The sequence below is a fragment of the Phasianus colchicus genome, chromosome 2 (genome assembly GCF_987193195.1).
Source record: "Phasianus colchicus chromosome 2, bPhaCol1.hap1.1, whole genome shotgun sequence".
Classification (NCBI taxonomy): domain Eukaryota; kingdom Metazoa; phylum Chordata; class Aves; order Galliformes; family Phasianidae; genus Phasianus; species Phasianus colchicus.
This window is the reverse complement of record NC_143437.1, coordinates 96,706,687-96,778,184: the sequence shown is the minus strand read 5'-3', so window position 1 is coordinate 96,778,184 and position 71,498 is coordinate 96,706,687. Positions and strand designations below refer to the sequence as shown.

General features: G+C 42.7%; 2 protein-coding genes across 2 annotated transcripts; one reads left to right on the top strand and one right to left on the bottom strand.

Moving 5' to 3' along the window:
• Positions 1-37,802: 37,802 nt before the first annotated feature.
• Positions 37,803-50,866, top strand: PDIA6 (protein disulfide isomerase family A member 6). The gene is made up of 13 exons (XM_031610761.2): positions 37,803-37,908; positions 40,013-40,154; positions 41,288-41,345; positions 42,053-42,179; positions 42,641-42,747; positions 44,586-44,719; positions 45,128-45,242; positions 46,112-46,252; positions 47,453-47,537; positions 47,626-47,698; positions 48,490-48,648; positions 49,499-49,595; positions 50,384-50,866. The coding sequence occupies exons 1-13, from the start codon at positions 37,875-37,877 to the stop codon at positions 50,453-50,455; spliced, it is 1,344 nt and encodes a 447-aa protein (XP_031466621.1). The 5' UTR covers positions 37,803-37,874; the 3' UTR covers positions 50,456-50,866.
• Positions 50,867-51,882: 1,016 nt separating this feature from the next.
• On the bottom strand, positions 51,883-67,517 carry ATP6V1C2 (ATPase H+ transporting V1 subunit C2). Its single transcript, XM_031610762.2, has 13 exons — positions 67,188-67,517; positions 66,591-66,749; positions 65,001-65,068; positions 61,596-61,681; positions 57,912-58,006; positions 57,119-57,210; positions 56,271-56,369; positions 55,227-55,295; positions 54,227-54,319; positions 53,906-53,999; positions 53,500-53,597; positions 52,986-53,115; positions 51,883-52,298 (listed from the first exon to the last, which is right to left on the bottom strand). Exons 2-13 carry the CDS (start codon positions 66,717-66,719, stop codon positions 52,203-52,205), a joined length of 1,149 nt encoding a protein of 382 aa, XP_031466622.1. The 5' UTR covers positions 66,720-66,749; positions 67,188-67,517; the 3' UTR covers positions 51,883-52,202.
• Positions 67,518-71,498: the final 3,981 nt, after the last annotated feature.

The following is a 71,498-nucleotide window of genomic DNA, read 5'->3' as shown; positions in this document are numbered from 1 at the left end:
ATGTTGTGTTCCTCACATTACTTGCTTTCTAAAAGCTTTAGTGTAGCAATTTAGTTCAAGGGTACAATGGTAATATCAGTTAAAGGAGAAGCTTTTAAAATTGAATGAAACTGTGTCTTTGAAGTAAAGTATTTCAAACATATCTATCCAGTCAGAATTTATCCTAACAGCCATTCAGCATGTCTTAGTTTCAGCTGGGATGCAATTGTTCTCTTCAGAGTGTCTGGTCTGATGCTATGTGGTGGTTCTAGAAGATAACACACCAATGTTTATAGTTGGTGCCAAGCAGTGTTGTAAAGAGCCAAGGCCATTTGTAGTGATGGGCCCAAGGAGCTGGTAGGGAGCAGAGTTAGGACAGCTGACAAAAACTGGCAAAGGGATATTCCATACCATATGACATCATGATGAAGGAGTTTTGAAGGAGATTGGGGTTCATCTCTCTCTTCTGCTGCTTAAGGGGCTAACTGGGCTTTGATTGGGAGTTGGTGAGTGATTGCTTGTGCATCACTTGTTATATGCATTCATACACACGTAATCATAACTACTATCCTTTTCCTTTTCTCCATCTTATTAAACAGCTTTATCTCAACTCACAAGTTCCACTTTTACTTATTGATTCTCTCCCCCATCACAGTGGGAGTAGGGAAAGTGAGCAAACGACTGTGTGGGGCTGAGCCACCTACCAGGTTAAACCAACAGCACAGTGCTAGCAAAGAACTCTTCTTTCAATGTGGAAAGAACATTAGTTGGGTTGGCATAGTGGCCACAAAAGTGGCTTCTACAGATTCTTGTTGCCACACGTCATCCCTCCATTTTCAAGTGTTCAGTACAGTCTGGATTCCTTCTCAAATAGTCTACAATGCATGGATAAATCTGAATTTTTCATATTCAAAAGCCTCCCTCAACTCAGCATGCATTTTGGTGCTTAAGGAATGGAAAATGAGCAAATTTTGCACTGCCATTTACCATTTAGCCAAAATGACTGGTCCCTGTCGGAGTAGGGCTGGCTTTTAAGGACGCTCAGCACAGTATTAATGTTGTCTGTGAACCAGATCAGATTTTATGTCATTTTCTTTGACAAGAAAATGAAGATAAGAGTAGCAAGACGTCAAAATGCATGAACATTTTACAGTTTAATATTCCAGTAGAGCAATGTGAATAAAGATAAGGGAGCCTGGCTGCTAAAAATAACCCCTTGTTTTTAATGTTGATCTGCAGCTGTAATTAGTGTGTTCAGCAGTTCTCTAGTCTACCAGTTTTTAAATCTAGTAAGTTATTTCAACCTCAGATGAGAAAGACTCACTCTGACTTTTAGACAAGCTGTACTTTTTTCCTAACATAACTCTGCTTGATTTTGGAACCAAGTATATTCCCCAGACCAAAAGCAGACCAAAGGCACGCTGTCACCTTGGCATTATGCAAAGTGTGAAATCACACTGCAGTAAGGAGAGCCCCAGGGAGATAAAGCTGTGCTTAGTGTCAGGACCACTTCAAACAGTTTGGGATCATGATCTTGCTGTATTATACAAGTGGGCTTTCACAAGTAAACTCTTGCTATGATTTAATTAATATTCTAGAGCTTAATTCTGATCCATTCTCCCCGGCTTAATGAAGGATTAATTACACTGAAGCCAAAGGAATTACATTTATGTGACTGAACCCAAAATCAGGATCTGTGCACGGTTTAGGATGATTTTTAGATTTTGGGGGGTTCTTCAGAGCTAACCCTCCCAAATTCCTCTCTTCCTCCTCAGAAGTCCTGGCAACATCCGAAGGGTGCTAAAAGTGAATGTACCCATGGGCAATGGGTTTATACTCCAATACATTTATACTCCATAGGAGACAGAGGGAGCCAGTTGACCCAGGAGCTACAAACATACTGAACTCACATTTCTAAGATGGCATGGCCATTTTCTGAGTTTTCAGCACAAGCTGGTGTTGTACTCAAAAGCACTTGTCACTGATATGTAGCCTGTTTCAGAAGAGGTTTTAAAAATGAGAAAAATGATAGTCAATGAAAAGAGAAAGAATATCACTCAGAATGAAGGACAAGTGAAAGGAAGGGAATTGTTCTAGGAATATTTTGTCTGAATGACAATGAAACTTCACCACTCCCCAGAAAGATGCAAGAAATTGACTCTTGCCAGCCTCATTTATTCTTTCTGTTTGCTTGGTTGTTTTTTTTTACATCTCACCAATTTTCCAGCACCAAAGCTGCAAACAAACAAGACAAAATGGCTTTAAAGAAATTAACTTGATAGATGTAATTATATGTAATTATACATAATATTGACTAGATTTAATTTCAAAACATAACAGCCTCAGAAGAAGAAATCCTCTTGTTTCCATATGACCAGTACAAGATGAGCACAATGCGGAGACAGTCCAGATCATTCTGGAGAAGTATATATTGGCCTGTGATCAAAGGATCACTTCTGCATCCAATCAGCTTTCAGACCCACCAGGACCACAATGACAGCTCTGATAGAGATTTTTATGACTAATGAGAAATATTTCCAGGGTTAATTGGGAATGTAAAGCTCTTCAGAGGTCAAAGTGATCAACAAACACTTATAACAAAGCAAGTGAGGGAAGACTTTATCCTATATTGCGTGTCTATAGCTATATCTGTGTAAGAGTTTCAGCTGTGCTAGGGTATCTCAAATCACATAATACCCGTAATTTTGGACAAGTGAACCTGCTTTAGACCTTCCTTTACTGTAAGTGCTGTTTATGCACTTCAAACTCCTGTAAATATCTGTATGCAAACATGTAAAGATAGTTATCTCAGTCTTGATCTGAATCCTATCCCATCCCTGTTAACTCTGTACCTGGGTAACTTTCTACCACTGACTTAAAAGTGAAAACCTACAGCTGAGTGTTAAAAAAAAAATAATTAACTTAGTTACAGCTTGCTTTAACTCACTTTCAGCCAATTTACCTCAATTTATGATCAAACAAGGACCTTCAAATAGCTGAAATGTAGTGGTAATTTTTCTAGACACAAGTTTTGAGAAGAGAGCTGTAGCTTGGGCAGTTGTTAGATTAGATCATCCTCTGACATCTGTTACTAATCGCTCAGTTTGCACCTGGATGAAACCCCCATATGCTGTGCAGACCTCCCATGAATCCCATTCTAGACCCTGTTGTATTGCCTGGGCTAGGCAGTTCAATGTTGAATGCTTCTGAACCTCATTTGGGGGTATTCATCTCTACCCCTCTCAAAACCTGCTGTATTAAACTTCATTATATCACTTCATTATATCTCAGTATTGACCCTACTGTCTGCTAGATTGCAGCATAGTGTGCCACAGCTTAATGAAGTGGTGCATGGATTTCTTGACATGTCTTGAAGGTTGTGAGACCTTTACACGAGGTACTCTTCAGTCACTGAAATGGCAGTAGTTGTTGAGTTGAAATGGAGGTAAATTTGTGTGGATTTTCTGAGAAAAAGGCGTACACAGCTCTCAGCTTTCATTACAGATGGGCTAGAAAGGAGAGCCTGGCAATAATGCTTGATAGGTGGGATTTGGGAAACACAGGATTGATTCATCAAAACTTCTGCTGCCATTCAGCACACAGTGCTGGGGTCCTTGAGGGGAGGAACTGAGGCCAGCTCACCCATCCAAAACACAACACTGGCACATAAATAGCATTGGATAAGGTCTGGCATGACCCACATACTCACACCAGAAACCATCTCTTGTCTGGACGTAGATGACCTGGACTACATATGTAAGCAGTTGTCTTTAGTGTTTACTTCTTGCTACTGCCACATTTTTTATAACACTGCTTTGCTGTTCTAAGCGAGCTAAGGAGCCTGCTTAGCCCAAAGCAAACAACTGCGTATTTCCCAGATGCAGAAAAGGTAAAATTGAGTGATTTCAGATCGTCTGCAGAAGCATCAAAAAAATATGAATTTCTTGTTATTGAAATGATTGATTTTAGCTGAATGTCACTTCCCTCTATGTTAATTTTGATCCAGCTGGGAAAGCAGTTATTGAGGCTATTAAGCAAACATTCCCCAAATCAAAATAATAGGCTAATTACTTCTAGAAGCATATGGCTTTTATTATAAATGAATTAGTAACTAATTCACCCATTCTACATTTTAATATTCAGCTAGGAAGTGCAGTTTGGTTTTACAAGAATTTTATGTTTTACAAATGTGAGAACTTTGCCACTTACTGAAGGGTTCTAAGCAGTAAATAAATGTTTCATGAGACTGGAAAAAGCATCTCTTTTCAGACTTTTTTAAGAAAACAGTTTATTGAGCAGTGGAATAAAATTGAGAAATGAACCATGTTATCCTCAAACCCAAACTGGAGCCTAGGGGTAAAACAAAAAAAGGGATCTAGCTTTACTACATAGTATAATTTGTTGGTGTCAGAAGTTGAAGAGCTGCAGAGCCTCAGGGTAACTAACTCTGATTGCTTTTCCCTGCAGAGAAGGGCATGCAGTCACTGGTGACTCAGAGAGTACATGCCAAGGAAATGAGCCATGGCTGTAGCCAGGAGGAAGAGGAGGAGGAGGAAGGGGCAGGAGGTTAAGGGGAATCTGGTCTCCTTCCATCTAGGGGAAGAAACCAAAGCTATGGGGCAGTGAAATTCCAAGAGAGAAGCTGGATGTGGTGAAGCAGGGGAGGGAATGACCTGGAATGATAATCACCATTTGCTTTTACACAAAATATTGTGTTCAGTACTAGATAAGGAGCTGTAAATCTTCTTATCTGTGCCACATAAAAGTATGACAATAGTAAAGGGCAGAAGATTAGTAGGCCCTGACTTTCTGTAGGGGAATGAGTTTCCCAAAATTCCTGCTGCAGTCTTCCACTGGAAAACAGGTAATTCCAATAACAGATCAGCTGCCACAGAAAAAAATGCAGCGGATTTTTCCAAGTCTAATTTCTGCAGGTCCATTGTCCCTCCAAAGCCACTGTCATGGGGTACTGGGAAGCTGACCTGGACTTTCATTGCAAGGGAAGAAGAATGAGATTTAATGAACCAAAACACAGAATTTAGATTACAACCAGTTTACTTGAGAAACCTGGCTATGGTATTTTGTCCTTGTGATGAAGACTTGAAAATCATTAATAAAATTTAATTATTTTTAATGTTATGTTCTTTGTACCTTGTGTTCCTTACAGAGATGACTTAAATCTCAGCAGGTATATGCCTTTATTAAAGCAGTGTTGAAATCTCCTCAGTCACTTTGCAGAGGATTTGAGCTCCCTATCTTGAGTCACACAGATGTGCTTTCAGGTCAATGGGTGAAGCTCATTCAGCTGGGCTGGAAGGCACCCAGCCCTGCCCTGTTGAGGGGTGTTTAAGGACATGCATCACTTTGCATACCTGCATTGTATGCTTAGAGCTGTAGTGCTGGTAAAGAATTTGCTGTATCAGGACCTGACCCACCAAGTGTATGAGACAAGTCCTTCTGTGATAAAGTCAGTTTAGGAAAGTCTTGCCCAAACTTTAAACGTGCTGTCTTGCCTGCCCCTCCATCAGAGGTTACCCCATGGTTGCACTAACTCAACACTTTGTGACTATGTTATGACTCACTTCTATAGAACTGTCTGCTCCTTTAGGATTATTTCTGGATGACATCACCTCACAGGTGTGGGCTGTGCAAAAGATGGATATCCCTCAATACGAAAAGCCCAAAAGCCAGAAATCTCGTGTCTGCTGAGGCCTCTCTCTAGTCAGTGGAGAGAAATAACATCTCTGACAGATTCAGCCCATGCCTTGGGGTGAGTCAACCTCTAGAAGTGTCTGTATGTCTCCAAAGATATACCCAGCATGATTAGTACACCCTGATACCTGACCATGCCTGGGTGGAATAACATCCACCCAGAAGGTTTTGGAGGGGAAACAGAGGATGGATCTGGCCCTAGTGACCGACTTTGTGCCATTCATGTTGGTGTAATTTCTCCTTCAGGTTTGCCATGCGGACGAACTTGGCTGGCTTTAAGTGCACCCATGATTCTATGGTTCTGTTGGCCTTGTGTTGCACAAGAAAATTGGGTTTTACGGTGCAGGAAGGCTTGCTGTGCTCTGCAAATCACGTCGCCTACAGTCCTTCACTTTCAGATGAAGGATCCCAGAACCACAGTGCCCTACCAGCAGGGGTAACACCCACTCAGACTTCACAAATAATTCCAGATCAAAATGCGGAACATTTTTACATTTCCCAATAAAAAAATTACAAAATATTGTATTTGGGATCATTGGAAAAATATTCTAAATATATCTCTTCAAGATTTATACTGTGGATAAAAGCTACATACTTAATTGGAAATATATGTATGCTATTAAAATATTTTAATCTAATAGCCTGGATTGCGGCCTGGAAGCTAAGTGTATTAGTGAAGTTAGAATGAAGTGCTTTGGCTTCTCATTGGAAATACTAGAGAAACAAGTTGGTCCCCATAGACTACTTTTTGCAATTAAGCTGCATTTTTTCATTGTGAACCGATTTTTCAAGTATCTCAGGCACTTTGATCTATAACAAAAGGAATATATGGATCAGAGATGCTGCTGATGGTCTGAATTTCTCTCCTATATAAACACATTCCATGTACCAGATTGCATTTGAAGAGAAACCTTCATTTCACAATATAAAACAATGGAGAAAAACTTCAGATTAAGAGAGATTATTTTAATGCAAGCACTGTTAGAAGATAGATTGACGTGCTGTCAGAGTGAAAAAGAGTCCCAGAGAGTGAAAGCTAGGGCTGAAAATGTCAGGCTTAAAATAAATCTAGCCAGGCAAGTTGAATTTCAAATTGTTCCATAATGCTACAATGACATTCTGAGCAATAATTAAGTTCTCTATTGTTTGCATTCAGAGAAGAATCTTTTAATATCCTGCAATTTATCATTCTAAAACTGAATTGCAACATATTTCTCTCCATTTTAAATAGAGCTGTAATTGTTAAAGAAATGATAAAATGCATTAGTAATTCACTCCAAACTGCCAGCATCATTATTCTTGGGACAGGGTTTGGTGATTTGTTGATGGGATTATGAGATTACCACATTAGGAGGCAAAAACTGAAGGGCTGTAAAACAAACTCTTCCTCATGAGCAGAGCAGAGACTCTCAAGACTCTCGATGAGCAGGTTTGGGATGCAGGAATGGAACAGAGCCTGCAGATCTTTAAGCACATCTTTATGAAATCACAGGATCTTTCCATTCCCCAGCACAAGAAATCAAAAAGAGCAGGCAGGAAACCAGCGCGGCAGGGCCTATGCAAGGCCTTTGACATTGTGCCACACCACATTTTTATCTCTAAACAAGAGAAATGTGGATTTGAAGGCTGGACTATTTGGTGGATAAGGAATTGGTTGCATCCAGAGCAATGCTGTTGATGGCTCTGTGTCCAGGTGAAGGCGAGTCACAAGTGGTGCTCCTCAAGGCTCAGTCTTAGGAGCAGTGCTCTTGAACATCTTTATCAGTGACATAGACAGAGTGATCTAACTTCAGCAAGTTTGCTGATGACACCAAGCTGAATAATGAAGTTGATATGAAAGAAAGAAGGGATGCAAATCAGAGGGAACCAAACAGGCTTGAAAAGATCCTTGAAAACTGAATGAGGTTCAACAGGGCCAAGAGCAAGGTGCTGCACTTGGATCAGGGCAATCCCAGGTGTGTGTACAGACTGGAAGAAGAACTCCTTGAGAGCAGCCCTGCCAAGAAGGATCGAGTTGATGGGTGCAGACGCTTTTTGGTGGCATACAGCAACAGAACGAGGGGCAACAAGCAGAAACTGGAACACAGGAAGTTCCACACTAACACAAGGAAGAACTTCTTTACTGTGAGAGCGACAGAGCACTGGATCAGGGTGCCCAGGAGGTGGTGGAGTCTCCTTCACTGGACATATTCAAGACCCACCTGGAGGCGTGCCTGTGTAACCTGCTGTAGGGAAATCACACAGTGCTCTCTTGAGCGTGAAACAGGCTGTGAACAAACTTCCAGTGTGTATCTTGACAGACACAGCCTCCAGAAAGATCCTGTGGGTGGAGAGGTGGTGGAAGAGAGGAACCATGGAGCAGTGCACGGCAAAAAAACAAATCAGGCTGCTGTCTACTGAGATACACAAATACATGGACTATGAAGAAATGGTTAAGACCAACCATAATTTTCAGCACAGAGCTCAGTGAGCTGGAGACAAGAACCTCTGGTTTCCTCAAGCAGGAAGAGGAGCATAAAAGAACTGGACTTCTAACAGTAAAGCAACAAGGAATTATTTTGCCTTACTGCTCTGTCACCCTTCTCTTTTCCTCAGCCCTTACAGATCATCACTCATCCCAGTTCCAGTGTCACAGATCTGCTATGGAAATCACATTCTGCTGCTGGGACAAGTACAGGGTGATGGTCCTCAATGGACTTAGCAGAAATTCTAATTTATGATACCAGATACCAGAGACTGATCATTATTACTATTCTTTCCCATTATTGTGTCTTAAAATTTGAAATACATTCCTATTTTTTATAAACCTGGTTAACCACTGCTGCTCCTGGTTAACCGCACAGTTTAAGGATGCAAGCAGTATAGATGGATGAGGAAGCACTTCCCCCCTACAGGTTTCTGCATCCCACATCCGAGTGCTATCAGAAACATGGCTTCAAAAGCTGATTTACAACTTGCTGAGAAAGGAAAGTAGCCTCGTTAAAAATGCAGAGTAATTTTTTGCTCTTACAATCCATCAACCACAGCAGCACTGGCTGTTATATTGACAGGATAGTAACACAAGACTGCCACCCTTCCAGACCCAGGGCTGCTTGCTGCAATCCCATCAGCTGGGATACAAGCAGGAACATTGCCAGCTGACATCTCCATGTTGCTCCCAAGGAGCAAAGAGTACCTTTAACTCAAGAGGCAAACAAAGAAGTATTCAAAGCTATCTTAGAATCATCATAGAATCATAGAATGGCCTGGGTTGAAAAGGACTAGTTCTCTCAACCTTTCTTCATAGGAGAGGTGCTCCAGCCCTCTGGTCGATTTAGTGGCCATGGCTAAGAAGTGATGGTGAGAAGGGAACTGCCTTTAGAGGGATTAAAGGAAAGAATTTTTTTTTAATGAGTGACCTACAGAAATCCCAGGGGAAACTGTCTTTTCTAATGTTCCTCCATTCCAAGGGGACATCTGAAATAGATGCTATCATCACCTTTGTCATCATTTCTGCACACTAAGAAACTAAGTTGTGTTACCATGGACTATTATTTGGTATCTAACATAGATTGCAAGTGTGGTTATCCTTGTGGTAAGCTAAGTGAGACGTCCTTGGATGATTGGCTCAAACCACAAATATATTTTTTACCAGGACACTTTCTACCAGCTGACATATAATACTCAGCACTGTTTCCTGGTCTTTCCTCTTAATCTTCACTCCCAAGAGAGGTCTTGTAAGGATCCTTGCAAAATGGGATCTGATTTCTTAGACTTCATCTATATTCTTCATATATATATGATGAACTAAGCAATTCTAGAGCCATTACCTACCCTGCGGTCAACAGGGGTAACCACAGCTGGTTGGCATCCATACTGTTAAAAAAACACACTGCAACAATGGAAGAAGTCCCTGGTCCACTGTACCTTTCAGACCACACTTAGAAATCCTTTAGGAGAATTCTAGCTGGCCTGGAATTAATCACACCACATTTTTATTATTTTGTAACAAATTTAACAATCTGGAAGTAGACTCCTGTAGTTGACACAGACCATACTTACTGTGCACCTCCCAGCTCGTACTCACTGGGAGCTTTGGGACAGCAGTACTAAGAACCACTCTGGTAAGGGATTATTTAGTATTTCAGAATGCTTCAAACAATTTCAAATATGGATTATGAAACTTCTCGTGCTTCATGTTTTCAGCGTGAGTCTCATCAAATCTGTAGCAGTTCTCCTATCCCTCATTCTTAAATGAGGTTAGTGTGAAATAATGGTACTGGAGTCATCCTTCTGTGTGATGGGAAGCAGTTGAACACAGGGGTCACTTCTTTTCACAAAAGCAGGTAATCAGGTGACTCTGCAGAATGGGTGCAATAGTCTCAGATGGCAGCGTGGCTTCTCTTTCTCTCACTTTTGGATTTTACTATTAAATATTATCACGAATTCTCAAGGTTGTTTTCTGTAGTTGTTTTCAATGGAAAAATCAAGGGAGATATCCTGTAGATTTTTCTTAGTTTCTTGCTGGATTTGTGATATCTATTGGTTAATGCATTAAGAATAATGCATTCTCTGAATAGGTACAAAGGCACTACGGTGACTGCTTTGACATGGGATCCTAGATAAGGAAAATGAATTTGAGGCTATGACAGATTGAAAGCTCTGTTCATCTACAGGAAGATGATATCCTTGCAAAAATATTGTAAGTACAACACCCTTGCTGCAAGGATAACATCATCCATATGTAATTCTGTTGGATAGTTAAAAACCTTCAGAGCAAACATCCTTCTCAGTTCAGCTTTTAGACTTTATGCGTATAATAATGCAATAGTAACAAGTGAATTCTTATTCTAATACCTTGGTATTATCTCAGAACAATCTCCCCAGAAGCAGACATCCTCACTTACACATATAGAAGACCCTTCTCTGAGCTGCAGCAGTTTGCATCATCTCATTCATCTCTGTATTTCTGATGAATTAAGTCTAGACTATCATTCAGGGGATGAAGAGGATCTTCCTCAAGCAATTAATGGTATTTAAAATGTGATTGTAGACATTGGGACTAAATGGCAGGAAAAGGCTCTTACTCAGTCTGTGCAATAAAAAGCAATCACATTTCTGGAACATTTGAGTTTCTTGTCTCCGACTTCACAAATCAGCTTTTCATTGCTATTACCAGGCAGACCAATGGAAAGTTGCTATTTTGAGTACTTCACTTTTACACTTGGTGCTAAATTAGACCCCCACAGACAATGTTTGTGATTTGATTAGATGCTAGATGAGATTCCAGCTTTTGCCCACACAAATGGCATGAGAGCCAGCTGATTTTAACCACAGTAAAAAAGAGGCTCTCTTTTAGCTCTGTCACATCAGTACCAGCTAGCAGTGGATGTGGTTTTGCTTGGAGCATCATTTCCACATGATCTTTGCTTCAGATATAGATGGGCTCATTTTACAGGTTCTGTTTGTCCATATGAGGCCACTGAAGTGCTATGCTGCAAAGGTTGGATGCTGCTCTCAGCCTTATTTCAGAGCATTAAAGTGCTAAGACTTCCATGGCTCATGTCTTGATTTCTGTGGTGATCTTCCCAACTTTATGCAGCAGCCCCAGTCCCTTAATAGACTTAATAGGAATGTTTCCACTAACGTTAATGGAGCCATTATAGAGAGCAATGTAATAAGCAGAAGTGAGACTTCAAAGTCTGTATATAATTTAGTGTCTTAATAACTTTGCTTTGCTGTGGAAACCAAAGACAAAGATTCTAATCTATTACATGAAATCTTTCCTTAGCACTTCTATGCTAAATCAAAATCAATCAGGCCTAGACCTTAGTGCTAGAAGTTTTCTACTGCAAAAACACAATCTAACTTCCACATAATCAATCAAGAAGCCTGGTGTTAGTTCCTGGAACATTACAAGAGCTCACTGCATGTTGGCTTAAATAAAGGATCTGAAATAAAACATAGTAGACTGGTGCCTGGTGTCACCAAAACCAAAACATGTAGTCTTACAAGATGGGAAAGTCATTTTTTGTCTTCCTTGGGATGGAGTTATTTGATTCAAGTGACCAGAGGGACGTGTTCTGAATCACTTGGGACACAGTTAATTTGGGACACTATGACACGCATTTTGGAAACACTCCATTCATGAAACAGTGAGATAAAACTCAGCAATATGCTGTAAAACCTTTTGCAGAAATTTTCACCCAAGCTCACAGTTCTCAAAGGAGCATTTGACTTCAGCCCTGCCCCAGTTTTCTTGCTCCAGCAAACAGCTGGGTGTGATTGTAAGGGCAGCCACGAGGAGACCTTGCAACCATGGGTACTGCCATAGGGATTACACTCAGCTCTCACACTAAGATGGAGGAGAAGCATTTCCATTTCTCTGCTTTGCACAGCTGTTCAGGGATTTGCACATTTGGCCTCACATCTTGGAGCCCTTGTATCTGCATGGAAACCTTTGGCTCAAATCATAGGATCACAGGATGGTTGCTTTGGAAGGGACCTCACAGCCCACCCACCCAACCCCTGCCATGGGCTGGCTGCCCCCCACCAGCTCAGGCTGCCCAGGGCCCACCCAACCTGGCCTTGAGTGCCTGCAGGGATGGAGCACCCACAGCTGTCTGGGCAGCTGTGGCAGGGCCTCACCGCCATCTGTGAGATATGGCAAAACACACATACCATATAGTTTACCCATTTCATATGTTTTTCTACCACGTGATTGGCTCAAAGTCTTGATAGGAAATAGAGGCAGAAAAAACACAGGTACGAGACAAATCTAAGTAAGTCGTGGTGAGGCAGAGAACAGCAACTAGATCATTGGCTAGAGAGAGACTATCTTCAGCTGCCAGCTATAATTAAACAACTCACTTTCCTAAGGCAGAACATCCTCTACTGTGAAAGGTTTTTGTTTTTAATTAAGTTGCCAAGGAACTGCTCTCACAGACGAGTCTGAGAGATCTTCAGCTCGTGGGATTGGTGTGAGGCAGTTAAATACATCCATGTTTTGTGAGAAAAGCTATGAACTTTTATTCTATAAAGAATTTAATGGGAAGCCTTCCAGACATTTCATAGGGTCAAAGCATCTCTGAGGTGGGCAGGTATCTGTGGATCCATCCATCCCAAACCCTGCTCCAGCAGAGCAAGGTGTTACAGTGCTGTCATACCTTACACAAGGAACAGGAGTGGCTGGACACCCCTGGACAATGCATACCATAAAGCACGGCCAGTCATGGTCTCTGATAGTGACAGGACGAGGGGGAATGGCTTTAAAGTAAAAGAGCAAGATTTAGGTTAGACATTAGGAGGAAATTCTGTGCTCAGAGGGTAGTGAGGCCCTAGCACACCCAGAGAGCTGTGGGTGCCCCATCCCTGGAGGTGCTCAAGGCTGGGTTGGATGGACTCTAGGCAGCCTGAGCTGCTGGCAGCAACCAGCCCATGGCAGGGGTTGGGTTGGTGGGCTGTGAGGTCCCTTCCAACCCAACTATTCTGTGATTCTGTTCATTTATTCTATAAGCCCACAGTGTTGTATTTGAACATGGTATTAGATGTAAACAGGGGGCAAGAAGGAAGATGCAGAGACAAATATGGCTACACAAATCCATTGTCATGGGTGGCTGCCAGTGTAATGTTATTTTCCCTCCCTCTCCCCACTCCCACCCGTCATTATTTACTCTGATTATATTGTTTAGATCTCTAATTGCACTGTTCTCCAAAGCATTTGTCTAATAGTCATTAAGCCAAATAAAGCGGCGTTATCGCACTGTAGCACCGTTGCCTTGAGCAGAGCTCTGCAGCAACTTTGGAGAAGATGGGTTCTTGTATGCCCCAGCAATTCTTCCTTATCCAGTAATGTTTAAAGTATATAATTATGTGCCAGATAACGAGTTACCTCAGCTGACATTTGAGAAATGCCAGTGTTGTGCTCCTTTGTGCACTCCAAGTCAGGCAACGTTTCTGGAACAGAAATAGGCTGAGGAGAGCTCAGTGCTGGGTGCTGTGGGTGTCTTTGGGGGCTGTTCTGGGCCCTCTCACACTGTGGGCATGAGGGGAGCTGGAAATGTGATGTAGAATTGTGTGTGGGATTTGGTAGAAGAGGGACAGATGGAGAGATATGCTGAGAGGAAAGGTGAGCATGAAGGGTATAGAGAACATACCTCAATGAAACCAGGGCATTTCTATTGGGAATTATCAACATTTCTTCTTTCTTTTTTGTTTTCCCCTAAGGACAGACAACAAAGTGCTGTTCCTGCAAGGACAGAAACACTTCCCCAACGTACTTCTAAGAACTCCATTGTTTTTTCAAGGAAGCATACAACGTTCCCTAAAAATATGCTGTCCTGTAAATCCCAAATAAGCCATTACCTTTCACCTTAATTCCACTGGTCCTTCTGCTTCACTTTTCCCTCTCAACTCTTTCCATGTCCCTTCCATTTTCCACCATTTTATAGCTTTTTTTTTTTTTCCCCCCGACAGCAGTGCAATTGAAGTTGCCAAATTGATGGCAGCAGTCACTGCAACCCTTAATCATAGAATTATAGAATCACGGAATCACAGGCATTGGGAGGGACCTCCAGAGATGACTGAGTCCAACCCTCTGCTAAAGCAGGTTCCTTACAATAGATGCCAGAGGTGGCACAGATCCAGGCAGCTCTTGAATATAACCTAAGAAGGAGTCTCCACCACCTCTCTGGAAGCCTGTTCCAGTGCTCCATCATCCTTACAGTAAAGAAGATCTTTCACATATCCTGTGTTCCAGTTTGTGTTGCTGCTCCTTATTCTGTCACTGCACACCATGGAAAAAAGCCTGGCCTCATTCATTTCACTGCCTGTAGATATTTATAAGCATTTACAAGATCCCAACCCAATCTCCTCTTCTTCAGGCTGAACAGCTCCATTTCTCTCTGCCTTTCCTCATCCTGGAGGTGCTCCTGGCCATCATCTTTGTGTCCCTCTGTTGGGCTCTCTCTAGAAGTTCTCTGTCCAGAACTGGACATGGCATTCCAGATGTGACCTCATCAGGGCAGAGGATGGGGGGGGATCACCTCTCTCGACTGCCAGCCACACTCTTTTTAATGTGCCTCGAGATACCATTGGAAAGGGGAAAGAAGTGGGACAGTTGGAGTTATCTCACTGCCTGTGTGTTCCTTTCTGCTTGTGCATTTCTAATACTTTCTATCTCTAAATAAAACTCCAAAGAAGCAAAGGGCGTAGTGTGCATCCAGTCACCATCTGATGTTTAGTGCTCTATTTCTGCAGACTCTTCTGTGATTTTTAAACACACATTGCTATTGAGTGTCTGGAAAAAAAAAAAAAAAAAAACCAGCTTCAGGCCTACTGACTATAAAAAGTCAGAGAATTCTGAGACATTCTTTGGCCTAGAGAGAGAAAACCAACCACTTTTAAATCCTTAAAATTAGAAGTGGAGCTCTCCTTCATGAACCTGCATCACCTTCTAGAGCCCACCTGTTGCTGCTGCCACAACATCCCACAGCAAGGAGCTCCACAGCTGTGTTGCAGGGAGGGATGTCTGTCTATGCTGCCTGAAGGGATGTCCTGCCAAGGGATTGCTGCAGCAGTTCTGAGAGCTGAGTGCAGCTCTGTGCCTTCCAGGGAGTGAAGAAGACAGAGAGGCAGCTGCAGTAGGATGAATAACAGCCAGGTGAATTCTGGCCTGCACGTAACTTAAATTACTTAAAAAAATAAAATGGCACTGGGAGATATAATGCAATACGTAGCAGAACAAGCAGGAGGAAAGAAAAAACATTTCTGTCAGTGGTATAAATTCTCAGAACCGTGGTGCTGGCAGCTGTAATGGCACTGAATTTTTCAGATGGCTTCAGGAGGTCGATTCTCTACGTGTGAAAGAAGGATTCTATTTAATTATTAAGTTCTCCATGGAATAATGAGAAAATGGAGAGATCAATGAGATATTTAACTGTGCATAGGCACTGGGACATAAAATACTTCCAGTAAAAGAAATGTAACTCTCTGTGTGTGCATATACACTTGCATGCATGCTCACATGCATTAGGAGAGCCTACAAGCAGTGTGCGCTCATATTCTTTAAACAAAGCATTTCACTTAGCAGCTTACGCTGGCAATGTGCTTTCCTTCTGTTATTGCTCAGCTCCGAGGCCCTGCTGGGCAAGGAATTAATGGTGGAACAGACAGCAGACTGTGCCTGGGCAGATGCCTCAGTAAACTTTGTACCCTTCTTATGTAAGGAAGCACGTATTCAGATGAGAAACCAGAACTGACGTTGATGACCACAAGTAAATATTAATATTGTTTATATGTGTATTGCGTAAAAATATGAGGAATATTAATTCTGAATAATGTTTGGTAATTGAGGATAGAATCATAGAACCATAGAATCATTCAGGTTGGAAAGACTGATTCAATCATCTAATCCAACCATCAACCCCTGCCTGTGGCCACTTGAGACCGTGGCACTCAGTACCACATCTACCCTTCTCTTGAACACCTCCAGGGATGGTAAGTCCACCATTTTGATCTATGTTACACTCCAAATCTGGTCTATGTTACAGCTTCAGAAGGCAGTTATGCGAATGTAGGTGAGTATAAAAAGACTAATGCCATAATTTACTTAATATATAGGGCTCCATTTACAAAAGCATTTGTGCTATAGAGTTTGTGTTTTAGTTCCGAGGTTGACACTGAGGCAGTACGTTTCAATTTGTTTGGAAGTAAAATGCTGTAGTGCACTTCTTTATCTTTTTCACAGTACTGCTCTATTCCATGAAGGTAAGTGCTCTAACATTTTAATCTAATTATAACTGATCGTATTATTGAGATTCTCCACTAAGTGCTTCACTAGACATATATGCTTTAGGTGCAATTTGAATGCCCAAATTATACAGCACACTCAAAGTCCACGTTAACCAATAGTTCCAGTCTTAATGACTGGAAAGTAATTGGGCAGTAGTCATTCCAGATGTACAGAAAAGCCTCAGAACATTCTGATAAATAATATTCACCAGTATTTCCTCTCATTCATACCCAGAACTTGTTGCATAAGCTCACTGGCAGCAAACCCTTGCTAATTACTTTTGTCTTCTCCTTGCTGTTATGCAAAAGGATCACTGTGGTCTCTGAATTAATGGGTTTCAGCCATACCTTAGTATGGTGTGGGATTTAAACCCAGAATATGATTTAATTTTCCCATAGTATGAGAGTCAATTTTCATATTTTAAGAGTATGAGCTGTGTCTATCCAAAGGTATTTAGATGTTAATGAGGATTTTCAAAAGCATCTCAGTGTTTGAAACTGTCAGGAGTTCATTCTTAGTGCACAATGGCTCCTACACAACCTTCAGAGCGCCATCTGCCTTGTTAGGCACTTACCCGTTAAAATCAGGCTGTAAAATTTTGCTAAAGACAAATTTGGCCCAGAACTTTTTCAGTCATCCAGTTCCATATTATTTGTGTTGAGCTGACCATAAAGCTTCTAACTACTACTGAAACAGACCCTTCCCCTTCGAGTGCACGGGGACAGTTTGGGTCAGCAGTCAGGATGGGCAAACCAGGAGTCTGTGACTCAGACCTGCAGGTGGATGTAGCAGGATAGCTGAAAAGTCACTGTTCTGCTGGTGATGGACATGGTGGTTATGGGTTGATAGTTGGACTAGATGATCTTAATGGTCTTTTTCCAATCTTAATGATTCTGTTATTCTGTGACAGATGACTGTGTTGCAGCACTTGGACCGACCCATGCTACGGCTCTTGTTTGTTATTTTTTTGTTTTTTTGTTTTTTATCTAATTCTACAGTTATTCCTGAAGGGGAGCTTGTTCACAGGACAGCTGAGCTTTAGAATCAATTTTGCTCTTTGTATGGAAACAGCCTCCACTGTTTTCAGTAGTCATGCCTCCCTGGATTTCCATGGAGTCATGCATAAATTTAAACACTAGATGCTTAGTTGGCATCCTGACCTTGACTGCTGGGGGAATGAATGAATGAATGAATGAATGAATGAATGAATGAATAAATAAATAAATAAATAAATAAATAAATAAATAAATAAATAAATAAATAACATCATAAATAAAAATAAAAATAAGAAAAATAAAAACTTCACGCATCAGATCCTGTCGTTACCATGCTAATCAAAGCCAGCACTGTCACAGGATCTGCTGGAAGAAGACCTACGCATACATCAGGCTTGCACCAATTAAAAAATTGCTCATTGCCTAGTTCATCAAACAGTGGGAAGTAGAAATGAAGCTTTAAATTTAGCAGAGATATTACTGCTAATTATTAACCACAGTCTCTCATTAAGCAGTTGTCTGTCATTCTGATGAACGGTACGAACAAAGAGGATGAAACATAATCTACTAATCAAATTGTAATGTAACCACATCCAATCAAACAAACGTGTGGTCATTTTCTCAGAAGATCAACTGGTGGCTTTATCTCACAACTGCTAATTAAGTGGGGATTTATTGCTCAAAAATAACACAAATTATTTCTGTATCACATTCCTTACTGTCACAAATAAGGAAAGAAGACTGTGCAGCACTTGAACAAAAAGCACAGCAGTGGGATGTAGATCAGTTTCCTACCTTTGTGCTCCTTTCTACGATAAAGGACCTTTATCTTCAGAACAGCCAGGGTTGGAAGGGACCTCAAGGATCATGAATCTCCAACCCCCCTGCCACATGCAGGGCCACCAACCTCCTCATATAATGCTAGACCAGGCTGCCCAGGGCCCCATCCAATCTGGCCTTGAACACCTCCAGGGACGGGGCATCCACAACCTCTCTGGGCAGCCTGTTCCAGCACCTCACCACTCTCTCTGTAAAGAATTTCCCCCTGACGTCCAACCTAAATCTCCCCTCCCTCAACTTAAAACCATTTCCCCTTGTCCTGCTGTTATCTACCCTTTCAAAGAGTTGATTCCCCTCCTTTCTGTAGGTTCCCTTGGCCCTTGCTGACTCTGGGAGTGACTTTGTGTAGATTTTAGGCAATCCACTGCTCCATGTGCTGGCTTCAAGAGCAAATTGGAACCACTTTATCTACCATACTCATCAAATATAAGAGCAGATCAATACCCAATTGCCTGTAGGCAGCTAGCGAGTTGTTTCAAATCACCTATCATGCTTACACTGAAATCTGTGCTCTCTGTGAACGATGAAATTGTAGAGGCAAGTGCTGCCCTTGTGAACTTCAGGACAGTAACTGAAAGGAAAGCCTGCAGCTGTCATCAAAACAAACTTTTGTCCAAGAAAATTGTATATTATAATGACTTCTTTTTTTTTCTCTAGGACTTGAATCAAATTGGATTCAATGGATCAGTCCTCTCTGTGGCTATTTCAAATTTTTTACTTGGCTTTGCAAATTCTGACTGAGTACTGGGGAAAAGTTGCAGTTTTGAACTTTGGAATTCTGCCTTGGCTCAGCTAAGCTCAAGGGATTCCTAAAAGAGGATATTTAAGTTTTGACTTCTATCTGAAAATTTGTTGATGAATGCTACCTTCCTCTCAAATCCATTACCATTTTGGAAATGAAATACAGAGAGTCCCAGTGTGACAAAGCATGCAAAAGGAAAATTGTAAGATATACCTGTAGGTGTTGGAGCAAAAGGTGCCTATGCATGAACTGCTCATCCACACTCACATCACAGTGAGAGAGGCAATTGCAGAGAGCAATTCATGGGACTCATGTATGCAGATATTCTTCACTGAAAGATCTTGCCTTCTAGAAAAGCCTGTTTGTGTCCACTGACTGTGAACAGGGTCCCAGTTAATTAGTTTTCACTTGGGTAGCCATCTTTCAGACAGGTAAGTAAGCAAAGATTAATGCTGACCTGCTTCTATTATTCATGGCAGAAATAAATTCTCATCTATTTATATAATCTACAGGACATAAGAAATCACAGGTCTGGGTTTCAAGTCTGCAGGATTATTTTCCAGGCTTTCTCTGATCAGGATCTCAGCACTCTACGGGAATGGGCTTCACTCAACTGTCTGTTGTACTGCAGTACCAGAGGGATGTAGCAGCACTGGAATGTGGGTTTCACAATATTATGGGACTAATAATATTAACAGACTGTTCAAAAAGAAAAGGAAAAAAAAACAACCACAAAACCTATCACACGCTGCTTTATTTTGCAGTTCTGAGCATGTTACAGCCCAACATTTCCTGAAATTAATTAGAGGTTATCCTTTTTCTTTGCTCCAGAGGTTTTAAGACAGATTAAAAAAAAAAAAAAAATTAAAAAAAATTTTAAAAAGGCTAAAATAGCAACAAAGGTGCTTTTTTTTCTAAGCAGAATGTTAATTAACCTTCACTTTTTCTATACTGCACTGTCTTTATGCTAATTATACATTTATTAACCTGACACTTAGGTCTGTGCCTTCAGCCAAACCTTCACCTTCCCTTGGCCTCCAGATCAGTCAAAGTCCTTTACCCCTCTATCCTCCTCCTAGACCTGGCTGCAAGGAGGAGCCTGAACGTTTCCAGGAGCTGTCAGCATTTTTCCTTGTTACTGCTCTTCTCCTTTATTATCGATGAACTTCAAAGGTTTCTTGTTAGTGCGTCACCTTAATTTGTATTAGATTTTGTGACTGTCTAATTGCCATAACAACTTAGTACAAAGCTACCCAAAAGGTATTCACCTTGTCAGAAAAGTATCATTCAGCTAAAGGACTTAAAATGAATGGATTTTTCTTCAATTACCTGTTACAGAAAGATTAATCGTGGCTGTTGAATTCCCAAATTAAGATATTCCTGCTCTAAGTAGTTAGGAATATGAAAGGCCTTCTGGTCTGTTTCAATAAAAAGGGAAAATCAATTGTAGAAGACAAATAAATGTGATTCTATAAATCTCAAAGGGTGCACTCAAACTCCAGTTTCTTGGAGCACATTTCAAACAGCAAAGCACAGTACCCAGCACCTACCAGAGCCTTTCTGCAAAGGTAACCCTCCATGTCCCTCTGTCAAGCACTCACAGTTGATCCCTTTGCTGCATGCTGTCTCCATCTGACGTGGCTGAGTCACATCTCCAAACCGTCTGTTTCTCACCACAGAGATGAGAGAGGCAATGATTTAAATGTATATTGTAGGCATCTACACTTGGCCAAATGAATGCCTTGTAAAGTAACATCTACACTAATGACATAAGAAGCAGCAGGGCCCCTTTATCAGGTCTGCAGCTGACTGGCAGGAGTGGACCAAATAAATGCTTTCATAGCCTCCAGGAAGAGCTGGTGATATGCAAACTGCTTAGAGGAAAAAGCCCCCGGCTTGGGATGAGTGGTTTCAGGGATTGCTAGCTAGATGTGACCAAAATCCTGTTAGGGATATGCATGATGGTTGCACTTTACTTACATGAGATGTTGGTCTGAAGTTCCTCAGGCAAAGCAGATCACAGAATCATAGACTCATAGAATCATTTGTGTGGGAAGGAACCCCTACAGACCATCTAGTCCAACTCCCCTGCAATGAACAGGGACAACCACAGCTTCATCAGATGCTTACAGCCCTGTCCAGCCTGACCTTAAGTATCTCCAGGAATTGGACATCCACCATCCTGCTGGGCAAACTGTACCAGTGCTTCACTGTCCTTATTGTAAAAAACTTTTTCTTTATATCAGAGACAACAGTATAAATAAATTTCCCACTTCCTATTTTGTTGCAGCTTGTGACCTACCCTGCTGGCTGGACTGAACTCTGTAGGGCATCTGTTAAATCTACTGAACTACTGGATCTTGACAGGCCATGAGTATGAGATAAACACTGCACTGCTCCATAAAATGAAGGTTATTCCATAGGGCACAGAAGGAGGAGGACTCCAGGCAGTTGGTTGCACCTCTTAGACAGCTGAGCTACATGTGGAGCTCAAGCACCAGCATCTCTGGTAGCAACTGCATGGGAGTTTGGAGGATTTAGGTTGTTGATTCTGATCCACTGTTTTTGTACAGAAGGGTCTGAGTCATTTGCCCACTACAGAAAGTTTGATATAGCTATGAAATGAACATTTTTTCACTTAATTTTTTGAAGGAAACTGAGGCAGCCTAGAAGCACGAGGAAGAAATGGGAAAACAACACAGCCTACTGGATATGCTGGATATGGGTGTTTTTTTTTTTTTAATATATGACTTTTACTTTGATTGTCAGTAACTGAAAGTAGCATGCTATATGCTTATTGATTAGACAAAAAGGCTGCATTTTAACAAAGAAATTTTTACCTATCATATATGTGTGCCATGTGCAGACTTACCATCCCCTCACACAATGGCAAGTGCTGAGCTCAGAGATAGGCAGTCACATTCATTCCCTTTCTACATCCTGAACTCCTCTATTACCAGGAAAATTCACTCTTACACATGTGCTCCAGAGTGACACTGATGCAATCAAAACATTCACTACAACCAATGATGTAACCATGTACTAACTGGTGCTGCAGTTGAAAAAACTAAGAGCCATCTCTCATGCTTTAAAAAAAAAATAGGTTCTTTTGACATGAAGCCAGCTGTACTCTTATCTTAATGGGGATGCTCTGACCATGCAGTGAAATGTGGGAATGAAGCCAGGGACAGGACTCTGCATCCAATCCATTGCTGTATTTGCACACAGTTTTTACAGCTTTGCTCTGAGTTTAAGAGCAGAACCAATTGACCCAAAAGGCTTATCCTGCAGAACGGTTAGGATGTGAAGTAGGGCTGGAAAAAGCTGTACTTCTGTTTGGCTTTACTGTCTTTCTTTGTCTGCAAATGAAGAACTTGCATTAAATATTTTAAAAGACATTTATTTCCTACCTGGAGTGGGTAAATCCTACTTCTGCTAGAGAGTTGAGTTACTCAGCTTTTGTTCTGGTACAGTTGGGCTGTATGATAGCTGTTCCATCTTCCAGATAAAGTAGATAGAGCGTTATGAAGCTGTGGCTTCAAAATAGTAAATGTCAAAGCCTATCAACAACCTTGTCAACCCTGCAAGAGGCACTGACACTGATAGCAGGATGCTCAGTTCATCCATCCACACATCTGATCACTGGCCAGTGGAGCATCTCTCCCCTCTCCCACCTTGGTTACCCTGCTCACAGAGGTGGGACATGGCCAGAAAATGGTGTATGACCCTGCACCTGAAGCAGTGATCAAGTACTGGGCTGCCCAAAAAGCACCACCAGACAGCTCAACTCACAAGATCTGTGTACCTTGTCATTCCTTTTCCTATATGTTAGCACACCTTTCTACCATCCTTGTACCTCACTCTCTCTACCCCAATTTTCTCCCAATAAACCCATCCCTAAATATTTTTTTTTCTCACTGTCTGTCCTGCTGTACCTAAATTTGATATTTTGATGCCATTATCTAGGTTACTTTGGACTTCCATAGTGCTACTGATGTGCTTTCCTTGGCACTGCTATTTTGTTCTCCACAGGGTCCCCAGTATTCCCCAATACATCCATCCAACCATCTGTGAGATTGGGCTATTTCTTGCCCAATCACCTGTGAAATCCAGCTCTCCTCACAATGCAATCCATAATTTCTGACAGCTCTCACACTGCTGACTGTGTTATCACACTGTGTCTTGCTCAGGGAGCCTCAGCTCTGGCCCCATCTGGTCTTAGCAGAGTGCATTGCTCACAGAAAGGTGAGTTCCTCCTGGGACAGAAGCAACAGATAGTTATGTCTTGTGTTATTTGTTATTCATTGATGCTACTGTGAAATATCAAGACTATCTCTTCTAGGAAATAGTGATACCTTCAAACCATGTGAAGGCCTTTGCTAATCCATAGGTGTCCTTCATCCCTGGAAGGACGAGCGGTGTAATGGCCAAGGATGAAGGAGCTGGTAGCAATGTTATAAAAGATGCTCCATTTAAATTTGTACTTACAGCAAAATTAAAATCCCTTCAGTTCACACTTCTAAGATTACATTTTCTCTCCATATCTCTGACAGTAACTCTTCAGGGGACTATTAAATTGTCTGTATCATATTTTTAGAAAAATATTCCCCCGTTTATTGCTAGAGAACAATTAATTTTTCCAGCCTGGATTTTAGTCCCAGCTATAAGAATTCCATCTAATCACCTGCAGCCCAGCCTCCATGTGTCCTTAGGCCACTTCTTCAAACAGAGATTTGCTTAAAACTCACACACGGGAGTGGGGCTTCCTTAGAATGTAAGTCCTAAACAATTTTTTTCTCAGGAAAAGTTTGAATGGGAAAAGTTCAGATCTGGGAATCGTCTCTTTCTGGCAGAACAGAGCAGCAGGTTCACAACCTCTCTTTGAAACATCTCCTTTTGCAGCAAGTTCTCCTGTGCTGCCTCCTGCCTGGCATCAAGGGTGTAAGGAGGGGATAGATGGGATTCGTCCAGTGCCTCACTAGATACAAGTCATTTGCCCAGTTCTGTGGGTTACTGCAGGTGCAGCCCAACACTTGCATTTAGCAGGCATGAATAAGGAAAGGAAAATAGGGCAGAGGCAGGGGGATGGAGGCAATGGCTGCAGCCATGCTGCTGCTCCCAGGCTTATCTGTCCCCCTGCATAGCTCTTCCCATCTCCTCACAGCATGAACAGGATGAAGCGGGACTGAGGGATGGCTCTTTATTTTCTCATATTTAGAGTATGCATTAATGAGATACGCAAAGTAAAGTTAATTATTATTTGACATCAACCGTGGGAGATGAATCACTGATGATTAAAGTAAGTTTAAAGTCTCTCTTTGCAAGGCCAAAGGGGAAAGTAGCAGTCCCACAGCTCTGGTGCCTGTGACACCTCTGGGGAAGCAGAGGGAGAAGTTTCCATCAACAGGAAGCCAAGCTCAAGCTTCATCTATAGGAAGGCTAGATATTGCATTCATCCAGGTTTTGGTGTGGTCAGTGACAGAAATATGCACCTCATCTGACCTATCCGGATTCTGTTTTGACATGAAAGCAGTCATTTTCTCTCTTTCTTAGTGTCTTACGGTGACCAGAAGTCTGGACTTAACAGTCAGTGAAGCCAAGCAGCTAGGGAAAACAGCAATGACAAATTGGAAAAGGGACACAGCCCTTCACTCTATGGCAGCGACTTTTGTCAGCTGTAAGGGAGAGATATCCCTTCAAGGAAGATCTGGAATTCCGATTTCTGCAACAAGTCCTTCAATTGCTCCAATCCCTGCTACAGGTCCTGTGGCTTCTCCAAGTATTGCAACAAGAAGAAAAATATTCCTCTCAGGGCAGGTGCCCAGAGGTACAGCCCTGTAATTGCTCCTGCAATCAGCCCTGTAGCTGCTCCAACTCCTGTGACAGGTCCTGTTGTTACTCCAGCTCCTGTGATGAGCCCTGAGGTTGCTCCTGCTCCTCCAGCAACCAAAGCTTAGCTGTAAAGGCAGCCTGCATCACGTGTGTAACTTGGTTGCGGAAGGCAGGCAGATGACTCCCATACTAAATGTTTATTTTTCTGCATTTGTCCCACGATTTTTTCTAATCAGAATGAAACGCAGATAAATGGCTTAGAAAACAAACAAAACAAAATAAAACTGGATTTAGATGGCTTCTGGTAAATAAAGTTACAGGGTTTTGTGGAAGAGAAAGTGTAACATGAAAATCTTGCTTCACATCTCATCTTCTGGCTCTCAAAGTTGTGTAAGAACTGTACCTACAGGGAGAACACAAGCTATGTTATGCTGTCGGACTGTGTTTACTTTAACAAGTTAGACTAGGGGAACTGATTTTCTACGTTATTAGAAGAATCCATGATACAAATTTCTCTCAGGTCAAGTAGCAGTTTCCTAGACAATCCCTGGGTATGCTTTTGGAGTAAATGCAAGCCAGGCTTCAATCCACATGCAAACAACATTTTTCAGAATCTAAAGGGCTCTATAGTGTAATAATGGCCAGAGCAGGCCAACTGGCCTGAAGGCCAAAAGTAGATCTAGATTCTGCTCAATCAGCAGAAGTATAACAGCAGCACATCAGCAGCACATCAGCAGCCCAATGCCAAGAATTGTATTCTTCCCTCAGCAGTTCTGCCATAGTTACATTGAATTCAATCAGTTTGGTGGTGAAAAGAGGAAACATTGCCTTACATGTTTAAGAATAAAAATATAATATGAAATTGACTGTAAATTATTCCCTTCTTTTTCTGCCTTGTGAAATCTAATTTTCACATGCAGCAGTGTAAGGAAAACAACCTGATTTCTTTCTGAGAGTCAAATGACTGTAGTACCTCAGTTAGTTTTACTGAGAGAGCAGAGCCAGGTGGTAACCCCAGAGCTTCCCAAGGGTTTATGTATGGGCTTTAGCAATAGTGATACTTGTACAAGTTACACACTGCCTCTTAATCATGAATACTGGTATGTAGACCTTTTATCAATCTCACTGACAGTGAGTTCACAAGGCTCTTTAAACGAAGGGGCTGCTGAGCTGTAATTAGTCAGGTTTTCTTCTCTGCTCTCTTGAAGGTCAATGTAGTGGTGGCTGCTGACCTAAGAACTAGCTGTGAAGCTCTGCCAACTCCAAAGAAAACACAGGCCAATAAACACAAAATAATTTATTTTTATCAGTTGTGGCACTCAGGTCCCAAGCAGTGAGATGTTCTGCAAGTTTCTTTCAAGTCTGTGCTTCCATCAATATCAGGAATCATCAACTACACAAATATTCTCTCCACATCTCACTCAAGAAGCTCACATACACAATGAAGAGTACTGTGTTTCAAAAAACTTCACATTTCACAATAGGAATACATATCAGTTCTAGTAATTACGTGTCCATGAACCTTCCTACATGGGTAGTATTTCCTCTGAATAATGCAGAGATGTTCTGAAGCAGTAGCTGACAATTACGCCCGATTTCATGAGCCTTCTTTCCAAATCTCTCAGCACATATACAGGGCCCTGCTCATAAAACAAATGTTCTTCCATATTCAAGAAACCACTTGTTACCAGTTTTAGCAGTGTTGCAAGGACGTGTTCTAACATTCATTTTCATTATCACATTGTCAACCTCTTAAATTAACACTCAAGATTTTACTTCTTTTTCCTAAGAGGAGCTGAGGGAACTTGTGGCTTTAAACTTGAAATATTACCCTTAACTCTGTAATTAAGTTAATTTCTCTAAGGCAGGTGAAAAGGAATATGTCAGCATTCACTCTTACTCTGCTACCTCCATTTCCCTTACACCTGGTGATACAACGCTAACATTCGCCTGTTAGTCAAGAGTGTGTGTACTGCTGACTGTGTGTGACACTGATGACGTTAAGACTTATAACAGAAATGTTAGGATGGGTCCCAGTGGACAAAAAAAAAGGAAATGTCTGGATACAGATGCACCAGAACACATGGAAGAAGTGGGACGGCATGTGTCGATGTCACCTCAATTAGAACATCATCACAGTCATAGCATATCTACCAACAGATGTCTTCTACATACTTCACAGACAGACCGAGGAAGGGAAAAAGGAGATTCTAAAACAAATTACAGCCTACTTCAAGACTAAAACAAGGACTCGAGCAATTAAAAGACAATAGTGAGAAGCTGAGGAATAGGAGATTTCATTTAAACATAAGAAGGTTTTTCACTGAAACGTCAGTCAAAGACAGTGGTTGTGGAGTCTCCACTCAAAACCCAACTAGATAAGGTTTCAAGCAATATGTTTTGATTAACTTCACTTTGGGCAGGGGTAAGGGACTGGACTGACTCCAGATTTCCTTTTGAACCCCAAGCATGCTGCGATTCTAATGGGATTGGATTCTTAACATCCCCCCACAGGAAGACAAAGGATTGTAAGTAAATTCTGATCACTAAAATGCAGCACAAAGGTGTGGCAAAAATCAAAATCACTGTCAGATCCACTGTGTGCAGAAAAGCTTATCCAAAGTCATCAAATGCTTATCAGCCTAAGGAGAACTCTACATTTTTCCACAACAAGGAATCTTGTCCACCTGATGCATGAGATGTCCTTCCAGAGACATGAATGCTGGACGGGTTGCTTGGACACCTGTGTCCTGATACTTCAGACCACACAGGTGTGATGATCATAGAATCACAGAATCACAGAATGACCTGGGTTGAAAATGACCACAATGATCATCTAGTTTCAACCTCCCTGCTATGTGCAGGGTTGCCAACCACCAGACCAGGCTGCCCAGAGTCACATCCAACCTGGCCTTGAATGTCTCCAGGGATGGGGCATCCACATCTTCCTTGGGCAACCTGTTCCAGTGTGTCACCACCTTCTGTGTGAAAAAATCCTCTTAATAACTAATCTGAACTTCCCCTGTTTCAGTTTAAAACTATTCCCCCTTGTCCTATCACTACCCATCCTCATAAACTGCCGTTCCCCTTCCTGTTTATATGCTCCCTTCAAGTACTAGATGGCCACAATGAGGTCTCCCCAGAGCCTTCTCTTCTCCAAGCTAAACAATCCCAGTTCCCTCAACCTTTCCTCATAGGAGAGGTGCTCCAGCCCTCTGATCATCTCAGTGACCCTCCTCTGGATCCACTCCAAGATTTCCACGTCCTTCCTGTACTGGAGGCCCAGGTCTGGACGCAGTGCTGCAGATGAGGCCTCACAAGAGCCAAGTAGAGGGAGACAATCACCTCCCTCTCCCTGCTGGCCACCCCTTTTTTAACACAGCCCAGAACACAGTTGGCCTTCCGGGTTGCAAGCACACACTGCTGGCTTATGATGGCAAACACCATTTTATTTTGTAAAAGAATCCATATAACATCTGGCCTTGAGCTTTATCATAATGTTTTTACAGTGCTGCAGGATTGTTTCCTATGTGATGCAGTATGAGAAATTGTGATCTTTTTGTTCTACCAGAGCAATGCAAAATTCAGCACACAAATCATAAGGTGCCGCTTGCTCAGCTATGATAAATTAAAACTCTTCTAATATTTGGCCTTTATTCATTTTTAAATGGTGTTTGTCAGCTGGTCCAGTAGATATAGACTAGTACTGAAAGGAACCAATAAGAATTCCTCGGTTTTAACCTAAGTCAATCTGGACCAACAGAATGAACCCTTCTTGTCCTAAAGTTGGTGTCTACATCTACTTATGACTACCCAGTGAAAATAAAGCTTACAAGGTTTAATCTTGCATAATATGGCTTTCCAGTTTAACACTAGCAAACACTATAACCTGTTACATTAGCACAATAGTTCAACTATTCTTGCTTTTGTTTTCTGTAATCAAGACACTAAGGACTGTGAGGTTCATTCCTTTCTATTTTTCCCCATCTCCTTTCCCAGCATTATCTACCCTGCATGAACAAACAAGCCCAGCTTTGCAAACCCCGCCGTCCCATGACAAGATGTGCTGCAGTGCAAAGGCAGACAGTACCATTGCACAGGCAGCCAGCACCACCTCATGCTGCTCTGCGGCACTGCAAGGAGCTGCGATCCTGCGACAGCAGTAGGTGAGAAATGGTCATTCTCCCGAACACTCCTCACTTCCCTATAATATCCTGTATTAAATATACCTGCTTTTCTACCATTGAATCATTTTGTGATTCAAAGCAATCAAGAAGTTTTGGATGAGATGCACCAAACTACAATATATTTTTCAGATTGTTTTCATTTGTTGCAACAAAAAAGCATCCTAAATCATATACTAGTTTAATGTAAAGACTTCTGGGGAAATTTTCACAGATCCAAGACAGATTTCTGGTAAGAGACTCAGCCCCCACTTAACCTCAGGCATTCATAGATAATTCATATTCTGCTATCCCAAAATACCAGTGCATCTTCTCATAGTGTGTAAGCAGGTTGGTTAGGAGAACAGACACCCCAGGACTCCGCTGGACTATGTGGTTATGTTTCTAAAGGAGAAAAAAGGACAGCTCTCCAGACTTCTGCCAAAGAATATACACATGCTATAGCTCTGATCTGCTAGTAGTAACCTTCCGTCAGCCTGCTCCCCTGTACAGTCAGAATAATTAGATTTCTCATGGATGACATGTTTTAATTAGTGACAGTGGCTGGACAAGCCAGAGGAAAAGATCAGTTAGTTTGCAGCCTTGTAAACTCGGGTACAGAAATCATGTGGTGGAGCAAGTGCCAGACTCCAGCAGGACCAAAACTGCAACACAAAGAAAACACATTCCTTATAAAGATGCTTAATATGGATTTCACATACTTCTTCTCCATAACCTTAATGCCATCAGTTAAGTCCAGACAGAACAGCAGCTGGTGTTGGGAGATAAGGCTTTTTGGTTTCTCACATGCCATTCGTTTGTCACTCAAATGAGAAACTGCAGAATCTAAAACACAACTAAATAAATAGCTGAAAAATAAAGGGCGTTGCTCCAGCAAAAGCATGGATACTACCCGTTGAACCAGCAGATAGAGGCAGAGGAGCAAGGACCCTAGGGCTCCTAGTCATGTAAGATGTATTAATGAATATGGAATAAAACAGTAGCAAAAGATGCCTACAGACATTAGGGATAGTTAGCTGCTGGCTCATCAGACCCACAGCCTGGCCAGCTGCAAGGCCAAAGGAACTGCTGCATTCAGAAGGGCTCTGCATTCTCTGCTCCTCCTCAGTCATCCCTCAAATGGCTCTTTTTGTATTGTAGGAGTTCAAGTGAAACTGGTTGCCTTTTCATTTTAGCATCTTTCCTGCAAAATTCTGTATCTGTATGCCTAGTCCTTGCTGCAGAGTAAAACACAAGGTTGTTTTGCACCGTATTGCACTGATTTCTTTGTACTACTACATTCACCTTATCAAGGATCTGCATTTATGTTTCCTTTTATTGTCATGACTGGTGTAATAAAGACAGATTGCAGAATGTGAGTTTTTCATCAAGTAAAATAGAGTCCCTGTGCTTGAAATGCTATTGCTTTATCTATTTTGAGGCCCAAGGAAATTGCCATTGCTACATGCTGATCAGCATAGTTATTTATTGCCTGATTCTTGGACAGATTTCTGACTCTGTTCCATATGCAGACTGGCTGCTGGTGAGATACTGAAAAGATGTTTGATAGCACGCAGCCAACCAATGCAATGGAAGCTAAATGCAACTTGCTTTTAAAAGCCTCCTGCTTAATAATGGCCCAAGCAGCCTGTCACTGTCAGTGCACGTCACTGCTGCTGGATTGTTATTCAGAGCAGCTGAATACTGAGCAAAGATACCTGACTTGCAATAATTATAGCAAATTGACACTGGCAGTACAAACCAAGCCAGCCTTACAGTGACCATGTCATGCCAACCTGAGAGGCGGATGTAGTTCAGAAAGAGCAACTGGGAAGAAGTGCTCTTTTTGGAGTATCCTGCTGCTGACCTGATCTGTACAAGTAAGGACTGGAAGGGCCCTGGCCCCTTCTGAGGGGTGAAAACATCCGCTTTTTGGTGTCTCCTGAAACAGAGGAATATTTTTTTGTGTCACGGGAAGGTAACAGTGCACTAAAACTCACTAAAATGTTTATCACTGACTAAATAATAACTAAAGATGCTTGCATACAGCAGCACAGGTAATGTCACAAGGTGGTAATGTCACCACACAGCCAATGTCAAAGCTGGAATGTTATTGGCATTTTTTAGCAGAGTAATTTCAACTTTTTTGTCATAGTACAAATAGTTGTGGGTTTATATATTGTTCAGCTAGCAAAGTGGGGGTTTGCCCATTAGAACCTCAAGCCAAGACATTCCAAAAACATGATGTTAAATGCTGTACACAAGTTTTGCCACCTCCTCCCTAAAATAATCAAGTTCTTCATGAAAGATGGCTGAGCATTCAAGGACACGAATACAGAAACAGATACAGAAAGATACAGAACCAAAAAAAAGAGGCATTTTTTCCAGTGTGGCCTCATCGTCCTTATGATGGGCTTGAGGCTTCCCAAATAGCCTCCATAGCTAACTGAGATGGATTTTTGTTTCCATCACTTAGTCCAGTCACTTTTTTGATCCACTAAGGCTTTTACCATTCAATATTTTCCCAACCTCGAATCAGAACTTCCCTCGCTGCAACTTCCATCGACTGGAACATTTCCCCTGGTGCTTTCTCAGAGCAGAGCAGGAATTCTAGCTGCAGGGCTGAGCTTACCTTCAGCAAGAGGAGCATGCTGTGCTCAAATTCAGCAAGGCATTTGATACTGTCTCTCACAACATCCTTATAACAAAGCTGAGGAAGTGTGGGATAGGTGAGTGGACAGTGAGGTAGGTTTAGAACTGGCTGACTGGCGGAGCGCAGAGGGTCGTTGTTGGCGGTGCAGAGTCTGGTTGGAGGCCTGAAACCAGCCGTGTTCCCCAGGGGTCGGTGCTGGGTCCGGTCTTGTTCAACATCTTCATCAATGACCTTGATGAGGGGATAGTGGCCACCCTCAGCAAGTTTGCTGATGATACGAAGTTGGGAGGATTGGCTGACATGCCTGAAGGCTGTGCTGCCATTCAGCGAGAGCTGGGCAGAAAGAAACCGGATGAGGTTTAACAAAGGCAAGTGTAGAGTCTTGCATCTGGGGAGGAATAATTGCATGCACCGATACAGGTTGGGGGATGACCTGCTGGACAGGAGCTCTGTGGAGAGGGACCTGGGTGTCCTGGTGGACGACAGGTTGGCCATGAGCCAGCAGTGTGCCCTTGTGGCCAAGAGGGCCAACGGCATTCTGGGGTGCATTAAAAAGAGCGTGGCCAGCAGGTCAAGGAAGGTGATCCTCCCCCTCTACTGTGCCCTGGTAAGGCCTCATCTGGAGTACTGTGTCCAGTTCTGGGCTCCTCAGTACAAAAAAGACAGGGGTCTCTTGGAAAGAGTCCAGCGGAGAGCCACAAAGATGGTGAAGGGCCTGGAGCGTCTCTCCTATGAGGAAAGGCTGAGTGAGCTGGGTCTGTTTAGCCTTGAGAAGAGAAGGCTGAGAGGAGACCTGATCCAGGTCTATAAATATCTAAGGTGTGGGAGGCAGAGTGGCGAGGCCAGACTGTTTTCAGTGGTGTGTGGAGACAGGACAAGGGGAAACGGCCGAAAACTGGAGCATAGGAAGTTCCGCACCAATGTGCGCAAGAACTAATTTTCGGTGAGGTGACGGAGCACTGGAACAGGCTGCCCAGGGAGGTTGTGGAGTCTCCTTCTCTGGAGATATTCAAGACCTACCTGGACGCCTACTTGTGTGATCTGGTGTAGGGATCCTGCTTTGGCAGGGGGGTTGGACTCGATGATCTCTGGAGGTCCCTTCCAACCCCTACAATTCTGTGATTCTGTGAAGTAAGTTACAGTCTGCTCCAAGGCCCTTCAGTACAACAGCTCAGTTTACATGGGATGTGATCAAATCAAACTTCTTTTTTTTTTCTAAAAAAAAGGCAGCTATGCTTGGTTTAAAACAGATCTTTTTCCATGCCATAATGGTCAGACAAAACAACCCAGCCATTAAACTGAAAATGACAAGAAACGTATGAGCTTTCAGAACATTACATCCCTATTACGCTTGTGTTTCTTGACAATCCCAAGGTGGCTTGCAAAGCCACCCAGTCCCACCTCTGACACAACCATGTATGTTTCAGGCAGCCCTGAGCTACATGAAGAGATTAAAACTGCCTGCTTGGAACAAGGACCACCTGCAGCAATGCCAATAACCTGGAAGTACTCCTAAAGAATCCTATGGCCTGGGACATGGTCCTCTCCTCAGCATGTTGCTTTCTGAAAAACGTACTGATCTGCTTGAATTGTTTCCCTGTGACTTTTCTTTTTGTTAATCCTTAATTTTCTGGTATATCCACCAGGAGTATACTAAGTATCTTCCCATGATTGCTGAAAGTGCCACTTCTAGCTTCAAGCTAGAAAGCTTGAGACTTTCTAAGAAGCTTTGTTTTCGTGGAGCCTTCTGGATAAATTTTGGAAAGTCTCTTATGTATTAGCTAACTGGATTTGAAAAGCTTTCATGTTTCTAATCCAAACTGGATGCTCATCTTCTATATCCTCTGGTCTGAGAGGTTTCTGCATCATCTGCTTCCCTGCTTCTCTTGAGCTTCCAGTGAGCACAGAGGCATTGTCAAGGATCTGAACCGTTAATACCATTTTACTTTTCCTTTTGCTTCTGAAACCTGAAGGTTCATTCTATGGCAGTTTAAGTCAGTAGAACCCAGGACAGTTGGGGCCTTGCCTGACTCTACCTCTGAGCTTGCACAGTCCCTTGCACACTGACCCAGGGATCTAAGATCAATGAAAATGAACACTGCCAAAAACAAAGTCTCTAGCTTTCAGCTGGGTGTCCCCACATGCTGCTGGCACTGCTTCCAGAGGAAACAGAAGGAAGCAGGACCAGACAAGTAACTCTGCTTCTAGCAGCACTGGTAAGAAAGTAAATACCTTGTGCTGAAAAATATTATCCCTTCTGCTGTTATGCATAAAGAATAAGCCTCATGTTTGTGCACCACGTGAGATGGGGACAGGAAGCACAAGAAGGGCAGGCCAGGTGCATTAAAACTACTAGGTTTTACAATGTCATTTTCAGAGTCCAGAAGTGGTTATAAAATGGCTGTGTAACAGGCTAATCCCAAATACATTACAATATAGAGAAAGGGATGATGGGTGCTGTTTGGGGAATATGGCTAAAATAATATTTATTTTGGGATAATGTTGAAACCTGGTAACTAAACTCAGGAAAATACCTGTGACATGCTGGCCCAACCCATACAGGTCACAGCTCTGTTGTTGATGCGAACTCAGTGAAACTAGCCAAAGTTTGAGTTAGGAGTGAGGCCTCAGAGTGGGTTGTGTGGGGTCATTGCCTCCTTCAGGGTTCTCAGGTCAAAAGCATGGGCAGGTGGGAGAGCTGGGAGCAGTAGGATGTTCATGTTAAGCTTTTATTACCACACTTGTAAGGTTTGGAGCTTGTTCCAAAATTGGAAAGGGGACAGGATGCCAGCAGTTATGCTGGCTTCATCTTGCTCCTGGGAGAGGAGAACAGGCCTGCACTGGGCCAGCTTGCAGAGTGAGCTGAGTGTCCTAAAGATCTAATCCCTGGAACTGAGAAAAAAAGACTGGGGATGAATCGCCTATGTAGTATTTTTCATGACATGATAGTAGAGTTTCAGTGAGTAGAGAAACATATTCTTAGATGTTAATTATGTTAGCTGACAGTAATGGCAGTTAGTAAAGGTACTGAATGTATCATTTTTGGCCTGTGGCACCTCTGAACAGCAGACACTTATGCCTGCAAGATTTGCAGGGCTATACTTGCCAGTTAGGGAAGGCCTCACAGCATGTTTCCTGCCTACATGCCTTCCTCTCCTGTTAATATAGTTAGTTCTGGTCACGTATATCAAATTAGACAGCAAAAAGGTTTCTTTAAGCTTACAAACCTTCATCTCAGATTCATCCTAAACAGGAAATAAACCTCAATAAGTAGACAGCAGCTTGTTTCAATCTCCATCCGCTGTTCCAGCTGAGGGCAAGTGGCACCTGTCCCACCTCAGCTGCAAGCAAAGCCAGTTGTTCCAGGGAGCAATCCTTACCCTTTTCCTTTTAATCTCTCTTTTCTGGCTTTAAGGTTTCCTTTAGATTAGAAGTTCTTAGATTTGAAGTTAGGAGGCAATCAAAATTTGTAAAGCTCCCCTCCTCTTGTGTATTTGTCAGTGTAGGAACCTGGCAAGATTCGTGAAATACAAGAATATTCCTCATATTCTTATAATTATTCCTCTTGCTCTCTGGTCTGTACGAATGTTATGGGGACACTTCAAGGAGGAGAAACAAAACATGCACACATGTAACTAGGGGTAGCTTGTAAAGTTCTGTGAAAAGGATCTACACTAAACAATCTGTGTGGTATTGGCTTGGCTACAACAGGGCTAGGCAAAACAGGGAAATGACAAATTAATGGAATTCATGGATGCATAGCAGCCAGGCTTGTATGATGCAGGCTCTTGCTCTAATGATCTCCAGATGGAATTGTGCATAAGTCAAAGCAAGATAGAAAGGCAGAACTGCAAATAAAACCTGCCTTTCCATGGCAGCAATGTTCAGGTTCTCTCCTATAACCAAGAGTGGTCAGACTGCAGCACAATAACACTAGTGAAGACATTAGATTGGAAAAATGTCATGGTTCTACACACAGACCTATAAAAGTTATTCACGGCTCAAAATCACAGGGCTTTTAATTTCATCCAACTTCTAGCATACTAACACCTGGGAGAGACTGAAATCATTTTAGAATCATAGAGACTGGAAGAGACCTCCAGAAATTGAGTTCAAAACCCTGCTAAAACAGGCTCCACAGGAAAATGAACAGGTGAATCTTGAACATCCCCAGAGAAGGCAACTTGTGGGAATAGAAGAAAGACTATTCAGAGCAGAAGATGTGGAGCAAGATAAACGGTATGAGAATGCAAGGCGAACCAAGTTCACCTCCAGAAGAAGAGAAAAACAAAGTCAAGTAAACTGCATGATGGCCTTCTTCATGATGACCCTGACTGGAGGAGGAGTGGATGGGTAGGAAAAACTCACGACTCTGATTGAATAAGCACCTGCATGCACAGTTAAGGAGCGTTTGTGGAATGTTTTGTTGACATGTAAAGGCAGGTGGGAAAGTTAAAAGAGAAAACTTGTGAATGTATATATGGGATGTTAGAACCTGTAATAAACGATTTGGATTGTTCACATCTGAGTCCGTGCCTCAGAGATACTGCAGCAACTCCACCAGTTCTCTGGGCAGCCTGCCCCAGTGCTCTGTCACTCTCACAGTAAAGTTCTTCCTCATGTTTGTGTGGAAATTCCTGTGTTCCAGTTTGTAACCATTGCTCATTGTTCTGTTGCTGCACACCACTGAAAAGAGCCTGACATCATCCACTGATGGGTGAGGAACCGTTCAGGTATTTGTAAATACTGATAAGATCCCCCCTGAGCCTTCCCCAGGCTGAACACCCCCAGATCTCTCAGCCTTTCCTCATCCGGGAAACACTGCAGGCTCTCACCATTTTTGTGTCTCTCTGCCGGGCTCTCTCCAGCAGTTCCCTGTCTGCCCAGAACAGGACTCAGTATTCCAGATGTGGCCTCATCAGGGCAGAGGAGAGGAGGAGGATAACCTCCGTTGACCTTCATCTATTTTTAAACACAGGCCCCATAGCTTGTCTCATGAACTTCTGCATACAAAGTACCTTTCCATTGTTTCCCTTTTCATGCACCCACCAATCACATGAGCATTCTTGCCAGTGGTATCACAGCAGATGGTCATGCTGCAATAGGGAGGAAACAGTTCCAAAATCTCTTACAGAGACTTCCTTCAGGGGCTGGCTGAAGTATTCTGTCTTCACCCATCCTCATGCAAACTCATCAAAATCCTTAACGCATTGCATCTGCAGGCAGCTCATTCACAAATAGCCTGCATCCTTGTAGTGTTTTCATTGTTATCTACAAAACTAGAACACTTTATTGTTCTAGTGGCTGGCAACCCTGCCCACAACAAGGGGGTTGAAAAGAGATGATCTTTGAGGTCCTTTTCAAGCCAGGCCATTCTGTGATTCTGTGATTTATCACTCTACTATTTGTATTAATGTAGGCCCTTTCAGTGCTATCTGATGTGCAATTCCAGATAAAAACACTTTATCACCAGGTGTAGAAATGTTTTCCATAGAAACTCACCAGGAATTAACCAAATACATAAAGGCATTACAAGTTTCTTATTTTGCAATGAGTAGATCAAGATATTCTCCTTAATGCTATGGAAATGTTTGTCATTTGACTGACTGCTGAGAGCACCGAGCACCGCCATCCAAATTACTGCTGCAAAACAGATGGAAAACAAAGTGTACCACCTCTATGCAGTTCCTTTCATAAGCCAGATCAAAACGAATCAGTAATTTTCTCTGGCAATAATTAGGTGCTGTAAAGCCTATCACTGAATAATTTCTCACTGTGAGGATTTTGCCTCACTGCTCAGTAGGGTCCCAGTGTCACACATAGGGACAAGATAAGTGGGCGTGGTAGTGATGGGTTGAGGGTTGGACTGGATAACCTTGGTAGCTTTTTTCAACATTCACGATTCTGTGACCCCGGTTTTATATCCACTTTTCCAAACCAAGTGGTGGAACGCAACAGACCGCGCGGAACAACGCCCCCCCCACCCCTTCCCGCCCACCGCCCTCCGCCCCACAGCGCCTCTCCCCTCCGCCCAGCGACCCTCACGCGGCCGCTTCCCATTGGTCCATTCCAATGCGCCTGCGCCTCATCCACCAATGGGCCGCGGCCACGGCGGGGAACGCGGGGGCGGGGTCGGGCGGGCAGTGAGGAGCAGCGGCGACGGCGGCGACGGAGGGCGGCTGTGGCTATGGGGGTGCGCGGAGCGGGCGGCGTGTGGTGGGGTAAGGGCGGCGCTGAGGGCGTCTGAGGGGGTGGTCGGGCTGGGGTGCGAGCCGCGGTGCGGTAGCTGGGAAGGGAGGGGCTCCGTGGGGGGCTCAGAGCGTGAGGGGGCGGCAGGCCGCGCCTGGAGCCGAGCTGTGGCCGCCGTGCTGGCGGAGGAAGCGCGAAGGGCCCGGCGGGGAGAAGGAGGAGGAGGGGTGAATTAACGGCAGACCAAGGGCTGGGAGCGGGGCTGCTCCGGTACGGAGGGGCACGAAGTGATGTCCCACGGCAGTAGCTTTCTTTGCCGGCCCTTCGGGCGTAACGCGGCTCTTTGGAGGCTGGGCTGGTGGCACTGCTGGCTGCCTGCTTTGGTTACGTGAGAAATCTGCTTTGGGTAGCCGCTGATCTGGCTGCTTCTACCTGCTGTGGATTTCAAGCAGTCGCAGGCGTGTGTTTTTTCAGGCTTAAATGCTTGTAGGAAAACGATCTTGTTATTTGCTGTGGATGGATTAAGCCTTGCATGTTTCGTGTGTGAGAGTTAGAATAAAATCCCAAGCACACCAGTGCTGGCCTTGGTGAACTTCATCATATGCTTTCTTCTCTGGGTGCTCTTCGGTAGATCTTCAGGAGCTATAGAGCTTTTCTAATTGAAGTGACTGAAATAGTTGAGTGAGCTCTGTTCAGTTGCTGAATGTGTTAGCCGCAGATCTATTGAGTGATTATAAATGATGTTGGTTTCAATTCAGTCATCTCATTCCATCTTGGGAAGGGTTCTCAGTTGAGATTGAGCCCTGAAAGTGCGCTGGTCTGCCCTGAGGAGGTACTGAAGGAACAGGCTCCACCTAACATGGAAGTCTGCTGGTGGAAACCAGTGAGGATCACCCTGAGAGAAGGGGCTGGGAGATGCTGGTAAGGGCATTATGCAGTGGATGAGGTATTGGTTTGCAGTGCTGTAGTTCAGCCCTGACTTTTGAGCACCCAAAATATGTTACTTTTTGTTTCCCTCACCTGCAGAACATGTATAACGAAACTTGACTTGCTGAGCAGGGCTGCTTATGAGTAGGTGATACTGCACAGTCTGTGTACCACATGCTGTAGAATTTTTGCATCTCTGAGCTGTATCTTTCTCTCATTCTGTCTTGAAGGAAGTGAATATGCAGCTTGTTATGCAAATTATTGTCACTTGAAGAAAAGCCAACTATTTCTGCCTAGTTCTGACTTCAGTGTCTGAGCTTTTACTCCCCTGAGCCTTCAGTGATTAAAAAAAAGTCTTCTGTTGTATGAATTGTGTTACAAAGATGCTTGTTGTTATCATCATGTCATCTCTTAATTCTGACAAGGAAGAATAAAGTGCTGTGAGTTTGTACATGGAAAGTCTCAAATAGTAATAAGATCTAGAAGTGACAAGAAATATGAAAGCCATTTTAACAGATAGCTGCATCCTTGTGTCTTTTCAGTGGGGATTTCTGTAGTTACAGCTCTAATGGTGCTTGAGTTGCTAACTAGAGAGATTTAGCTGTTCTCAAGTCTGTTGCTAGACGGACAGATCAATGCTGGATTAGCATCCTCAGAAAGAATTAAGGTAGTTATGCTACTAATGCATCAGGTGTTGGTCCTAAAATTAGTATAGTTGTGCTAACACTGCTTGGGATGGTTCTGCATTATGTGATGCTATGGAAAGTGTGTGTGCTAGTGCAGTCAACTGAGAGTATGTTGTGCTGGAGAGATGGATGGATGGTTTTGGAGGTTTCACAAGAGTGAACTGAAGAAGAAAAACTGTAGCTGATCTTGGGGATCCACATGGAAGTCTGTGTGGTGCCAGCTGTAGTTAGAGTTGCAGCTTTGACAGAATGTTCTCTGAGATCCTCAGCTTAGCAGAGGTCCAGCTAGCTGTAGGCACAGGGAATATGATATATGATTCAATGAGATTATGGTGTAAGTGGTGAGTAGCACACATGTTGTCTTCTGTTTTACAAGCTGGAATCCTTCTCCTTTTTTTTTTTTTTTCCTGCTGATGTAAAGACTTGCTAGAGGAGGGGAGATGATTTCACCATGTGAACAGAAAAGCTGAAAATGGTTTCCGGGAATGCTGATTGTTTTGATTTTTTTTTTTTTTTCTTCTAGGCACAGTGAGCTGCACGTTGTTCCTGGCAGTGAATGGTTTATATTCGGCCAGTGATGATGTGATAGAACTGACACCAACCAACTTCAACAAGGAGGTCATTCAGAGTGAGAGCCTGTGGCTCGTAGAGTTCTACGCCCCATGGTGAGCATTACAACTGTGTATTTGGTGCTTCTGCAAGAGCAAACATAAGAATCTGTTGCTGATAAGTCCAGGGTTCACTGATGGTACACATGTGAGCTTGGTGGTGTCACAACTAAAGAACAGTTGTAGTTGAGATTCCTTTTTCAAATATCTTCATTGGAGGAAGGAGGGAAAAATGGGCGAATGCTGTAACAACAAAGCCTTATATGCCAATTTACTGCTTCAGTTTTTTAACTGAAATGAAAATTGAAAATGACTTATTAAGTGCAGTAGGTAAGTTGGAAGGCTCCTTCAGTTCTGTCTTAACTTCAGTCAGATGTGAAGCACAGATCTGAATGCATGCTTACCATTTATAAATACTGGCTTTGTGGATCTTAATTTGCTGCCTTTTTCTCCCATGCAGCTTGTATTCAGAGCAGAGTCTCTTCATCCTGCCTGTAAAGTCTGATCATGCATATTCCATCTTTGCACAGATCTTCTGTCCAAAGGCTTCTACATCCTAACAAAGGGCCCTTCATTGCAACAGGCTGATAGTGTTTGAACTGGGCAATTTAGGAGAAGACTTGACCTACTGTCTCTTCTAGTGCTGTTGCAGCTTTCCTGGCTAAACAGTGGGAATCCAGTGTAGTTTCAGTAAATGGCCAGCTTCTCTTTCCCTTCAGACTTATTGTGCCATGATTGTATGCTGGTTGCCAGTCAGTTGTGGGTCTTCTGGAGATGTTTGTGGGAGGCGGTGTGCCAGAAACTCATGCTAATTAAGGAATTACCTCTAGAATCAACTTTTCAGTCCTCATCACAGAGCCATTTTATCTTTCAGCATTTTTGGAGCAGAAGGGACTGTGCAAATCTGGATTTTGATGCTCACTTTTACCTACCTGTTAGGAAGGCTTGTGAGAGGCATGCATGTATATGTATCTATATAAAATACAGGGGCATTTCTCTTCAGGTGGCTGAGGGATAATATGATGTAGCATAGTCTCTTCCCCTCTTCATGGGTAGAACTGCTGTGGTTTGCAGTGTGCAGCTGTTCAATAATTTCAAACCCTAGGAGACTCTGTATTTCATGAGATACTAATGCAGATATGAATGAATGTTACTGTTACCACTTGCAGTTCCTTTTTTTCTTTCAAAAGGTGTGGTCATTGTCAAAGACTAACCCCTGAGTGGAAGAAAGCTGCAACAGCATTAAAAGTAAGTTTGACTTCTCATGAGTGTGCTTTTGTGGCAATGGAGTAAAGTCTAGCTGTTTGTCATTTGGCTTAGAAACATGAAAGCAGAATGGAAATCCCCCAAATTGTATCAGTTTAATTATACTTCTATGCTGCTGCAGAAGCAGCCTGTCCCAGGTGTTAAAAGACCATTTAAAAATGTTAAATAATAAAAAAAAAAAAGTAGAGGAAGCAAGTCAGTTTTGTCCCAGTAAGTTTCCACTGTTGTTTTCCAAGTCTGCTTTTAAGAGGACCACAAGACTGTAGAATCCAGCCATCCCCAAAATAGCATGTTTCTCTTTTCTTCTTCTCACCATCTTCTCCTCTCCTTTTGAAGTACAGGAACAGCATGAACTGAGTATTTGAGCACAGCTTTGTAAACTGTTGGTGATGAGTGCTTCTTTTTTGAGAAAACTTGATTGTGCAGTGATTTGCTGAGGTCTTTCACAAAAAAGGGGAATGTAAAATATATATTCCCTTTTGGGGAGAAAACTATATAAAGCTCTCAGATTGAAGAAAGAAATGAGCATATGAGGTGTTCCCTAGTTCAGTGCTTTTTGAGGAGCTGCACCTTTCATTTGGTGACTGTTTTCTTACCTTACTAATAACTTATCTTCCCACCATGCATAGTATATGAGATGTTACATCACTGTAGAAGGTTTGTCTGAGTTTTAGTTCTTATTTCCACAGGGTGTAGTGAAAGTAGGTGCAGTAGATGCAGATAAGCATCAGTCCTTGGGTGGACAGTATGGAGTCAGAGGTTTTCCAACTATCAAGATATTTGGAGCCAACAAAAACAAAGCAGAAGATTATCAGGGTAAGTGTGATACTCTTTCATGTGCTGCATGCCTTTTAGCATCCCTGAATATAGTAATGATACTGGCTGTTGGTGCTGGCTTGTGTGGCATTTCTTCCATGTGTGGTGGTGTGGTAACGGAGAGAGACAGGTGGGTGAGATCTGTTTGACCAGCTGTATGTGTCCTATCAGTAGTTTTTAGTTGATGGAGGTTGGTAAGCAGTTCCTGAAGAATACTCATTTCGTTCTGTCTATTGGGAGCTTGCCACAGTCATCTCCCCATCAGATAAAGTGCATATATGAAAAGCAGAAAATAAATCTTGTTGCTTTTGTTTTAAGTCAGCATCCCACTGTTGTATTGCTCTCAGCCCAGCCCTACTTTTCCTGAAGGATCCCAAGGGAGAGAATTTGTTCCTTACACTTGTGATTAATTCAGTGGCCTGCCCGAGAAGCTTTAATGATTCATTTTTGTTGCTTTGCAGGTGGCAGGACAAGTGAAGCCATTGTCGATGCTGCTCTGAGTGCTCTTCGGTCTCTGGTGAAAGACCGTCTCAGTGGCAGAAGTGGAGGATCTAGTTCTGGGAGACAGGTATTGGGGGAAATGTGGTGGTTTGTTTTTAGCTGGAGGCTGTCCTGTGCAGAAGAAGACAGGCTTGTGCTCCCTATTCTCTAAGTTGGAAGGGACTTCTAATTTTATCTAGTCCAGTGTCCTGCTCAGCAGAGTGTCAGTTAGAGCACTTGCTTTGGGCTGTATCAAAGACATAGGAGCTACGGAGACTGAAGTCTTTGGACAGCCTTTTCTGGTGTTTGATCACCCTTATAGAAGGAGCATTTTCTTAGATGCTTAAATTGAATTCTTGTGTTTCAACTTGGACCCTTATTTTTTGTTCAGTCACTGAACATTAGAGAAGAGTCTGGCTTTTCTTTACTCCCTTACACCCAGAATTTATATACACAAAAATGATTCTCACTGAGCCTTCTTTCTTGCAGGCTTAGCGATCTCAGCTCTCTCAACCTCTCCTCCTATGTCAGATGCATGAAGCCCTTAATCAGCTTTGCCCCCTGACTAGACTTACTCCAGAGTGTGCATGCCTCTGTTACACTGGGGAGCCCAGAGCTGGACCCAGCACTGCATATGTTTCTCACCAGTACTGAGCAGAAAAAAAGATGACCTACCTCAGCCTTCTGGTAGCTCCTGCCTAATGCTACACAGGAAGTTGCTGGCTTCTTTGCCACAGGAGTGCCTTAGAGGCTCAAGTACAACCTGTTCTCTACCAGGATCCTGTGCATGGAGTTATTCATCTCCAGATGCACTGCTTTACCTCTTGCTGTGTTGAACTTTGAGGTAGTCTGCTTCTCCATCTGACTGAGGTAGTTCTGGGTGGCAGTACCTCCATCCGGTGCTTCTGACATTGACTGAGAGAAATTTGCTGACGGTGTGCACTCAGTCCCGCTGTCCAGGTGGGGAAGATGTAGAAGTAGTGTTGTGCTGGTATTGGCCCTTTTCAAATACCAGTAGTGACTTAGTGGTACTTAGCGCTGAAGATTGCAATCCTTTGAACACAGCAGTTCTGCAGTCCAACTCCCTGCTTATCTAACTTACGCTTTTATCAGTTCCTGAATGAGGATGTTAGGGAAAACAGTGTCACATAAAGTCAGGATAGGTAACATCCACTGCTGTCTCCTTATCCACCAAACTGGTTATCCATTACAGAGAGCTATCAAGTCAACGTGTTTTCTCTTCAGTAAATCTTTGCTGACGACTCCTAATGACCTTTGTGTCCTTTAATTGGTTGGAAATGCCTTCTGGAAGGATTTGCTCCATGATCTTTCCAGAGATTAAGGGTCTTGAAACCTGCTTGGCATTGGGATGAGTTTCTTGGTTTTCTTTAAATTTGGTAGCATTCTGCTCTAGTTGGTTTGCTACATTTCTCCCTGAAGATACAATGAAAAGCTTCTGACTCATACTACCATTTCAAAATCATTTTGCTTGCATCCACATTCTCAGGTTGGTGAGAATAGAAGCCCTTGTTAGACTGTGCCTTGTGGTTTATATCCCACTCGCATGTTTTGTATCAAAAGCAGGGCACAGAGGTGGGTGTGATGGGAAGTAGAGAGCACTTTGTTCTCAGGCTGATCTGAGCATCAGATGATGAGCTGGGGAAGTGTTCCTGCATCTTCCTGTTAGTTAGTTTGACCTGAATGCTGTTTATGAGAAAAGGTTCACTTGCTGTTTTTTGAAAGCGCTGTGGGAATAGGCTGCATACATTTGTTGTCAGTTCTAAAATGGGAAAGCTGTTTGACCTATAACTCTCCCTGTTTTGTATATTCAAATAAAGACCATTTGGTGCAACACAACACTGAATGCCTCATGTGGGAAACCCATTTTGATTGCCTGATTCCTGAGGGTCTGTTTGTTTCTTACAGAGCCGAGAGAGCGGAGGTGGAGATAAGAAGGACGTGATTGAACTGACTGATGACAGCTTTGATAAGAATGTCATAAATAGTGACGATGTGTGGATGGTGGAGTTCTATGCCCCATGGTGTGGGCACTGCAAAAAGTAAATGAGTTCCTTTGTTTTTGTTGCGTTGTTGTTGTTGTTTATGTGCAGTACCCTTCATCCTCTGAAAGGGGCTTTGGTTATATCAGAAGTTGTTTGTTGGCTGGCTGGTTTTTTAATGTAATGGGTGGGCTTCTCCTGGTTTTAGAGTACTTCGTTTTTGCTTTGGCTGCACTCATGCTTGGTAGTAAAATTGCTGGTTATCAATAGAAATAAGATTTAGAGGTGGATTAACCTTTTCACTCCTTTAGATCCAGGATGTCCATTGGAATAATCCAGCTAGCTGTTATATTCTGCAGACTCTTTTAATTTTCCCCCTGAGTGGAGCATGCTGTGGAGTGTCGGAATGTGGTATACTTCTGCTATAACTCTGAGGGAGCTTAGCATGCCAATCATCTTGTTTTTCAGTCTGGAGCCAGAATGGGCAGCTGCTGCCACTGAGGTGAAGGAACAAACCAAGGGAAAAGTCAAGCTGGCTGCAGTAGATGCAACAGTCAATCAGATGCTGGCAAGCCGATATGGGGTGAGTGTGCTTTGCAGTGATGGCATTTTCTTTTCTGTCCCTGGTAAGCCAGATCTTCCTTCAATCTTACTGATCTTAACCTGGCACTACTTGTGTTATATTAAATGGCACATACAGTTTGTATGCAATTCTTGAATGTCAGTAGCAACATAAAAGGAGTTAGAGGAAAGGAGTAAACTTGAATGTTGCTGATGAGTAAAGCTGTTTATCGTCATGATGTCTTGAATGACTTTATCAGCTGAAGTGAGAGAGCATCCTTCAGATGTGTATGTGTTCTGGAGATGCTTGGAGAACGTGTGCAGCTCTGAGCCATGTCAAGAGTTGCTCTGCCAGTATTAACTGCCTTGATCAGCTATGCTGTGTGCTCAAACTGCCAGTCCTAGTTTTTTTTTTTTTAATATAATATGGGAGGGTTTACAGTGTGCTGCTTATTTTCCCTGTGAGTGCTACTCAGTGCTACAGTGAGTGCTGCTGGCAATCAGAAGCACTAAGAACGTTGCATGTGAAGTGTAGCAGAGGGGGCCAATGGTGTGTTTGTTGCACTGTGGGCACTGCACTGTCTCTCCTGAGACAAATTGGGAAACCAGTGCCTATGAAGTAGGAAGCGTGCAGTGCTCAGTCAATGTGAACTGAAGCTGAAGCCTTTGCTGCTTGTGTGTCCTAAAACTCGAAACATTGTTTCAGTGTGTTAGTGCTGTTTTGAATTGTTGCAGAAGCAACAAAATTGTTGAAGTTCCCTTGTAGTGTATTCTAAGATTCACCTAGATGTTGAATCTCTTCCTCTTAATGCAGGGTACAGCAGAGTAGTGGATGCCATCCACCATAAACATTCAGATTTATTTAGCTAGTGATTTTAACTTGTCTTGCAGATCCGTGGTTTTCCCACAATTAAAATATTCCAGAAAGGAGAAGACCCTGTTGATTATGATGGAGGAAGAACTAGGTCTGACATCATTGCTCGTGCTCTGGATCTGTTTTCTGATAACGCACCACCGCCTGAGCTCCTGGAGGTACTTCTACTTCATTTATTATTTTCCAGATTTCTTCTCCATTATATCCTTCGTAGTTCTTACAGGACTGTATTGATTGTAAATGAAACAGCCAAGTTATGCTGCTTCTGCACCATATCGTGGCAGAAATAGACAAGAATAGCAAGTCTGATCACTTAGCTTTCTGTTATTTTATTCTTACTGTGAATGTCCTGTTCACTGAAGGGCTGAGAATTGGTACAGTGAAGGCACCACCAGCATTGGTGTCAGTACATCTTAATTCTCTCTGTTGAGAGTGAAATGAGTGAAAAACTGAGTGAAGAACAAGACAGTAGGATTTTATCATCTATACTGTCCAGTAGGAGTTGTATGAAAGCTGACACAGCCTGTTGTCCAAAAATTTCTGCCTTCAGTATGGTGACTTCTAGTTCTGGCTTGATGAAAGTAGGATTGGAATGGTAATCTGAATCAGTTGTCTGCAGAATGGGGTATGTGCACCCTCAGTGGGCAAGACAAAACACTGAGCTGCAGGAAGAGAAAACATCTTTACTGTTGATAAAATGATAATTTATTGAGATGAGTATCTTCAAAAGATGTTAAAAACAATCAGGTGTATGTGCTTTATAAAATACTAATAGCAGATGGACACAACTTGTGTTAATATATTCGAGGTTGCAAACCGAGTGGTGCACAGAGTTTGTCGATCACTGGTCTAAATAAATGGATTGATTTCCTTTTTTAAGGTAATAGATGAGATGAAACTGGGATTGCTCCATCAAGCAGCAATTAATTTCCTTGTTTTCAGCAAATGCTGCACCCTCCTGGCCCCCCTTATGCTAGCAACAGCATGAAAGAACTACAGGCACATGTGTAGGTCTGGGTGTGCTGTTTGCAGTGATCAGTAATTAGATCAGTGGTTTGTTTTACACCAGCCCTAGTCCAAGGACAGTTATCTTGAGCAGGAGCAGCATCTTGCTGTGTTCCCTGTAAGCCTTGTGTGATACTGCTTGTTTCCAGTTGCTGCAGCCCTTTACAGAAGGCTTTATGAAGTTAGTCTTACCTTGAGGGATGAGCGAAGTAGGCAGTGCCTTTAAGGTCTGTATTGCTTCAGATGCTTATTACCTTGTTGGATGGAGCTGATGAGCTGTTGGAGGGAAGTGCAGTCACAGCAGATAACAGGAGTCTTGTTTTTAACTGATTTTTTCTTTGTCTTTCTTTTAGATTATTAGTGAAGATGTTCTGAAGACTACCTGCGATGCTCATCAGCTCTGCATCATTTCTGTCCTGCCTCATATTCTTGACACAGGTAGACATACAAGCAAGCAGTCTCCTCTGGGAATTTGTCCCTTTAAGCCTGTGGCTGTGTTTAACTTGTTTAATTGTCTGACAAACAGGAGCCTCGGGGAGGAATTCTTACCTGGATGTCATGTTAAAAATGGCTGAGAAATACAAAAAGAAAATGTGGGGGTAAGTGGCATAGTGGCCTGGTATTCTTGGATAAGATGTGCACATCTTTAGAGGTGATGGGAGAGAATCTTGTATGGCAGTGATGTACCTGCAGACAGAGTTGTTCCTTGTTCTGGATTCTCTATCTTGGTTGTTCACTGACTGAGCTAAGAGGTGCTTGCAGCTGTAGAATAAACTGGTTTTTTTTTCCTCGTCTCTTAATGCACCTCAAATCCTACCTGTGCAGGCTATATCAAAGCATTAATGTGATCAAGTACTCTTGTTGTGAATGCTGCAGTATTTTAGGGTGGTATTTTAGACTCTGAGTCTTTTACTGGAGAGTAATGATGACAGTGTGACTGTTGCATTCTCAAAAAAAAAAAAAAAAAAGAAAAGAAAAAATAGCATCTTATTAACAAATTTCATGCTCCTAAAGGAGCAAACCAGCAGGTTCCACCTCTTCCTCTAGAATACATGTTGGTCTCTGGAAAGTGAGATTTGTTCAAATACTGACTGCTGAGAAAGGGCAAACCAGCATGAAAGTTTTTTTTCTTCAGAATACCTTGTATGGTTGTTGTGATTCACTTGAAAAGCAGCTGTGACAGTGGGGATGGCCTGGAAGTGTTGCTCAGGAGTGACTTTATTCTTCTACTTGGTTCAAAACCAGGAACCTGCTATTCCCTGCTGATGTGAATAGTTGGCTCTGTTGAGGGCAGCTGAGAGTGCAGTGCTAACTACAGGGCTACAAGATGTGTGTGACTAAAATAACTTCAGTGCCTTTCCTGATCTTCATTTCCTTTTTTTTTCTTAAGATGGCTGTGGACCGAAGCTGGTGCTCAGTCAGATCTTGAGAGCTCTTTGGGAATAGGAGGCTTTGGGTATCCAGCAATGGCAGCTGTTAATGCCCGGAAGATGAAATTTGCCCTCCTGAAAGGATCCTTCAGTGAGCAAGGGATTAATGAGTTTCTAAGGTAAGGAATCCTTCAAACAGAGGCTGTGGCTCAAAATAAAGATGGAGAAAGGGAATGGTTTCAATAGAACTGCTTAACAGTCGCAGTACTTTCTTGTAGTGAACAGATATAGTCAGGAAGTCAGCCATTTAGAATTTGATTGTGGTTTCATTAAGACTTTTGAAAATAGTTTGAAAACTAAGAAGTAAATTTTGATCTTGAAAAACCTCTGTTTCTCCAGTAACCAAAGGAATTCTTAGGGTTTGGTAATCAGTGCTGTTCTACTACAAGTCACCTTTCTGGTCTGTGTCTTATTTGCCCCTGAAAGAATGCAAAAGGAATAACACTTCAGTTTGTGATGTTAGCTTTCTTCAGCCAGCATAAGCAGCAGGTGCAGAATGGGGTGCCTCCAAGCAGGAGCTGGTTATCCTGGACAGCAGGGGCTTAGGGTCTGCTTAAAAGAAACATTATCTCCAGTTTTTCAAAATTAGACTTGCATTAAATAGGTCATCCCTAAAACTGGAATTAGAGACTCTTCTTTGAGTTGTATTAACAGTATATTGTGCATCTCTTTAAGGGCCTGCATTTGTCTATGAGGATTACAGAGGGCACTGCTGAAATATGAAACGGTGTAGTTTAAAATGTTTGTCTCTCTCTGTCTTTGGAATCTTAATTGTGAATTCTCCGTGCTGCTTTAAGGGCTATTTATCATTTTCTGCTTTGCAAATTGAAAAGCTACTTCAAAATAGTTTAAATCTGGGATCTTCGTATTTCTGAAGAAAGGTAGTCAGGTGCCTTCCTTTAATCTGAGGCAGGCCCTGTTCCAGATGGATGGAAACTGGAGAAAATTGTTTAATTTCTCTCTTCTCAGGGAACTGTCTGTTGGTCGTGGTTCTACAGCACCAGTAGGAGGTGGAGCTTTCCCTAAAATTCATGCAGTTGAACCTTGGGATGGCAAAGATGGTGAGGTAAGAAGTGCTCTGTGTATAGAAGTGCTGATGTTCTGCACAGTTCAGAAGAAAAGGGACAGTATCTAAGACAGTAACTAAGTGTGGCGAGTGGGGGAAACTGTAGCAAGTCATCTTGGTGGTTCAGATGCAGGAATTAGGTAGCAGGAAGGTAGGTACCAGGTTCATTGTCTCCTCTTATGGACAGGCATTCCTGCCTGTTAGAACGTCATAAGAAAGTTCAGTCCCTTGAGGCTGAAATAATGCATTATTAATCCATGCTGAGTAAGGAAGATTGTAGCATATGCCCAAAAGTTGTGGAAATTCCTTGATACACTGATTTTACTGAGTTCATAAGTTAAAGCCCACAGAGTGATCTGAGTATGTTCTTGCTTGAAGTTCAGCACTGCAGTAAAGACCAGTTATCACAATCTTCGGTCTACTTCACTGTATTTTCATTCCATCTGACCCTGCACATAGCAGGGGGGTTGAAATAGATGACCATTGTGGTCCTTTTCAACCCAGGCCATTCTATGATTCTATAATTCTGTGAATATGGTACTAGTTCTGTTACCTTGACTGTTTGCAATTAACTTTATATGGGGTATATTTAATGAGTAAGTAGCAAACATTCTTTGTCCTGTCTAAGCTCCAATCAGTTGTCCTATGCTCCAAGTGCTGTCAGTTCTTATGAGCCAGAAATGACAGGAGGGAACTTTTGCTTCTTCTATGAAGGATCTTTCTAAGTCAGTGATACTCCAGTGCTGTTTGCTGACAAACATTTGCTCAAAACTGTTGCTTTCTCACAGCTTCCAGTTGAAGATGATATTGACCTCAGTGACGTGGATCTTGATGATATCTGGGATAAAGATGAGCTGTGAGATCTTCAGGAAACTTCTTTTCTTGGGAGAGTTTGCGCAGCAGTTTGCAACCTGGTTCATGTTCAGATGGATTTTCCAGTGGCCTTTTTATGGAGAAATAGCACATGACACACTGTGCTATTTGATGCACTGCAGCAGTGAACTGTACGCAACTCAAGAAAACATTGCAGAAATTCTATGAATTGTCATAACCAGTAAACTTGATTGTATTTCTGTGTAACAAATATTTTGAGGACAACATCGATTTTTTTTTTTTCTTTGAAACATCTTGGGTTTTATTTTTTTTGACAGTGTGCTGTTTGAGTGTTACAGAAGGCTGTTAGTGTAACCAATTTTAAATGTGTTTTTTTCTTTTCTGTGGAGGTAGAACCTGGTCTTCTGTTTCAATTAAATAAAACGGAATATTTTTGACACACAGTGTTAGTCTTGTACAGAGAAATGGAGGTGCACATGCTGAGAGTTATCCTGGTTTGAATGACTCTTCAGAAGCAAATGGCAGAAGAGAGAGGCTGGGGAAGAGAGCTATCCTGAATGCTTTAACTGTGAAAGGTATTGATGGTTTGTGCTAAAGCTTGGTTAGAGAGGCCATCTTAGCTTAAATGTTCTTCAGGCTTCCCTTTCCTATTCTTTCTCAGGGGTTTTCTCTTTCTTTGTGCCAGCCTTGATGTGATCATTAAAACAATGGGAGTTGGGTTGCTGTTGCAATGGGAGATGCCATCCAGTAGAAGACGCTGCTGAGCTGGGAGCTGCTGGTTTTTTCCCCAGGAGTGGCAGTGAAACTAATCCCCATTTTTAGGGCATGAGTATTTCTAGGTGCTAATAGTAAAAAGCCAAAGTGCTGTCTCTGGCAGACTGGATCTGGTATTTCTCTTTCCATCTGACATTGTTTTGATATGAAATCGCAGTTACCTTTGAAGAGGAAGCAGAGTTGGGAGTAAAGACAGTTAGCGCTCCTTTTTTTTTTTCTTAATAAGAAAACACCATAGCCTTTTGCTGCTCTCCATGTCTTGTTTATCACTGTCTAGTAAAGTGACCCTCGTGATCAGTTTGTTTCCAAGTAGGGAATGAAGGAACTGAAAGTTCCCATATTTTCAAGGAAATAACTTAAAATGGGAATATTTCATCTGGTGTTGTGTGTAAGAGCTTGCCTTGCATAGCGCTGAGCTAGGAGCAGTAGTAACTGTTGGCAGGCAGCCTGACCACTGATGTGGGGCTGGAAACCTACTTCAATTCTGCATTGTCCCCGCTCTTCTAACAGATGTGTTCTAACTGATGTGTCTTGGCAAAAACTGAACTTGTGAGCACTTGGAACCACAAGTCATTCTCCAGTCAATCTTTTAAACTCTTCTTAAGAAACAAACAAAAGCCTTGGGGCTTCGCTTTGATGCTCCGTCCTTTCTTTTTTCCTGGTTGAAGTTTGCTTTGTTACGAAGTCAGTACTGTACAATTAGTAGAAACATTAGCCACCACACCAAAAATCAGCCACAAAACTGTTTAATTTTAAGTCCAATAGAGATTCCATCTTTGTAATTTACCAAAAAATAATAAATACTACCATAGTATCATCTGCCTCGGAAATGTTTTTATAATGCTATGAACTGAAGATGTTTGAAGCCACTTAAAAAAATTACTGACAGTGTTAGAAAAATCTTATTCATCAGCATTTCAATTTGAATTTCAACAGCTAAAAATTCTTATAACATTTGGGTCTTGAAAATTAATAGATGAAATGGTTGGTTTGTTCCTCTTAACTGCCATCGAGAAGACTGAGGTCAATCTTGAAATAGACATAAGGATAGTATTCCTGATTACTCAGTTGTAAACCAGGGATGTCCATGCCAGGCTGCAAAAGGAAACAACATGAGTATCAATAAAAGTGTTGTGCTGTTCCAAGCTAAAGCAGATTGCTTGCTTCACTTAGGTGGAATGGAATCTTGTATTTGCTAGCTTAACAAAGAATTTTCAGAGAATCTGGTGTTTATTTGGTGGTTTTGGTAGGCTGTCTAACACAGTATTGATATTTCCTTTTTTCTCCTTGGCTTAAGCACTGGGAACTTACTGCTTGCCTGATTTCAGGCAGTTGTAAACTCCTTTTGGTTTATCTTGAAAGGTGCACTCAAGGTCTGGGAAAACAAGTATTGCTGCCTGGTGCAGTCCTAGGCTGAGATGTTCAGTCAGTGACAGCCTTCTGCAGAGCAAGATCTCAGAGTCCTAGCATTTGTTTTACATCAGTTCTGTTGCTGGCACTGAGCTGAATGCTTGAAGCTTACCTGGAGGAACTGCCATAAGTGAGCAGACCTATTTCAGGCTGGCAGCTGTAAGCAGCAGTTGCTTACTGAAACTGTAATCACACTCTGCAACTCTCTGTGATAACCTGACCCTACCTGACACTAATCCTTTTCATAAGCACTGGGGATTAGAGCTGTATCCAGAGATCCTTGCACTGTGAAGTATGATGAGGTGTTTGCTCCAACCCCTGGACTAAAATGGGACAAGCTCCAGTTCATGCAGTTGTAGTCCAAATACATACATCCATTATACTTGCTGCTGCAACTTCATCTAGATGTTTGAAGACCACGTTTAGGACATCTCTCAGGCGTTTTACTGACTTCCTATTTGGTTGCAGCAACATTGCTTGGAAGTTCACTGGAAGGCCATATCTGCAAACACAGCAAAATACCCCATTGAATACCCCATTGTTTTCTGCAGGTCACCCCATTCCTGCTCTTCTCCCTCTTCAACCTCCTGGTGCATTTCACACTGGATAGTTTATGCATTGCAAGGTCCCAGTTGTGCTGTGCTGCCTCCTCTGAAAGCACTATTATTTTGAAGCCATAGGGGAACTAAGTACCATTCTTTTTCCTTTAAGTGACCCCAAACAAACATCTCATCAGCTTTATATGTCACCTGTTTTGTAGTCATCTGTACCATCTCCTGTGAGCTCCTGGAGCTCTCTGTAGGGGATGTTCCCCCCATGAAGAAAGTGAGCTGGTACTTTTTATCTTTGATAGGAGTCTGCCAGCACTGTGTGCGTACCCACGTACCTCAGGACTGATTCAACAAAAACTCTCAAGGCTTTCACGTGAATCCAAGCCACAAATGCTTCACTGAAGTTCACTTTCAGCCAGCGCAGTAACGGGCCCTATGAGAACAGAAGTAACAGCACTGCAATTCCTCCTTTGCTGCATGACATGGCTCCATTGCTAATGCCATTGAATGCATCATGGGCTGCTGAGTTAATTGTCAGGCAGGCCATTATTGTCCCCTAGTAGATCAGAAACTTGTGTGACCTTGGGCAAATGGTGTTATCTACCCCATGCCTCAGTTTTCAGTGCTCGTTGGAGCTCACAGGCATCTACTGGCATCAGAAAGCCTCTTCTAAGTGAGATCCTTACACACAGGTAGCAAAGGCTGTCAGTATAGAGGCCAGCAACTTGCTGTACTACTTACATACTGCTGTTTCTTATCAGAAGCTAGCTTCATCAGCTCTTCCTTTTCACATTTCAGTTCCTTCTCATCAAAATAAAACTCTCGAACCATGAACCTACAATTGAACGACATTTGCTCTCACAAGCCATAATCCAAGCAGTATGTACAATCGTTTCTTTTGCCTCTGATGAAGCAAGATGGGGATGTTTTGAAGCTGCTGGCCCTTTAAAGGATTTGCAGAGTGGGAATTGAAGTCACCTCCAGAAAGCAAACGTCCTGTTGTCTATCGCACAAGAGAAGGAAGAACAGTTACTGGATTCTTTGCAAAGCATGACTGCTTACCTGTTCTCTCTAGCTTTAGCCTTGAAGTCATCCATCACTTTTCTAAATAGGGTGACTGTAAAGAGTCCTCCCTCGGCATCCTCAGCAATCATTCTGTGAGAGGGAAAAACCCCTGCTGTGATTTGACATGGCCAATCTCTCACACTCGCTCTACCTTTCCCTTTTGCAGATCTTTCTTTCATTTATGAAACTGAACAATGCCTCACTTTTCAAGACAGATGTAATAAATAGGGAACAAAGGCTTTAACAGCACCAACCACAGTATCTCTGATGCGGACAGCCTGCTTACACATGTACTTTTTTTTTCTGTTTCCTAATATGTTCCTCTGCTTGTTCCATGTATGTGTTTTTAAGACAAGCAGTTGCACAAAGCTTTCCTCTCTCTGTGCTTTCTGCTTCCTCCATTTCAGATAATGTGACAGTCAGAGAGTCACCTCTTACACCCTGGGTTGGACATCATGTCTGCCTTGAGCTGAGCAGAGGAATATTTAATTCCTAGTAAGGATTTTTTTTCACTCTAGCTGTTAATATGGAATATGCTAATGCAAATGGCAGGATGATTCACTGAATTATCCTGTTTTACTACAGAAAACAATTAAAGATGCAGAAGTAGTGATTTTTTAAAAGGAGCTTTCATAAAGTTGTACATGGTTATATGCCTGAATTAGGCCTGGATTACTGTAACAAGCTTTTATCTTTCTAAAACAAGCAAAAGCCTTGTTTTGTTGTTCATATGATCACAGCAAGTGTAAAGAACTAGCTTACTGGAAAAGGGAGCAACAAGAAGCTAATTGTAGGAAAAAAAAATGGAGACTGATGCTTTATCTGTACTTTCCTCCAACATAATAATTTCCACTTTCAAGTGAGAATGATACTAGGCAAATCCATACGTTAACATACAGAGCCTATATATCAGTCAAGGATTCTTGAAAAACTTGAGTGACAGACATGGCAGGGATATCTGCAGCCAGCAGGGACATTAATTTGGGATGTCACTTACTTGGTGGAGCGAGGCACTACCATATCAGACAGGGATTCATAGGTCTTCTGCCACTGTACGTAGCTTGATCTTTGAGCAACACAAAGGAAAACAGAGTAAATAAATGCAATGTACCAGAAAGAGAATGTGTTGATAAAAATAATGAAGCTAATCGCTTAGAGTGGCAGCTCTTTGTGCTGGGCTGTGTGAAAGCAGAGCTTCTTCTGTCCTTTCCTGTCCTAAGTCACTAGCTACAGGGAGGCTTCCCATTATATCATCCTCAGTCCTCCCTCACTGTGGGTCTTGGGATGAGGAAGTGTGAAGCAGGAAGCTGGGGGTGGAAAAATTGAGGCTTCTGGTTTCCATGTATAGGCTGCCATGTGTCCTGTATTCCAGGAGCTCCACATAAGTGTCTCATGGTCCAGTGCTGACGTGGTGCAACGCTGGGAATATGGCAAGTAGCAACATTGGGAGAATGGGGCCAAGAGAAGGGAAAGTTTGCAAAGTGAGTCGTGTTTATAGCAGGAACCCAAAAAAAGATGCTGGTAATAGATTTAATAAACTTACCTAGATTAGCTTTTTGTAACATGTTTTTCAGACAGAAAAGTGATGGTACTGTGCGTGCATGTTAGAATAGTGTTGTACAAAGAGGACAAGTTTTGTGCAGGCTTTTAGAAGGAAGGATACCTTGTACCTTCACAACTGATGGTGACAGCTATCCTATGCGCAGGCACTTACAAATACATGACCAGCAGAGCCCTTGTGGGTTTGACAGGTCTGATTCCTTTTATAAACTGTCTCAGCTTCAGTACAAATCTGTTCTGCCGTGTTGGTTTTTCTTAACTCCTACCAGGAGGCTGTTTGAGAACCTGTTCTGTAACATTTACACATCCTACTTCTGTCCTGCTCTGAGCTGGGAGCAGTCCGTTCCTTTTGCTAATGGATCCACCTGCTCCCCAGACACAGCACAGATCAGCTGTCCCAACTGATCCAGTAGTGCCTGCATCCAACACTTAGGTCTGAAACTCAACATCGCATCTGAGTGTGTGCACACCATCGCCTTACTTTGGCACCACGACTAGCAGTGTGATGAGGTACTCGGAATTCAGAACAAAGTCTTCTTTATGCACGATGTCTGCGAGGGTCCGAGTCAGCAAGTTTCCCCTAAAGCAAATGAGATAAAGAAAAAAATGACATTAGCAGGAACCCAGCAGCAGCATACCATGCTGTAAATATGGTTGACAATAGTGCATCCTAGAGTTGAAAAATACAGAGAAGAGGTGGCTAAAGGACACAGCTACACCATTCATTCATTTTTATTGCAACTCCAGGTAGCAGCACATAGGAAAAGATCATAAGCAATTGAAGATGGGAGAGAAAGTATTTTGAAAACTCTGAGAAAGTATTGCCCTGACCAACAGAACAGAACAAAAGTGAAATGAAAGTGAGATGCTGGTGAGGTAGGCTCAGCAGAGAAGGAAAATAAATGCTTTTGGCTGGAATATTGTAAAACTGGCTTTCTGAAAAGCATTTGCACTGCTTCCAAAGGACACAGCTCTGTGTTGCAAAGAAATCTACTGGCTGACGCAGCTTATCTAATTTTTTACTCCCTAAAATGCAATATATTGGCATCTGGTTTTGACTCTTTACCACTACTTTGTCCTCCCACTGCTAATAAAGTCATATGAGGAACAGCAGTCTCCCCTGAGCTGATTTTAAGACATGCTGCTCACACCAGTTTCCACCTTGGCTTCCCCTTCATCTCTGGATGCTCACTGTGCCCCAAAGTCAAGCACTATGTTTGCACCCATCACAGCACACACAGTTCACTGCACAGCAGTAGATGTGGCATGCACTGCTCTCACGTCATCCATGCAGCATTTCAGAGCTCAACAGGAACACACTGTACTTACACAGTTTTTTTCTCCAGGCTTTGCAAATTTCCTTTAATGTTGTTGTATGCAGCTGATCGGGTCTTTAGGTCTGCTTCTATCTGAGTAACTTGCTAAAACAAAATAAAAAAAGTGAACTGAGAAATTGCTTGAGGCGTCATCCTCACCTTCCTCCTCCTACCTCTGCACTGCAGAGAGATAACACAGCTGTCAACCCCTCCTAAAGCCATCTGAACATAGCCAAGATGGAGCCCACTTCAGTTCTGGGCTCCACAGAACTGCTTAGTCATGGGCGATGGTCTCTGCAGCAAGAAGGACTTGCTTAGCTGTTACTGTGTATTTCATTTGCTATCTACATTGAACAACAGTTCATTCCTTCCTGAACAGGCTGCCAGTGTAAATAATTCATCCAACCTGCAACGTGTTGGATTTAATGCAGGCCAATGATTTCACAAGAAAACCCCAACGTGGAGAATGATTATGCAGTAAGTAAAAACAATAAAATATTACAGTGAAGAGGACTAAAATGTAGAATGTATCAGTGTAGTCTAATAAATCTGATAAAGGTCCATATATTTATGGAATGAATAGGCTTGTATATCTCTATATAGGACAGATATATAGATATTTATTGGTGTTATTAGGGTAGAAATTAAAATAAATCAACTGCTGCAGTGCAGTGAGTTTCTGAACATGCTCCTGCCCAAACCACAGGCAGAACTCTCACTGACTGCTGTAACAAAAGAGACCAAAAACTGCCAAAAGACATGATTCCCCATTCTGAGATCTTCTGAAAACCTGAAGCACAGTTTACCTTTGCTAATGCTTCTGATATATTCTTCAGTGGCTGCTTTATGGGATATTTGGCCATATCCCACTCAAACCGGGTCAAGTAGCTAATCAGGTCAACTGGAAATACAAAGAAATGCATTAAAGCAGACAACTGACATAATGGAAGCTCAAGGCTGAGGTGGCAGCCCCCAGCTGCATCCTACGTAGAGCTTTGGTTGGCCCACCTCTGATTTCTCATAGAAATTCGATCTAGATCAAATCTGCACAAATCAAATGCTCAATCTAAGCATCCCCAAAGTAAAAAATAGTTGAAACAGAGACACTGTTTGCTGCATATGGGCTTCTTCCCAGACACTCATGATAGAGAATATGTGGGAAGTTGCCATGGGGAAACGGGACAGAACAAGCTTGTCCAAGGAAAGGAGGGACAAGTGGGGCTGCTCAGTGCTCCTCACTGCCTGGTGCAGAGTTAACCATTCCCAAGGCAAGGGCTGAACACAGTTCCTTGTGGGTTGCACACAGAGTGAGGAGCACTGTATGAACAGAGATGCATGAGAAGGAATGTGAAAAGTTGTTTGATTGCTACAGCACCAAGCTGAGGGTACCACCCCGCCTCGTGTGACATCAAACACCCTGCCAGGGGAGCACTATCCTTTCCATGGGCTTCTCACCCCACATCAGAGTCAGTTTACCCTATTAGATTTCCAAAGCATGGAAAGTCTTATGAAAGGAGGAGACAACTTCTTATCTAAGGATATACTGAACAGAAAGCAGAAAACACTGGCATGACTGTGTTCTCTCTCCCTTTTAACACACAGATTCAGCCCTTCCTGCCAATGCATGACCTGGAAGCACAGGAAGCATGTGGAAAGGGGGCAAAGCAGAGATACAGAAGTTCCCTGTGCCCCTTTCATTCTCACATTCCTCAGTCTCAGCAGAACTCAGCTGTTCAGCAGTTAAGCACAGTGTGAGCCTTCAGCCCATTCCACAAGTGAACTCCTCGGCCGTGCTCCCAGTTCCCTTCCCTTCTATGCTGCTTCTCCTTGCTGTTGCCCAAGAGAGATGCCTCCTCCTCAGCAGCCCAGGAATCCCACAGGCTGAACGCTTCCTAGCTCTGCTGCACTCAGCCAGCTCTGAGCAGCAATATAAACTACGTCCCCTACAAAATACTTAATTCTTCAAAATCCTTATGCTTCTCATTTTGCCTTTCTGTTCATTTCAGTTTTGAGCCCATTATAAAGACTGGCATTATTCCCACTACTTACCAAATTTCAAAAAGCATTTTGGGCCCACCTTACTACAAAGGAACAGAATTCAGTCCAAACATTTTAAAAAAATCTTTACTTACTTTTCATATTTTTTGATGCTGTCATAAGCAAGAAAGCATTTCCTGCTGCTGTGATATAATAAAATTCCCAGTATACACAAATACAAGTTTTCTTTCTATAAGAGGGGCATCTCCACACGGCTGCTTCCAGCTACTGCCCACCAGCATGCAGAAGGTATATTCATTTAACTGAAAGGGCTGCATTTGCTGATGCTTGCAGTTCTCCTTCCCACAACTCTAACCAGACAATTGCTAGGCACAGCCAACAATTCAGTCAGCTGGTGGTCCAAACTGCTGTCAGGAACTCATAAAGCTGAGCTAAAACCAGAACATCTGTAATCAAAAACCTGAGTGTGCATGGTCTTATAGCCCGAAATCGGACTCTGCAGCAAGAAGTCATGTCTTACAATTTTGATTCTGATTTCATAACCTTCAGTTTTAGGGTTTTTTTGCCATCCAAAAAGGGAAGGAGGAAGAATTCAGTGTTGCTGCTGCTTGTGAGGAATGAGATTGGATTGTAACAGGGGAATCCTAAATATATTTATATATTAAAATGATTAATTTTTTTTTTAAAGATGCAATCAATAATCTTAAAAAGGTCTTAGTTACATATGACTCCTTTGGATGACCAAAGGACTGAAATTGGTAGCATATAGAAGAATCTTCCACATCCTTCTGTTACAACACACGCAGAGCTGACAGGAAGGGAAAAGAGTGTAAAAAGAGGAAACAAAGGAAATAAGTTCAACCTGTTGTTTCTCAAGTCATAGGGATATCGTGATCAAGCTACGAGGTTGTTACTTGAGAAATCCATCGTAACGTGATCACTGTATCTCTACAACCAGACCAAGACTTGTTTCTAGAACTACTACACCCAAATGCATGCTTGTAGCAACACTGCAATCAGCAACCCTCAACATACTTTTCAGACATTTCATTTTATCCTTTCGCCCTGTAACATAAATAAGTGGGATTATTGTACTTGGCCAGTAGTTGCACACATAAAAAGCCAATCTGATTTCATGCACAAAAGACATTTCTAAAAGGACTTTCTCCGCAACCTATTAAGATGGGGAAGAGTCTGGATGGTTAAGGAGTGGCTGAGGTCCCTCGGTGTGCTCAGCCCGGAGCAGAGGAGCTGAGGGGAAGCCTCACCATGGCTGCAGCTCCTCAACAGGGAGCAGAGAGGCAGCTCTCATGGAGCTGTGGGGGGGGGGGGGGGAGTTGGAGGGCAGCTGGAGGTTAGGGACAGGGTCTGCACCTGAGGGCAGTGGGCATGGAATAAGCTGCCCACTTGTGGGCAGGTTTTGAGTGCTGGAGTTCAAGGAGCATCTGGACACCACTTTCAGATACAAGGGTTGATTTTGGGTGGTCATGAATGGAGCCAGGGTTTGGGCTTGACTCTTGTGGGTCTCTCCCAAATTGGGATACTCTGTGTTCTAACTTGTGGGCTCCAGTGATCCTTTACCATGTCAGAAGTGTCCCTGCCTGCTCTTCTCCTCTGCTATACAACAGCTGCCATCAAAGCAGGACAAGGGACAACACAAGGGAAACCAAAGAGAAGTTATTTGTAACGGGAACAACAGTGCACATCCCAGCAGTCTCTGGCATCACCCTGTGAGTGCAGCCTGGCTCCTCTAAGGAAGCAGCATAGGGGCAGGGCAGTGACAAGGCCCTCCTCTCACAATGGAGATCTCACATAGTGCTGATTGCACAGGCCTGCAAGACCTCACCACCTACCTGCTGTAGAACAGCACCACAGCTCCTCTAACAGAGAAAGTACATAATCCAAGCCAGTAGAGTAGGAAACTCCTTAGGCTTTCGTTGTTACTGCAACACTGATTATAGCAGTATTTCTGGTCTTGCTGCTCCCAACCAACTCATAACTCCCTAGGAGTCAAATTGTTGCCCCCAGCATCCACCTGTGATGTTAGAAATCCACAGCTGACAGGCTCTGTCCCAGCACTGCAGCAGGGAAAGCAAAGGAAAACACTAATATAGCACTAATCAATTCCATGCAGGCTTTTAGGACATGATTTAGCTGCCTGGAAGTGATCCAGCCCATGGAGGCCAGAAAAAAGTGCAAGGTCATTTTAGGAATGTCTCCTGGTTTCCTCTTCACTCCTCAGCTCTGGTGTTAGAAATATTTCTTCCACTGAACAGTACCAGACACTGAATATTGTCCTGGCAGCAAAGCTGGAACTGTATAGAGTTTCTATTAACTCTGGAAAAAATGTAATGTGGCTAGATGTGCCCTTAGAAAATATTCCTGAGGGTTGTCTTTTCGAATGGGTGAGTGCTTCAATTCTGAATGCTCATATTCTGAAGCAAATACAGGCAGCATCAATGCATTAACATATCCCCATTCACAGCACCTACCTCCGTTGGCCAGAAGATTTTCCTGGACTTTATCTTTGGAGTCCTCCATAACTTCTCCTATATACTGGACTATTTTCTTAATTACGCTTGGGTGTAATTAACAAGAGAAGCTTCATTAGTAAAGAAACAACACAAACACAAAACAGATACTACAATGATCTGATAAACATGGAAATACCCACACAACACACTTCTGAAGCAAGGCAGGTAAATTTGCAACTAAAATGGCAATAAACAACCTATGGCATACAGCAGAACTAAATTACACTGATTTCTGCAAACACACAGGTAATACCATCTCCCCAGTGCTCAAGACTCCCAAAAGATACAGATTCCATCTTCTGCACACTGTATTTCATGGCTTTCATTGCAGAAACCAGAAGACAAATAACTTGTTTTCACATTCTGAAGATGATGGAGGGATATGAGGCTACACACAGAACAATCCAGTCTAACCCTGGTTGAAGATCTGCTCTGAAGATTAGCTCTGGGATGCTAAATAAACCTTCACAGTTGTTCTTTCTGACACCAGAGAGGAACAGTTCAGAGTCTAGGCTTGATGCACAAAATACTGTACCATGCCCTGGGAGGAATCTACACCATCTCATTCCAACTCACAGCCCTCTAAGGGCTGTTCTTGCTTTCACTGTCAGGCTGCAGATGCTTAAGGACCTCAGGCCAGCTGAGTACTGATGGAGAACTGTGTTTTCATTGACTAATACTGAGTTGGAAGGCTCCATTAAAGGCCAGCTGGTCAAACTCCCCTACAATGAATAGGGACACCTACAGCTCCATCAAGTTCTCAGAGCCCCTTCAGCCTGCCCTTGGGTGCCTCCAGAGATGGGTGATGGGGTATCCATCACCACTTTGTGCAACCTGTGTCAGTGCCTCACCACCCTTATTGTAAAAAGCTTTCTCCTTATATCCAGTCTAAATTCCCTGTTTTAGTTTGAAACCATTTCCCCTTTTCCTGTCACAACAAACCTTACCAAAGAGTCTTTCCACATTTTGCCCACACTCAGGCTGAGGTGAGAATGCAGATGTAACCATGACGTACTCTTGTGCTCTTTCAGATTTTGCTTGTGAAAGTGTTACAATGACATTACTTCATTAAAAATAAAACTAAAAATAAAAAATAAAAGTCATACACTCTTTAGGTAATACTGTATATTAACCATCTCTCCCACTGGGGGCACAGAAAGCTGCAGACAGCAGAACCCTGCAATCTCCAGCCTCTGCACAATGCCCTGCAGGCATGGGATCCAGAGAGTGCTCAAGTAGGAGTGACGGATGGGAACGTCAGCTTTAGAGAGCACCACATTACCCTACAGTGACATGGAAAAACACTCCACCTCCCTGTGTAAATAAATAATAAAAGTACATGGAAACAATAGATCCTGCAAACTCCTGCCCCTTCTCTGCTGTCCTGGCAGGAGGCAGCGCTGACAGGTTTGCGCTGCCTTTATTGGCAGTCCTGTTTATTTAGCAACAGTGCAGCAGGTAGCTGCCTCAGAGGAGCAGGAATGTAAATGTTCAGGTCATTTGAACAGGCTTGAACTCTCCAGATGCTGTTTTCTTTGGCTAAGTACAAGTGCTTGGTATTTTAACCCTTGAATCTCAATTACATACTCAAATCTTGGGCATTTATTTAACACAAAATGATACTGTAATTCTAATTCATTTCTCCTGATAATTCTTTGTTATTACTCTCCTCTAATCTATTTTTTTTATTTTTAAGCACGTTTTCCTTAGTTTTAAATCTCATTAATCCTTTTTGATCAGATAGTTTTACAAACAAAGAAGACAAATAGGAGGAGTCCATATCCAACAGCTCACTGTGTAAAAACCTCACTGACTCTTTTGCTCAGTGCATACATCATGGTAAGTGCCACTGCTGTCACTAACAGGACAGTTAATGGAGTGAAGTGGCATTCAGCTTGAACAAGGAACTATGTACCACCTTGACAAGTTAAGACAAAGGTAATAGTGGGAACATGTCACCTAAAACTCCCCTCAGTGATCTTACATGGACACCACAGCAGGCTTTGCAGAAGTGGGAATTAGCCAAACCCTTCCAAAAATCACTTCTGCATGATTCCTTCAAACTCAGATCACTCAGTTGCTTGGCTAGCTGCTGCCCTAAGTAGCTTTCCAACTTTGCAATGGAATAGATAGATGGCATTGGCACTGTCTCATCCCAGATTTACTCCTATTCCCTTTTCACTACAGCACGAACAATCTGCTGTATGAATCAGAGGCACAAACACGTTTACAAAGACCTTGGGGCAGGTTTCCCTACCAGATGGGGAGAGTCACAATCGAGACAGTCTTATTGATTAAGTATTAAGGTGCTCTGTGCTGCTAAATATTCTGAAAAAGCAAGTCTAAAAAGATCAACATCGAGTACAACCCAGTGATCAAATGTTATCATCCTATTTCAGCCCCACTGTGGTACCAGTAAAGTCAGAAAATTACGCTAGGGAGAAACGTATTCTGGCAGACTTACTTTTATGCAAACTGCCTAACATAGGTTTGAACAGCTTATATCAGAATCTCTGTATGCATTTGCACCCACCAAACAATCTATGAAAGCACAAGGCATATTCAGACAGGCAGCTCTTCACTAGGCCTGTCTAGGGGAAAAAAGGCAAAAAGCCCCAGAGCTGACGTGGCCACAGCTGTCTGCGAGGTTTGCTTCCAAAACAAAAAAAAAAGGTTTCATCAATAAAGACTACTTTGTGCCATAAAGTATCCTAAAACCTGGCATTTCCTTAGCATTCTGTACTCTATTATCCTTTGTCCACCCAGGTCAGCTTGGCCTGAAAGGCAAACTTGGCAGAGATCAGCAAGGAGATCATGTGAGCCTCCCTGCATAAATGGGTTTGACACAATGCCAATCAATATTGTGGCTTTCCAGGAGTTTAACAGTCTGAAAGGAAGAGTACCCGATTTCATTCAGAAAAATTTATTCCTTATATCTCCTATATCTGGTTAAAAAAACCTCAAATATTCTGGGAAAAAGAAAACTGGAGAGGTCTTCATATTTTCTAAATATTGCTTTATTAATTTGAGTTTCTGGATGGAGGAGGAGGTTGTTCTTCAAGAATACAAAAAAATCACAGCTGTTTCCCTTTGAGAACAGCTTTCCTTGAAAACAGCCACTCAAGCATCACTGTTTAGACAGAACTGACACTGGCTCCATTTAGCCAGGTTTTAAGGGATGGTCCCTTCCTTGTGATGACTCTGTGACAACTGACACAAGGATTAAACCACAACACAAACCCATCCACTTCAGTTCAGTTGTAGTCTGGGTTAAACCAACTCTGAGGTGAGTCCAAGGACACACCATCCCATAAAAACAATGTCTGTTCCTCATTTGTAGGTAGTAAATAAGACCTATTTTACCTTTCAGCAAAGCTATCAAGTTTTCCCAACTCATCTGACAGACCAACAAGAGCATCCAGTGTCCCCACCTGTACAAGAGATGAGAAGCAGGTGAGAGATGCATGTGTCCAAGGATTCTGTCAGCAGTCTTAGGGACTCTGATTTGTGAATTAAACAGTTCTGCAGAACATTATTCAGTCAGTGGATAATAAAGCAATTCCTTTTCTCAAGACCCAGGCACAAAAAGCCTTTTCCAATAAAGGAAAAAGTGTATATGATGTCTCAAGATCAAGCATCAATATCTTCCTTCCTGTTTTCATTCCTGAGTCATCGAGTAGCACAGAATTTTACCTAGCAAAATAATGAGTAGAAATGCATACAGCATACACACAAAACAAATCCAATGTACTGAGAGAACCAAGGGAAGCAGAGTGTATTCAAAAGAGGGTCTCTGCATTCTTTCCTATTGCCAAACACTAAGCCTCTCAAGACACCATTTTCCCAAGACCAACATCTGCTTTTTGCATGACTCTGTCACAGTCATAGTTCTATATTTATGGTATTGCAGTGCATTGCCAAACCTCTTCTTGTGACGTTGCCAGCTCAACATTATGAAGGGTCAGGCTGAAGGAGTACAGGAGAAGAAAAAAGTCTTGCATAGAACAATTAGCAGAACACAGAGAGCTGGCTGTATGGTCCAATGATGTCAATACTTCGTTTCCCTCAGTGTTAATGGACTCACACCAGTGCTGGTGGCACACAGATGGTAAAATCACAGCAATCTCAGGTGCATGTGTAAAAAGTAGCATGTGCAGTCTGCAGCATCCACGTGCTACTTCAGCATGTTATCACTTGAGAAAAGGCCATGCTCCCCTTTCACTTGCATCCTTAAGTAACTGGAACAGTCAAGCCATAACTTAATCTTCGTGGACTAAAGCCAGACCCTGGCTGCACCATGTGTAGCTTTGTAAGAGATGGGTGATGGCAGCTCCCCAAGGAACCAAGTACTGCATCTGTTGCAGCTCTACTGACTTCAGTGAAACATATTTAGACTTCTCATAGATGCAAATGAAATAAAAATTAAGTGCAGATCTTATGAAAGAAAAATTAAAGAAAGCAAAGATAAGTTTAAAAAAAAAAGTCACGAATAAATGTTCTCACTGATATGAGGCTATACAGCCAGTAATAGAGCTGAATATACACACATCTATTTCCTACAGAGTAATGTGCATTATAAAGAACTGTCTGCTCTGTCAGTGGTCTCACTGGAATACTTCTGGATACTGAGCTGCTCCCCATGCATTAGCAATTCGAGATGTACAATGCTGTGTGACTTTTGTGATTGGAAGCAAATGGTACAGAGATGAAATATATTGTATTTAACCGGTCACCTTCACTCCTTACACATGTATCCTTCCCACATGAAAGTCATCTTCAAGCAAAAAGACTCTTGTCTCTCCCCAATCAGTTTTCAGTAGACTGAACACAGCTCACCCCCAGTCGCAATCTTTTTCAGCTCTCTGAAATGATAAATCTCACGTTTATCCCAGAAATCCTTAGTCCTGGCTGGGGATGTTTTGTCACCCATACCCAGACCCTCTCCTCACTTACCTTTAAGTCTGGAATATGGAATTTGCTGTTGCTGGACAAGTTGGATTTGGATGTCACCGTGTTCATTCTCTCCCATGCCTGCAGGTTTGTTTTATCTCCTGGGGCAGAAATCAGCCAGAACTCCGACATGATCCTTCACTTTCCCTTCACTCCTGATCACTGTAGAAACACAAAGCAGGTAAGAGGCTAAAAAAAGTACTATGTAGAATGTGTTCTTCCCTAAGAACCAAAAAAGTTGAAGTGGATTATTGATCTTTTGGTGGCATAATTGCAGTGAGTCACTCCTGTCTCAGCCTGAAATGGAACATGACCTTCTCCACAATGTCACACACACAGCACAGCAGTTCCTCCTTTCTCAGGGTTATTCCATCCAGCTTCTGAATGAAGAACCAAAGCTCTCTCCTCCCCTTTCCCTCCCCTCCCCGTCCTTTAGCAATGCACCCAGTTCAGTCCCCATCACCGGGCTCCATCGTGATCCCCATTGCCAGGCAGACTCCAGTCACAAGGATGTAATTAAGGACTTCTGTTTGACTAAAATCAACACTCAAATATTTGGGCAAAAGCGCAAGCAAGATGTAGAAAGTCTTCTGAACTTACAGGTGCAGGAGATGCCTGATGGAATACCACTTTCCCCGTGTTTTAATTTCCAGGTTGGAGTAGCAGGGACGGAGGAGAGATGCTGTCAGCGGGACAATATACACAAAGCAAACGACGGCGCAAATCCACGTGTGACAGCCGCGCTGGTGCTAAGCAAACAGATGAGGGCAGGACAGCAAGAAGCGAAACCACACTTCAGCTCTTTCATCCAATTCTCTCGCGGACCCGTCCCGCCCCGCACGCCTTATTCCCCAGCGCTCGCTCCGCAGCGGCCCCCGCCCCTCACAGCGGGTGGCTCCCTGCGGCGGGCGGGGACGCCGTGCTCGGGGCGGCGCTCGGGGCAGGGCCGGGCGGGAGGCGGGAGGCGGGCGCGGAGCCGCGGCGTGCGGAGTGCGGAGTGCGGCCCGGGACGGCGGGAATGGTGCGCTTTGTGGGAGAGGGCCGCGGAAAGCTGGCGGCAGGCGTGCAGCTCCTCGCTGTGCTACCTCGTGGGCACCGGTCCCAAGACAGATCCCTGAGTGACACTGCTTATGGCCGGCCTCCAGCTGGACTTAGAGCCGTTGACAGCAACCCTTTGGCTATGGCCCTCCAACCAATTATTTATTCGCTTAATGGTCTAGCCTTCAAATCCGTATCGCTTAACTTAGAGACAAGGATGTGGTGCGGGACCACATCAAAAGCCTTGCACAAGTCCAGGCAGATGGTATCAGTTGCCCTTCCTTTGTCCACCGATGCCATCGCTCCATTTTAGAAAGCCACCAGATTGGTCAGGCATGGTCTGCCTTCAGTGAAGCCGTGCTGGCTGTCTCTAATCTCTTGCTCATCCCTACTGTCCCCTGACATGTTTTCTAGGAAGGTCTGTTCTATGGCCTTCCCAGGCACACAGGTGAGGCTCATGGGCCTGTAGTTCCCCGGGTCTTCCTTTCTCTCTTTCTTGAAAATGGGAGTGATGTTTCCCTTTTTCAAGTCACCAGGAACTTCACCTGACAGCCATAACTTTTCAAATATGATGGACAGAGTCTCGGCAACCGTGTCAGGCAGTTCCTTCAGGACCCTGGGATGCATGTCATCAGACCCTAGAGTAGTAATGCTAGAGTTAAGTGTCTCCAGCATAAGGCTGAAGGAGCTGATGGGAGATGTCCTCAATCACAGCCTTGGACTTGGATAGCTCTGTTCCTGCATCACATTACTAATGGAAAGGTTAAGGTCTTAGACTCTAAATTTATAGGCTGTCCAGACAAGATATATTGTACATCTATCTTCCTTTGCTCCCTTTAACATTTTTAGTGAGACTCAAAATACTTATACAGAGGATGAAAGTCTCTACTCAAAGCTCCCCATAAAGAGACACAAAGAAGACTTCTGGTTAAAATAATCACCGTTTCAGTTTATCTGCTTGCTTATTTTAGTTTATTATGACTGTGAAGAGGAAAGGGACCTCGGGGTGTTGGTTGATGCTCAGCTGAACATGTGCTGACAGTGTGCCCAGATGCCAAGAAAGCCAACGGCATCTTGGCCTGCATTAGAGATAGTGGCCAGCAGGAGCAGGGAGGTGATCATCCCCCGGTACTCAGCACTGGTGAGGCCGCACCTCAAGTATTGTGTTCAGTTTTGGGCCCCTCACTACAAAAAAGACATCGGGGCCCTGGAACGTGTCCAGAGAAGGGCAACAAAACTGGTGAGGGGTCTGGAGCACAAGTCTTATGAGGAGTGGATGAGGGAGCTGGGATTGTTTAGTCTGGAGAAGAGGCTCAGAGGAGACCTTATTGCACTCTACAACTTCCTGAAGGGAGGTTGTGGTGAGGAGGGGTTTGGCTTTTTCTCCCAGGCAGCAAACAGGACCCGAGGAAATGGCCGCAAGTTGTACCAGAGGAGGTTTAGGTTAGACATGAGGAAAACTTCTCTCAGAGAGTGGTCAGGCACTGGAATGGCTGCCCAGGGAGGTGGTGGAGTCGCCACCCCTGGCAGTGTTCAAGAGGCATCTGGATGAGGAGCTACAAGATATGGTCTAATGGCTTGTGGTAGCAGTGGTAGTGGGAGGATGGTTGGACTAGGTGATCTTGTAGGTCCTTTCCAACCTTGTGATTCTACGATTCTATGATTCTGTGATTCTATGATTATTGAGGTGGGTGTCAGCCTCTTCTCCCAGGTAACAGCTATAGGATGAGAGGTAATGGTCTTAAGTTGTATCAGGGGAGGTTTGGGTTGGGTTTAGGAAATATTTCTTGTCAGAAGGAGCGGTGAGACACTAGCACAGGCTGCCCAGGGAGGAGGTGGCATCACTACCCATGGAGGTGTTCAAGAAACATGGAGACATGGAGATGTGGCACTGAGGGATGTGGTCAGTAAGCAGGGTGGGGATGGGTTAACAGTTGGACTAGATGATTCTAGTGGATCTTTCCAACCTTAATAATTCTATGATTCTATTCCGTTTGTTTGGGTTTTATTTTTCAGCCACAGTGTTCATGTGGGCACACAATAGGACTTTAGTGAAGCTATACAAAAAAACTAGCCAGGTGTCTGGTGACATTCATAGTAATGGGGATCACTCTTTAATCTTCTTTCCCTCTTTCCCCCCACCCCACTTTTTTTTTTTTTTTTCTTAAGGCTACATTTTAATAATGAAAACAGAATTAGTTCAGCTATGTACATGACATATTTCAATCTACAGCCTAGTGATCTAAAAGGTGCAGTAAGCCTCATCAACAAGGTAAAGCAGAGCTTGCCCAGCTCAGACCACATACAGAGCTGCCATGGATCCTTGCTGTAGTCTCAAGATGTGGAAATGCTTCACATTATTATTTATACAAAAATTATGTTCCTGGAAGCTTCTTAAATTTAAAATTGTGCCATCTGATAACACTTGTAGTGAAAAATGTAAAATCCAAGCTGAAGGGTTGTCAGATTTCTGGATTCTGCAATATAAGCCATTTTCTTTCTAAATGTTTTTATTGTCGCTGTATCACTTTTGATTCTCATTTTTTCAATAGGAATAATTTGCCATTGTTCCTTTTATTATAGTGACAACTATTATACTACTTAATTTGTTCTTTTAATTGAAAATTATTGAGGAAGCATCATATTAATGTATAAACAAAGTCCTATCATTTTCTATTATCAAGTTTTCTGGTTTTATTCTGACTTTTTAATCTTTTTTCACCCATTACACATTTTTAGGCCTGGATGAAGAGAGGTTGGAAGAGGGCAGGATCATTGAGCCCCTCTGATGGGATATGTCTGTGTGCTGCTCACTGGTGGTAACTCAGCTGTGGCAGCTCCTGTGTCCCTGCTACTTCCTCAGCTGCACTGAGTGCTGTACCGTGTGATCACCAAGCTGCTTAATTCCCTTGTGATCACCACGTGTCTCCCTACTCCCTTTGATCTGTCATCGTAAGGAAGCTTTCTGTGGCTTTGCCTTTCTCTGTGTTTATGAGTACTTCTTCCTCTGTCACAGTAATGTGCAAAACACAGCCTCCAAACAGTCATTAAAAGCATTAATGACCTATCTGAAGTATCTCCTGAGGCAAATTTCTCTAACAAATAATCAGACTTAATTACCTACACAATTATGACATTGACATTAATGGAAAAGCTTATGTTAGCTTGCAAAACAGCAACTTCAGAGCTGTAGTTCTCAATAAAACATTTTGTACAACTACTGTGTTACAAGCATTATCAATTAATGTGCATTTTTTTCCTCTGTGTTTCAGAAGAATCTTTTAAAATCCCATTTCCTATTCATGCAAGTGTATTACTGCAGTAACATGCAGAAGTCTAAAACAGCTCAGTGAAGTAACTCCTAACATGACTTGATGATGGCTAATGATGATGATGATCTTTAAGGTCCCTTCCAGTCTGTCCATTCTGTGGTTCTATAAAATACTGTTATTTTAATTGAAAACAGTTTTGGTGTACTTTTAAGCATGTAAGTTTAGCATGCAAATTATTTCTCTGTTAGAATTCCTTAGATGCATGCATGTGTGTATATGAATGGATATTGTCTAGTTACCATTAAAGCCAGTAAAGATTTCTTCCAGTTTGCTTACTATAATGTTATTTTAAAACACTGTATCATGCATGTCACAAGGGAACACACATAGCGAATCCTCATATTATAAAAAGAGGAAAAGCAGGCAAAACTATGTTCTCCTAGTTGAGAATGTTCTGTATCACACTTAGTTGAAGTCAATACACCTAACTGCTCAGCTCTATTCACTTGAATTGAAAATCTAAAAGTGTTATTATTGCATGCAACAGATATTTGAGGGCATATTTGAAGCAAAAAGCTTCATCAAAGCTTCAATTGCATCA

What these genes read in the sequence shown, in the direction of transcription:
- PDIA6 (XM_031610761.2), top strand. Translation starts at nt 37,875, where the DNA reads ATGGGGGTGCGCGGAGCGGGCGGCGTGTGGTGGG. An exon ending in GATCTAGTTCTGGGAGACAG is followed by an intron (nt 42,748 to 44,585) that starts GTATTGGGGGAA and finishes TGTTTCTTACAG; the next exon opens with AGCCGAGAGAGCGGAGGTGG. An exon ending in GGGATGGCAAAGATGGTGAG is followed by an intron (nt 49,596 to 50,383) that starts GTAAGAAGTGCT and finishes GCTTTCTCACAG; the next exon opens with CTTCCAGTTGAAGATGATAT.
- ATP6V1C2 (XM_031610762.2), bottom strand. Translation starts at nt 66,719, where the DNA reads ATGTCGGAGTTCTGGCTGATTTCTGCCCCAGGAGATAAAACAAACCTG. An exon ending in TATCAGAAGCATTAGCAAAG is followed by an intron (nt 57,211 to 57,911) that starts GTAAACTGTGCT and finishes ATTTTGTTTTAG; the next exon opens with CAAGTTACTCAGATAGAAGC. An exon ending in TTTGTTGAATCAGTCCTGAG is followed by an intron (nt 53,116 to 53,499) that starts GTACGTGGGTAC and finishes CTGTGTTTGCAG; the next exon opens with ATATGGCCTTCCAGTGAACT.